The 72,089-nt window shown below is 29.2% G+C and overlaps 2 protein-coding genes across 2 annotated transcripts; one reads left to right on the forward strand and one right to left on the reverse strand.

The window, feature by feature from the left end:
• Positions 1 to 27,193: 27,193 nt before the first annotated feature.
• LOC120072759 (protein BRASSINOSTEROID INSENSITIVE 1) lies at positions 27,194 to 31,346 on the forward strand. Its single transcript, XM_039025238.1, has one exon. The coding sequence runs from the start codon at positions 27,428 to 27,430 to the stop codon at positions 31,016 to 31,018; it is 3,591 nt and encodes a 1,196-aa protein (XP_038881166.1). The 5' UTR covers positions 27,194 to 27,427; the 3' UTR covers positions 31,019 to 31,346.
• Positions 31,347 to 53,609: 22,263 nt separating this feature from the next.
• Positions 53,610 to 56,552, reverse strand: LOC120074365 (probable WRKY transcription factor 13). The gene is made up of 3 exons (XM_039027461.1): positions 56,130 to 56,552; positions 55,406 to 55,654; positions 53,610 to 53,962 (listed from the first exon to the last, which is right to left on the reverse strand). The coding sequence occupies exons 1-3, from the start codon at positions 56,423 to 56,425 to the stop codon at positions 53,776 to 53,778; spliced, it is 732 nt and encodes a 243-aa protein (XP_038883389.1). The 5' UTR covers positions 56,426 to 56,552; the 3' UTR covers positions 53,610 to 53,775.
• Positions 56,553 to 72,089: the final 15,537 nt, after the last annotated feature.

Genomic DNA, 72,089 nt, shown 5'->3' on the forward strand with positions numbered 1-72,089 from the left:
AAAATAAGGAGAATGAAGAAGATGAGAAGGCCAAGCTAAGGAAAAGTAAAGAGAAGGGAGAAAGGAAAGATCGGAGGCGTGAGGAAAGACGCTTGAAGAAGGAAGAAGAAAAGAAGAAGAGGGCTACAAGCCCAGAGATGGATGGAAAATTAACCTCTGTGAGGGAGGATAGGGGGGAACTAGGGCAACTTAGGGAGCCAACACAACCTAAAATAACGCAATTGGTTGCAGCCGACGAAGGCGAAGAAGGAGAAGTTACCCCCCTAATGCGGCGTCGCAAGGAGAATGCGCTGCAAGGGTCTACCGTTGACCCTTCAATTTTGATCAATGCATTAGAAGAAGAGGAAAAGAGGAGAAAGGAAGAGGAAGAAAAGAAGGAAAAAATGGCACAGGCACAACTCATCATCGCAGAAGGCGATAGAAGAAGAATACTACATGATGAGAAAGTGCGTCGTAATAACGAGATCTCGAGGCTTGAAGAAATAAGGCAGATCGAAGAGGAACAACGCCTTTTGTTGGCCTCTGAGTAGTTTGTGGAAGAGTTTGAAATAGAAGTAAGAGAAAAGGAAGAAGAAGAAAAGAAAAAGAAGGCAGAAGAAGAAAGGACAATGAGAGAAGAGAATGAGAGAAAGCGCGAAGCCAACAAGCAACGTTTAATTAAGAAGAAGGGCAAGGAACTTGCTGAATGAGAAAATGACGAACAACGCAAGGAACAGGAAAGAAAAGAAAGGCAACAATCTCGACTTGCATTGGCCAAAAGAAATGGCAAAGCTGTCGCAAAAAGCAGCAAGCTCGCGTTGGCAAAGGTGTGTCCATCAAGAAAGAAAGAGAACGACAATTTATTGATGGAGATAGGCTTTTCCCTGTGCCGACGCCACTACCAGATCTAATCACGAGGGTGATCGTGGAGCATGGGTGGGACACATTTTGCCAGTGCCCAACCATTGTTGTTCCAAAGGTAGTGCGCGACTTCTACCATGGACGGCTACATGGCACCAAGAATGTGGTGACCATAAAAGGGCGAATGGTATCTTTTAGTACAAGGTACATCAATGAAAGATACCAAATAAAGGATATCCCGGATGCACCAGGCAACAAAATCATAGATGATCTCATGGAAGAGTAGATGGAAGATGTACTGCGAATATTAACGCAACCGAGCACTAAATGGTCGGTTTCTTTAAAAGGCATCAAGACCCTGGCGTCCAAGACTCTTCTTCCGGAGGCACAGCTTTGGGTTTACTTGGTTAAACGGCGGCTGATCCCAACTTCCCATGACAAGACAATTTCAAGTGATCGAGTTATGGTCGCATACTGCATTGCACGCGGCATTCCAATCGATGTAGGCTGGTTGATCGCAAGACAAATCAGGGGTTTTGTGGGGCACATAAGAGGGTAGTACTTTTTCCCATGGACAGTGTCAAGTTTATGCCTATCACTAGGTATGAGCATTGATGAAGAGCCAATGGAAAAAGTTCACGACCTGATAAACGTCAAGATTTTAAGGTTGCTCCTCAAAGATTCCCCACATTTCCCTAAACTACCTTTAAAGAAGCCCGCAATCGATCTCAATGCGCCGCAAGAACCCAAGCCAAAGAGACAACGCAGAGATGATAAAGGAAAAGAAAAGGTCCATGAATTACCATCGCAAGAGACATAACTTTTAGACCCCTTACCCTTAGTAATCCGCGCTTCAAGCCCTCCCACACAACCTTCTTCTTCTTCCCTTCTTGAGCACTTTACCAACCGTCTCCTTGCCCCAAATTCTCCAACCACATATCAAGCAGCCTCATTCTTACCTTTAGCATCATCACTGCAACATTCCCTTCCACCGCCGCATGTTGATGACCCACACGATTTAAGTGAAGGCACCTCTGCCCAACCCCAAAACGTTGCTGGCGAGACATCGCAGGCACAACCCAATGTCGCCTCCTTAGCTGCTGAGTTAGCAGAAATGCAGTCCCTCTTCTCCAACAACAACAACTCTTCGCTCAGCAACAAGCCTTCTTCAACCAGAAATTTGATGTGGTAATGGAGCAAGCCGATTATATACAGCACAGTGCTGCTACGTCAAGGGAGGCGTTGATCAATATTCAGCGCAACATTTATACAATCCATCGCCAACAAAGACAGCTTGTGGAGCGCAACCATGAGTACTTTAATTTTCTGACAGCATATCTTCATGGTCCTATGATGCCTCTGCATCTCAGGTAGTGTCTGATGTTCGAAGAGACTCCACCCGTACCGCATCAGAACCCTCCTCCAGACCCTCCTGCTCCTCAACAATAATCTTTACATTTTTATGCGGCCATTCTATATTTTGATTCAATTCATTATTTTTCTAAGTTAACGAAATTCCTTGATTCTTTGTACAGGTCAACAATTTTTGTATTGCGTTAACTTTTAATTATTTGTATACTTAGTGAATTTTCAATACAGCTAATTAGCAATTCTCTCTATTTGCCTATATCTTTTTCTTTACCATCCTTTATCAATAATTACGTTATTCTTAATCTTTCTTTTTGCGTTATTCATTGCACTGCCATGATGTATAATATGTACTCACTTAGAAACATTTCCCATACTTTGTAAATTTTAACTAACACTTAGTTAATTTGTAGTTTAGCAATACTTTACCTTTTTCCCTTCAAAGTTCTGCTCAAACCTTTCTTTTTAAAATTTTTTCTAAGTGTTTGTCTATTCTGTACAAACAACGCAATGAGGACCTTGCGCATCTCTAAATTTGGGGGTGGGGAAGGTCTGAGCAGATGAGATCAAGATTATGCGGTCTTTAAGAAAAATGCATTCATTTTTCATTTAAAAAAATATATTTTCATATCAACTCCAATGTCAGCGTAAGGGAAACCCAAAACATTCCCAACCTGATAAGAGTTAGTTGTGAAAGGAACCTGTTCGTAGTTAGATGTACACATGACACCTGTGGGAGCAAGCCAAAACGAAGGTGGGTTTCCAAGAACAACGTAATATGAAAAAGAAAAGGAAAATAAAAGAATGCAAGAGACAACTCCTCTGAAATTCATGAGTTAAAGTTGAATTGGCACACAACTGTGGTTGGATGTTCACATGACACCCGTGGGAACAAGCCAAAACGAATAGTATAACCATGATCAACAGTCTCTAATAAATGATGCAAAATTTAACCACCGCACACAGACGCGTAAAGTTGTTTTGATAAATAAGAGGTAAACATTATTTTTAAAACTAGAAAAGTATTTTTGAGCAGAAATTTTTTGTATAGAAGAATAAAGTAGGACTTTGATACGACTTAGCAAGGATAGAAGAAAATTGCGTTGTCAAGTAATGTGCCTAAGTGGAGCATTCGGAGCAACCAATCAACACAAAAATATAAGATAGGAATTGAACTTTATTGCCTTAGTCGAAGATATGCTTGAGGACAAACATATATCTCAATTTGGGGGTGGGATAACTTGTAGAAATACAATAATTATTTATACTGCTTTATTTAGATATTGCGGCCAAAAGAGAGGAAAGTTGCGTCAATTGTATGGAAATTGGTTAAGAAATACAATAATTATAAATTGTTGTCAATACACCCCACTAACACCATTGCGATGGTAGAAAAGAATATTTCAAGTCTGTTTTGCAGGAAATCCAGTCACCGTATGCGCTCATGGCTCAAGAGAGAAAGATTAACGCATCTACGTCGCATTACGCCCATCAGTCAGGAATGAATAGACGATCAACGCAATAACGGCGCATGCGACAATCGATCCAGAGCTGAACTTCAACCGCATGTGATAATAAAAACAACACCGGATGCAGGCACACGATCGAAGATGCAAATGAGCAATGCAATCACGGAGGATTTTGACACGTGTACAACTAACCGTTGTGCATTTTCAACGGACTGATTGCATAACAGAAGGAATATTTATTCCACCATTCTTGGAATTTCAATAACAATAAAGTGGGGACCACAAGTCAGAGAGCCAAAGCATTCATCTATAAATACCCTCAAAGAATTCACTGAAGGATATACTGGATACGGGGGATAATTTATACGAGGCTATTGAGAGAGAAACCGATATGAGTGCTGATCGGAGAAAATTCGGGAAGAAAAGAGACAAGGCCAAGAGGTGAGTCTCAGGGCGAATCATCCCAAATCCCCGCCGCGAAGCTCTGTACCGAGATCAACTCTACCGGTTGAGCAAAACTGAGAGGGAAGTTCATCCTTCCATTCACTTCATCTACGCCGGCAAGCAATATCTCCNTCTACCGGTTGAGCAAAACTGAGAGGGAAGTTCATCCTTCCATTCACTTCATCTACGCCGGCAAGCAATATCTCCATCCAGATCGGTGTCAAGACATTGGCACTCTTCTGTATCTGTTTCTAACTCTTATTCATCAATTGTATTTCATCTTCTTAGTCTAAATCATTCACAACCATGTATCAGACGCTTGATTTTATAATTAAATGTCATGATCACTTTCACTTCAACATTTCTGTCTATTTCCGTTCCTCCATTAATCGCTTTCTCCACGATGTTTTCTTAATCTCTTGGTGATTAATATGAATTAAACAAGTAACTTAATCTGTGCTAAAGAAATAAAGATGTTTTAACTAAAACATGCTAGACGGCATCTTCACCTGTGAGAGCAGAAGTGAAGATGTCATTCTGATCTGTCGAGATAAGGTTAAAAGAATGCGTTAACTAAAGCAAGAAATACTTCCAGAGATGGAAGCAACCTTGTGTTCACTACGTTCGCCCCTGTTTCACCATAGAGATGTGGGAAACGCGGCCGATCACTGAAAGGTGTATGCCAAGGGAAAGCGAACCGTACTTATATCTTTAAAGCAATTAAGAAACTTGCGCTGTTTATATTAATTATCCTTTCTTTTTCTGTTTCGCACATAAGGCTTACCACCGCATAACACGATCTTTGTATATTTTTCACAGTCAGTCTCAACCTCGGTATGTTGTATTATGTAACTTGTATCTTGTATCATCATAGCTTAGGTTTATTTTATCGCACTTTACTTTCATCGCAATTTACTTTATTATCACATTTTTATCACTTATCTTTACTTTACTGCACAATTTACTTTATCGCATGTACAAACCACACTTTTATTAAATTGAAAAACCCCTAGTCGCATATATCACAAATATAACGCAATTAACCTAAAACAATCCCTGTATTCGACCTCGGATCACACTGAGAAACTTGCGGTGAAATTATACTTGGTTTCAACGCAAGGAAAGTTGTGACAATGCACAACATACTATAAGATCAATCATTAATAATGCATATCTAGAAGTAGTATCGCAATCATCCATGCGTTGTATGACATAAGAAGATTAATTTTATTCATTCATATTCATACATGTCAATAAGTTTATGGCATCATCACATTTTATGCCATCAAGCTTAGATTAAAATTATGTCATACATATGCATTACAAGTTTATTGCACCGTTGCCGGTAACCGCGAAATGAGCTTGTATGATGATAAAGACTTAAAATTTGTGTGTCACGTATTTTCGTGCACCCAAAAGAATCCATGAAAGCGATCGTGAGAGCCTATACGATAGAAGCTCGTTCGTTTAAACGATCGTTTGCCTCACGTCTCTAAACGATCGCATACATTTTTCCTAAACGATCATTCAGTTTTTCCTACACAATTGTGTAGCTTTACTATACGATAAGCATTTCCGCTATACGATAACAGAGTTTCATCTCCCACTTGCTTATTGTCTACAGGACGTATTTTCCTCCGTCCTCTACCAAACTCACCAGAGCCCACTCTTTGGGTTTTTTATCGCCAAGGATACCCGGGTTTCTCTTGTGGTGGTTTCGTCCCCACTGCATTATTCTAGTATGTTTCTGTCGTGGTGTTGTAGTCGACATACTCGCCGGGTGCTGGTAGATCAGTGGGAGGTTTTCCTCTGCTTAAGGTTCAGACATACGAAAAGAGTCATCATCTGGTATGAACCTTTTTCCTGGTTAATTATTGTGTTTTGAACATGCCGATAATGAGTTTTAGATGCATAACTCTATGTGTTGAATGTATGTCATTTGTGTTTTGGTCACTGCGAAATCGGAGCGATCTAAACCCGTTCATGGAACTCTCGGTATGAGATCCTTCACAGTTATCATCTAGAACAAAAAGAAACTCTTTTCTTTTTATTCTCTTTTTGCCAAATAGAATAACCACCCCCGCTAATGTGGATGGAGAGAAAATATGGGGAAGGGAGTTGTAACTCATTTCCTTATTATCAAAATAATAATAATAATATAAATATAAATATAAAATATGATAACTAATTTATCAATATTATATATATATATATATATATATATATATATAAATTATAGTTTCTTTTTTCTATTATATGGTATTTAATATAAATCATATTTATATTAAATTTAACAACTATGAATTTCATTCATAGAAAATATATTTGAATCTCATTCAAATATTTCTTTCTTTCCATTAAGCTATAATATATCAAATACATTATGACAATTATATCACATATAATTGACATGATTTAATTATATCACCTTCTATTAATTTGAACAATTCAAATTAATCCAAAAACTGATTTTCAACTAAATCCTATTGAGCTACCAAGGGGATCTCATGGACCTGTAGCTTGAAGCTCCAACGGTACATGAATAATTAATTAAACTCTTTAATTACATTATTCACCATCCGTTAACTGTTGGGCACTCCACTAAAGACCGACAGTTGCACTCTTCTTACCACAGATATATTTATGTGTCCAACGGATATAACCAATCATGAGTACGATAACTCTTCACAAATGCTTGTAAGTACAGCTGGGCCAATTTACGCTTTGCCCCTGTAGTTACATCTCACTCTTTAAGTACCACTGATCACTCTAATGAACAATAAATCATAGTCCAACTATGACTAAACCCCTTTTGGGCTAGGAGAAGGTGTGGTGTCACATTGTTCATGACTCAGAATCAATCCTTAAGGGAGCAATTTATCTACTTACCCCTATCCCCGGGAATGAGTGAATTCCATCTTGTATACCTGTGTTCCCAGCTCCCCAATTATATGAATCCCCAAAATGGTAGGCTTGTTGAGTCGGTGATCTAGCCACTCTCACCCATACAAATCAAAGGACCGCCCTCACGAGCAGGAGTTCACAACTCACTCAAGATTCAGATCATGTTACCTATGGTCATCTTGGTGAAATGTAAGTCTCTATTATGAACGGCGTTATATAATGAGACTAAACATTTCATGGTCTTGTCTTGTACAAACTCCTTTGTATAGAATATTCCCGCTCGCATGTATAATACATGAATGATCAAGATCAGATCATTTGTAGCACTTTACAACAATTGTAACACCTATAAAGCGGGCCATATTCATAGTGTCATCAGGATAAGGTACCCAGTCTTATCCATCTACTACAGATCTTTTAGGTTATCATTTAAACATGATCCACCCGTATGTCTCCACATACATGTTTAATTTACAAAGATAACCTTGGATGTTAGTTTATTGGTTTAAGTTTAATGCAATTAAAATATCAAATATTTTATAGACAATGAATAAAATATCAAATATTTTATTAAATACATAAAGAGTTTGTTCAACGATGTTTACAAACTATAAGATCCTACGAGATTTAGGGCATCAACCCTAACAGTCTGGTCATAGTTGGACTATGATTTATTGTTCATTAGAAGGATCGATGGTACTTAAAGAGTTAGATGTAACTATAGAGGCAAAACGGTAATTTTGGCCCAGCTGTACTTACAAGTAATTTGTGAAGGGTCATCGTACTATTGATTGGTTATATCCAATAGACACAAAAATATATCTGTAGTACGAAGAGTGCAACTGTAGTCTTTAGTGGAGTGCCCGACAGTTAACAGATGGTGAATATTTTAATTAAAGATTTTAATTAATTATTCACGTACCATTGGAGCTTCAAGCTACAGGTCCATGAAATCTCCTCTGTAGCTCAACAGGAATTAATGAGAATTAATTTTTGGATTAATTTGAATTGTTCAAATTAATTGAGGGAATTAATTATATATAATTACTATGTTGTATTTGATACATTATAATATAAAGTATATATGAGAGGAAATAAATATTTGAATATGATTCAATTATTAATTATGTGAATTGGATTCATATAATTAAATTTAATATAAATGCAATTTATGTTAAATGTCGTTGTTGAGAGAATATAAACTATAGGTTATATTGTACATGATACAATATAGAAATTATAGGTTATATATGTTATATTTGATATAACATATGCTTTAATATATATTATATGATAAGGTAGTTTTCATATAAATATATATTAAATAATTTATTAAAATAAATTACTTTATTTTNTATATATTATATGATAAGGTAGTTTTCATATAAATATATATTAAATAATTTATTAAAATAAATTACTTTATTTTATTTTATTTTATCTAAAAAACACATTGGGAGGGAGTTGTAACTCCCTCCCTTCTTTTCTCTCTAATACACATTAGTGGGGTTGAGGTCTTTCTCTCCTTCCTTTCTCTCTCTATATATTTACAGAGAACAACTAATAAAGAAACGTTATGCAATTTTCCCAATCTTCCTCTCCTCTCTTCTCACTTAAAAAAATTTCTCTCTTCGAAAATAGTCAGAGCCCACATCTACTGGATTCTCATCCAAAGAATACAGTGGTAACATCGTGGTGGTGTCCTTTTTGGTTCGAGGGATTTTACTTGAAGAACGGTTCTTTGAAGGTAAGGGTTTCTAAACCATTTTTTATTGTGTAATCTTTTTTATCATGCTCTAAATTAATTGTTCTTCATTTTTAAATGCATAATTCTATATATTTGTTGTAAAATTGATGTTCTGTAAATTTGGATTTTTGGGTCCGATCCCGTTTTCCGCTTAAGAACCTTCAAAGGTTCTTTCACCTTCACAAATTGCTTGTAAGTACAACTGGGCTAAAATTACCATTTTAATTTAATTATATATGATATAATTACTATAATGTAGTTGATACACTATAATTTAAAGTATATATGAGAGAAAATAAATGTTAGAAAATTATTCAAATATTAATTATGTGAATTGGATTCATATAATTCAATTTATAAATGGAATTTATATTAAATGTCGTTGTTGAGAGAATAGAAACTTTAGGTTATATTGTACTTGATACAATATACAAACTATAATTTATATATGTTATATTTGATATAACATATAGTTTAATATATATTATATGATAAGGTGGTTATCATATAAATATATATTAAATTATTTATTAAAATAAATTATTTTAATTCATTTTATTTTATTTTAAAAAACACTTTTGGAGGGAGATGTTATTCCCTTTCCTCTTTTCTCTCTAATACACGTTAATGAGGTTAAGGTCCTTCTCTCATTCCTCTAGTTTTTTTTTCCCTTGGAGAACAACTAACACAAAAACATTATGTGATTTTCCCAATCTTCCTCTCCTCTTTTCTCTCTAAAAAAAAATCTCACTCTTTCAAAATAGCCAAAACCTACACCTCCTAGATTCTCATCTAGAGAATATAATGGTAACATCGTGGTGGTGTCCTTTTTAGTTCAAGGGATTTACTTGAAGAACGGTTCTTCAAAGGAAAGGGTTTCTAAACTATTTTATATTTTGTAATCTTTTTTTAATTGTTCTTCATTTTTGAATGCATAATTCTATATATTTGTTGTAAAATTGATGTTCTGTAAATTTGGATTTTTAGGTCCGATCCTGTTTTCTGCTCAAGGTCCTTCAAAGGTTCCTTCACCTTCACAAATTGCTCATAAGTACAACTGGGCCAAAATTACCATTTTGCCCCTATAGTTACATCTAACTTTTTAAGTACCACTGATCCTAATGAACAATAAATCATAGTCCAACTATGACCAAAACCCTTCTTGGGCCAAAAAAGGGTGTGGCGCCACATTGTTCAAGCCCCAAAATTAGACCTTAAGGGAGCAATTTATCTACTTTTACGGACCTCGGGGAATGAGTGAATTCCGTCTTGTGTAGTTGTGTTCCCAGCTCCTCAATCAGATGAATCCCCTAGGTGAGCATGCATCTTATATTTGTTATGAATTTTAAATGTCTAATCCATTTTTATAACAACTTATAAAGCTTTAGACATGTTTTCCATCCATAACATGCATCAAGCATATAGGGATTTAATATAACATTTTATATTAAATACTTGAAATCCTAAACATGCATACTATATATTATAACCTTTTATAACATACTTTCAATGCATGCTACATGCTTCCTAGGGTAGGATTTTAAATCTACATGGCATACCATATGCACATAGAAGATTTATTTAATTATAACATATATTCATAATGCAAAAATAATTAAACACACACTGATATGTACCAGTTTTGGCATCCTAAGCAAGCAACCAACCTAAATTATTACAATAATCATTAAAAATAACTTCAAACAGCTTATGGATTTCATGAACCGACTCAGACCAGACCCGAACCACTCAAACCCGGACCTCCAAGGCTCCAAAAAGGGTTGACCAAATCTCTAAGACCGGTTGGGTCACGCGCGCATCTTCTCAGTTGGGATGAGCAGTGTTGTGACGATTCATCCTAACATTGCAACGCCAAGGTAAGTTACCTCATTTCTGGGTGGTCTGAAGAGCAGCGTTGCAGCGCTCTAAGATACATCTCCAAACTTTCATGTATAATCAAGCCAATTAAAAAATCTTAATGTAATTGCATCCACCACCAAAGAATACGTTTTCTCATAATTAATACCAGGTCTTTATGAAAATCCTTGTGCAACTAGTCTTGCTTTATATCTTGTGACCACATTATTTTCATTTCTTTTTCTCATAAATACCCATTTGTATCCCATAGGTTTGACACCTTTGGTGTTCGAACTACTGGTCCAAAAACCTGACATTTTGAAAGTGAGTTTAATTCTGCCTCAATTGCTTCCTTCCACTGAAACCAGTCTTTTCTATGTTAACATTTTTCAATGGATTTTGTTCGAAATTCTCATTTTCAGATATAATATCATGAGTAATATTATATGCAAAAATGTTGAAATCTCATCATTATTTTTAGGTATTTCACCTTCCGCACTAGTCATGTCAAGGATTTCTTCATGGCTATTTACATCTTCAACCAAGTCTTTTTTACTATTAATTATTTTTCTTTTTCGAAGATTTTTATCTTTGGAATTCATTAGTCTACCACACTTCTGGCATGTCCTATACTCATTAATAACAACTTGTTGTATTGGGATATTAATTTGTTATGGAACATTCGCAACTGGTATATGTGATTTAGTTATTTTCTTAGTATCTATAGATGCATCCAGTAACTGATTTCCTATATTTTGCAAATGAGTCATCTTCTTAACTTCAAGTTCACATTGATCTGTATGGAGATCTAAATGAGACAATAACAATACATTCCATGTAATTTCTTTTTCCAATTTCATAATTCCTCCTCCTAATGTTGAAAATTTTGTCTCATTAAAATGAAAATTAGAAAATCGTGCAATAAATACATCACCCTTCATGGGCTCGAGATATTTAATAATTGATGGGGAATCAAACCCAACATCTATTCCTAACCTCCATTGAGGACCCCTCTTAGTATGTTGTGGTTAACAAATTGGAACATATACTACATATCAAAAGGTTTTCGGATGGAAAATATTTGGCTCATTACCATAAGCTAATTATACTGGCGAGTACTTATGATAAACTACTGGTCTAATACGTATAAATGACGCAACATGCAAAATAGCATGACCTCGTATAGATGTAGGAAGCTTCACTCTCATAAGTAATGGTCTAACTATTAATTGCAATCATTTTATAAAATGATTATGCTAAACCATTTTGTGTATGACATGAACTACAAGTGTTCAACACTTATCCCAATTGAAATACAATAATTATCAAAAGTTTGAGATGTAAATTCACCAGCATTATCAAGACGAAAGTTTTAATTGTATAATCTTACTTATTTGAGCAAGTAATCTTGCAAATAGAAGGTTTCGACTTGATAATGGCACACATGTGATCATCTACTAGATGCATCTATTAATACCATAAAATATCTAAACGATCCACTGGTGGGTAAATAGGTCCACATATATCACCATGAATTCGTTGAAAAAATACCGTTAGAGTTTAGGTTCAAATTCCATAGAGAATACGGATGGTAATATATATAATGATAGGAAAATGAAAGACTTTCTAAAGATTTTTATCCGGAAAATGGGGTTGGTTGAACTTTTAAATTGACTCATCAAATGGCATAAGTCAACAATGGAATTTGATTCCATTGGACAATACCAACGAAGTCGAGTGTGAACTCCCATCTCATTTTTTATTGAATTAATCTCCATTTTCGAAACAAAAGAATTTCAACATATTTCATTTTATTTTGAGAATAAATCCTACTACTTTTGATCCTGAAGTTTCCACACTTGGAAAAAAAAAAAAACAACTTGGGACATATCAGCTTAAATCATTGGTCCGGCACTAGATGTAGCTTTTTCCCTGGGCAAAATGCGTAATATTTACAACGCTTTGATAGTGATTTAATTCCCACTTTAGCTAGTGATGGTCTAACAATTTATTTGTTTTGAGAGCAAGCATCACATGATAATTCATTAGATTGAAGAATCTTCCAACTCTTCAATGGGTGTCCATTTGAATTCTCAATCATTCTTCTCATCATTGTAGACCTTGGATGACCTAACCTATCATGCCAAATTGTAAATATTTATGGATTCATGAACTTCAAGTTCAGTTTTGCGTATGTTTCAATTACTCGTATATGAGTATAATATAATCTAGAAGATAAAGCAGATAACTTTTCCAATATACGACTTTCATGTGAGACAGTAGATATAATATAAAGATACTCCATATTATTCTTACTATTAGACTTAATATGATAACCATTGCAACGTTATCTATAAAATTAAGCAAATTTCTCTTTGATTGACTATGGAACAATGCATTATCAATTGTAAATTTTGTTCCTCTAGGAAAAATAATATTTGCTTTTCCAAATCCTGTGTCAATTAGGTTTACAGAATCTGATATAATATTGACTTTTGCTTTCAGCATTTTCAATTTGGAAAAGTATTTTTTACTGGTAAGTACTGTGTGTAGTTTGCCAGACATAGATCTTCTTTGCTCATTTTTTAATCACTCAACCTATGAAAATGATCCATGTTTCTTCATTAAAATAAAGTAATCACAATAAGAAAAACAACACTTGGAATATACAAAAGCTAACATTAACCAATAAAAATGAAGATCGAAAAAATAGACAACATAATACTAAATATTCTCAAAAAAAAAAAAAAAAAAAAAAAAAAGCACTTGTTGTGCCATCACTAGTACTAATTTTCTCTTTAGATGATTCAAAGAAATGCTCCACATCCAAATTTGTCATATGGGATGGGTCAAATATATCATTATCCTGGTATGCAAATTTTGCTTCCACATTTCCCCATTTTTCCTTCAGATAGGCTTGATATAAATCAACAAAGTGTTTTTATGTACGAAAAATATGCGACCAATACCCAATCATACCATATCAGAGGCATTTTTATTCATCACCTTTTGAATTCTTATCTTGTGAAGTCTTTCCTTTATGATCATTGTTCTGAACGATTCTTTTGAAATTTGGATGATTAGAACGACCACCACGAAATTGATAATTATTTCTTTCTCTGTCACGGTCACGACCTCGACCACGACCCCAAAGCCGACCACAATTATTAAAATTCATAACATTCACTTCAAGAAATGTTGTTGTTCTCGTTGGTTAAGATTTATGATTCTTCATCAATAATTTGTTATTTTGTTCGGCCACGAGAAGACATGAAATTAGTTCAGAATATTGTTTTAAACCTTTCTCTCGATATTGCTGCCACAGGAGAATATTTGAGACATGAAATGTGGAAAACGTCTTCTCCAACATATTTGCATTGGTAATTTTCTCTGTATGACAACAATTTTGAACTGATTTTAAATAATGCGGAATTATAATCACTTGCTGATTTAAAATCTAATAGCCTCAAGTGCATTCACTTATTGAGTTTTAGGAAGAATAACTGTTTATTTTTTATGACCACACCTTTCTTTCAAATTCTTCCACAAGATGCAAGGATCTTTCACTGTTAGATATTCCCTTTTTAATCCCTCGTGGAGATGATAACGAAGGTAAATCATGACTTTTGCCTTTTCCTTGACTTGATGTCGTATTCCTTCCTTTAATTATTTCCCTAAGGTTCATTGCATTCAGGTAGATTTCGGCATCGAGCACCCATGATAAATAATTATTGTTATTAATGTCAAGAACTGCAATTCTAATTTTGTAAGGTTTGTCATAGTAACGATATCAAAAAATATTGTATTTATATTATAAATTTAATTTATAAAAAATAATATTTAATTTATTAAATATAATAAAGAGGAGAAAAACAACCTACCATTAAAACCTACCTTCAACAAGGGAATCAACAGAAGCTCGTGTTGATAACGTGTCGTAAAAATGAAGAACAAAAGGACACACAACTGAAACACAGTTATGGAGAAAATATAATATTAAAATATATAAAACATAATACATAAATAAAAAAATAAAATAAAATAACAAAAATATGAAATAAGAGATTTTTCCAAATTCTCCACTTTCTCCAACTTTCTTTGAATTTTCACTTGTGTATTACAAAATCCACTATTTATAAGCAATTTGGCAAGTAGGAGGTGGATTACATAAACACTAAGGGGTTATTTGGTTTAAGGTTTTATAGATACCTGAAAATAAAAAAATGTATCAAAGATGATTGTATTTGATTATCTATGGAAATGGGAATAGGATGTCTAGGAATGTACTATACTTTTTGCTATAATGTGTAAATATTTTTTGGATTTTTCTAGTTATAAGAATTTTTCTTTCAATAATTATTTTTTATTTGAATTTATTTTTATTATATTAAGTTATTAAATCAATTTTAAGTCATTAGAATTTAATGAAATCTACTCACTCACCCTCTAGCTTAATATATTTATTATCAATTATTTTTTTTTATATTGCACATTTATATTATCAACTTTTATAAAAAAAAAATATTGGTAATTAATTTAAATGTTTTTTTTTAGTTTTGTTAATTGAAGAATTAATTAACTAATTCTTTAATGTCAATTATAAGTCTTATATATATATATACAAAAGAAATTGGTATAAACTAATTGATTTTAAATCATCAAAAAATATTTTTAATTTAAAAGAATAACTATGATTATAGATTAAAATTAGAAATACAAGTGTACAAGCTTGTTTAATTGAAAAAAATTAATTTATTTTATTATTAATTAATTAATCATTTATTTAAAAAAAACTAATAAATAATTTATGATGTTAATATTTATTACCAATAAAAACAAATTTAAACAAATATAATTATGATTATTTATATTTTTTTAACAGAATATGATTTTTCATATTAATTCATAATAATAGAATAAATTATTATATTAGCATTATTATCAATAAATTTAATATATGTCAATTATAAATTTAATTTAAACATATTTATACAAATTAAATAAATTAATCAATATAAATAAGGAAAAAAAACAAATAAAATGAAAAGATACAAATTATGAGAGAGAGAGAGAAAAACCATGTGAGAAAACCCATCTATATTTGGGTGGTTATGAAAAACTTTCATAGATAGAAATATTGGAATAAGATATTTTCATTGTCAGAAAACCTATACCAAATATGGTGATAGAATATCATTTCCTATTCCCACTTTTTATTTTCATGAACCAAACGGGTCGTAATAGTACGTAATCTTGAGAGACATCGACTACACGCGGAGTAATGAGCAAATGTCACTTGGTTTTTTATACTAGAATGGGCATCTAAATTATACCTCTTTTATAATATTTATAAGAATTCATTATTTTAGTTACAATTTTTCCACAATTGAAATAATTATACATTGTTAATATATATATTTGTCGTTGAAAAGTAAAACAATTTTAAACTGTTGAATTTCCTTATTTTTTGGGCAGATGTGAGTAGAATTCAATTAATGAAGCAATTGGAAGCCAGCTTTGGGCATATCCCATCCCTTTCAATGTGATCTCTTGGATAACTAGGGTTAGCTTGACTATTATCTCAACCATCAATTTGAGTTAGGTTCCATCTTGAACGGTTATTCTACAATAGTTCAAGAGTAGTTGCAAATATAGTAACAATATCTATTAACAAATATAGCACAATGCAAAAGAATTTATAACAAAATTTAGATCCAACTCTCAAAATCTATCAGTGAGTCTATCAGTTATAGAGTCTATCATTGATATAATTCCATTAATGATAGAGTCTATCACTAATAGATTTTGCTATATGTGCAAATCTTTTAAGATGTTGCTACACACTTAATCATTAGGCTTAGAAGTGTTATCCATTGTAATTACCCTTAATCTCTCCAAATAAATTTACAAATCTCTTTCAAATAGACCCTTTAAAAATCAGGAGTAGGAAATAAAGGGATTGAAAGAGTGTCAAACGTCCAAACCTAACTTTCATTACCCTACCATGTTTATTTTTTAAAATGAAAAAACTACTCATTTAATCCCAAGGCTTTTAGTCTAGTTTCTATATGGTATATAAATTTCAAAGTATTATATTTTTTATTATGAATTTTAAATTTAATTTTCATTTAGTCCATGATTTCCAAGTTTTATATTTCTATCTTTGAATTTTGAGTGTTATTTTTAATTGGTCTCCAAGTTTCAAGATTTATATTTATATTTTATTTTTCCTTAAAATACTCATTTCGGATCATTGCTCTCAATGTCTATAAAAACTATGAAAATTAATGATTAATTAAAATCATAATCAATGATCATTATTCTCGTTGTGAGTTTTCAATCATTTTTCATCGCTATAAAAATTAATTAAAATCACCATATTTAAATTTTTAATCTACTAAAAGTTAATACCAAAGATGAGTATTAATGAAAATTCAGAGGTAAAAATATAAAATATTAAATGTAGTAACTAAATAAAAACAAAATCATAAGATTAAAACAAACGGATATTAGAACCTAAAGGGCAAAAGAGTAATTTTATTCAATAAAATAAAATAAAATAATTCCTCCCTTTTATCTTGAAATGGTACACACACATATATATATATATATATATATATTATCCAACAGTTCTACCATCATAGCACGGCAATGAATAGAATTTTAACCAATCTTTAATCTCTAATTCGAAAATAAAGTTTTTTTTTTCTAAAAAAATATATATCTTTAGAAAATGAAATACATTAATCTAAAAAAATAATAATGGTGGGTCAAGAAAGTTCCAAAAGCGATGGGTCTCGTGTGGGTAATTGATTTAATTAAATTATTATTAATATTTTGTATACTATTCATTGGTACTTTCATACAAAGAAACACCAAAAAGAAACTTAGACCCACACAACACCTTTTCAACTCCTTTCCCCTTTTCAATTTTTCTTCTTCATTTTATTCAACCTAATCTTCTAATTACTCTTAACCCTACTTTAATTAATTAACTAATTATTTCCATATCATTTATACACGTAAAGTTCATGCCCTATTACTACTTTATAATGTTAATCTTATAACTTTTTCCATTTTATTTTTTGTTGTTATATATCTACAATCTCTACCATATATTCATACATGAATGTAGCCCCGTTGATTAAAACGTTAATAACAACGTTTTTTATAGGTCAAAAATTTGGGTTCTTTTTCTAGCATGTGTTAATGCTCAATGACATGAAGTTAAACTAGCTTCTATACTTATTTTCTAATTTGATATATTGTTATTGTTGTTTTTTGGAGAGTGATGTTTAAATTTTACTAACTTAATTTTGGTTTTACGATTTTCATTGAATGTTAACTTTAATTATTTTTACGATTTGGAGAAAATAATATATGTATGTTGCATCAATTTGTTCTAATAACTTGCAATAAGATTGTAGCAAAAGTAGTTTATAACCACGAGATTAAATATAAGTTTTCAAAAGTCCATAAACAAGTAGAAAGTAAACATAGGTTTGATGGGATAAAAACCAAAATTGGAAAACAAATTTAAAACGTTAAAAATAACAACATTACCAACTTAATTAAGAGATTATATTGCTGATGCACAAATTTGGTTTGCCAAATTCCTACGAATCTCGTGAAATTTTAGAATATTTTAGTTGAACATGGTTGAGTTGAACCAACAGACTTGACCTAAAGATAGGATGACTTCATGGACAAATTATAGGTAGGACACCCTTAGGTTAACATGATCAATATAATAAGCTTGGTCTCAACCTAGGAAACTCAACGTAATTTTGAACCAAATTTGTGTGTTGAAACTTGGTTTGCTTTGAAAATTCTCTTAGAAGCCCAGTGATAGTTTGTTTGTATTTTGGGTTTAATTTTATCCAAAATAGAGATGAAAAGACACTATTTTCACATAGCTAACTATGTCAAATGGATCCAATCTTTAAGATCTTTCTCAAATCGATATTCAATCTATTAGAATCTTCAAATTTATCTTCAACGTATTAAAAATTTCAGTCAGGTCATCTTGCATAAAAAAGAAAAGAACAAAAAACTCATTCAATGTATCATTAATTATTGTTTGATTAATATATTTGATAATGTAGATATTTCCTTTTTTGACATACCATTTGAAGATCAATTTATAAATCAGTTGGTCACCAATAGATTTCAACTGTATCCAATAAAACATCCAAATAATGTGTCTATACATCTAAATCTATAACTAATATTAAAATTTTAATTCTTCCAGTATAACCAATGTCTTACATTGACTAGAAAATGAAAAAATAATATGGCCGAGAATTGACTAAAAAATTATCCTATAACATTTTGATCAAGAGTATAATATTGTAAATCATAGATACTAGATAGATAAGTTTATCGTTAGATTGATATTTGTACGTATGTATGTATAAATATGTGTGTATATATAAATATAAATATTATTATAAAATGATTTATGAATAAAAGAAGGGAGAGAGATGGGATTATGAAATTGAGGAGAGGGGGGTGGGGCCTACACTATATGTGGTGGGACCCAGAAAACCTCCAATAATTGTATGTATCTGTGTTGTGCACGTGTGCTGTTCTCTCTCTTCTTTTCCTTTTTCAATGTATCGCGTTTAATGCCTTTTCAAACTTTTCCAATCACCCCCCCCTAAGTTCTTCTATTTTCCCCCTTTTCCCCTTTTCTTCTTATTATTATTAATTATTATTGCTTTCATTAAATACTAAAATAATATTATTTCCTTTCAAATAATATAATACTTTGTATTTCTTTCATTTCCCCCTTAATCGAATATATATATCTATAATATACATATTGGAAGGAAGAGTAGAGTAACAGTGACAGGCTGGCCAAGCTGTCGGTGACCCAGCAGTCAAACTAAGCGATGGTAATACAAACCCTACGTGTCAAATTCATCCACGTCATCATATTGGACATCGGCACGTGTCCATGGCAGCTTGTGGGTCCCTCTTCCCACAACATCATCATCACCATCAAATTTGTTTTTCCCCCTCTCATCAAAATTTAAATCAAAATAAACATAAGGTATTTTTAATTGAAAAGAATTGAAACTATTTTCAAATATAGCAAAATATTGTTATCTGTCGATGAAATACTAATAGATATCTATCAATGTATTATTGATAGACAGTGTCATTTTGCTCTATTTATAAATAAGTTAGTTAATTTTTCTATATTTGTTAACAACCCTTAAATAAAATCCATCTCACGTTTACAAGATGGAAAGAAGTAGGGAAATTCTTACAAATAGAAAAATCCAAAAAATATTTATATTTTATCGCAAGAAGTTTCAAAATGTTTTGTACTTTTAAACCTTTTTTACTATTAAGTATAAATACTTTTAAATATTTTTTTATATTTAAAAAAGTCCCAGTGTTACAAGAAAATTATTCAATGACACCACTACAATATGTTTAACAAACTTTTATATTGGATATACACGAGAGAAAAGTAGTAGTTTAATTTATATTTAGTAGTTATTAAAATACAATAAATTTTTTGTTAAAATATAATGTTGTCTCCATATTTTGAAGTTTGTTTAATTTTAATCACTGTACTTTCAATTATCCAATTCTAATATTGGTACTTTCAATAAATCTTAAATTTAGTTTATCCAAGTCAATTTTTACCAAAAATGATTAAAATAATAATAATAATAATTTTCATGCAATGAAATACAATATATTAATATATTTAAAAAATAAAATAAACTAGTGATATGGACTGAATGTAAGATTTATTAAAAATTTGAGATCAAAATTTGACAACTAAAAATATATAAACAAAGATGGAATAAATTTCAAAATATTTTAACTTAAATTTTATAGGTCATAATTAACTATTATTATGAAACAGTAACACTGCAACAATCTAATAGAAAAAAGAAAAAAAAAAATTGTCCACCTCTACCCTCCTCCATGCCAAACCAAAACTAATAATTTTCTCTCTCTCTTCATATTTTGAGAGCAAAAGTATTTCTTTTTTAAAATTGAAAAAAAAAGGGGGGGGGGGAAAGAAAAAAAGTAGGGTCCATATGGGAGAAATAATAGCACTTGTGGGACCCAATAGTACCAAGAGAAGGACAGAAATTTAGAGAGAGAGAGAGAGTTTAGACTGAGAGTCTCATCAAACTCATCACTCAATAAATTTATGTAAAGTGATTGTGTAGTAATCCATTGTTGTATCATATTTCATTCATACATGTACACACATTCTTTCTTCTCTTCTAATTGGACTCCAAATGCCCCTTTCCTTTCCTTTCTTTCTTTTAACCCATCATCATCCTCTTCCTCCTTTCTTCCTTCCTTCACTCCCTTCAATGTAAATATTTCTCCTTTAAAAAAATATATCAATTTATATCTTTAAATTATAACTTTGAATTAATAATCGTATTAATTCAAATCCTAAATTTTCATAAATGTTTCAATTTACAGCCTCTTCTAAATTTCGTTCGATCAATATTGTGTTAAACTTACGGTTTGAGTCAATTAAACTCCAAAATTTTTATAAACCAATCAATATATATGGACCTTTTATTACAATTACTTTTGAAAACCATCCATGCACTGATTTTCAAACGTGTGTAGATTTTATAAACGAACTATTAAAGTAAATGCATGAACGATTCTCAAATAAAATTATGACTAATGTTCTAAATTGATTGATTTATGAAAATTTGGAAGTTTAACTGATACAGTTATGAGTTTTATACGATGTTTTTCCAAATGAAATGTAATTGAAACTTTTAGATATCTACCAAGTTCTAAAAGTTTAAATGTATGAAATGAAAACATAACTTTTATTTTATATATAGGAAATATTTAACTTTGATATATTTTACAAAATTCAAAAATAAAAATATTTCAACTACATCTAGATATCAATCATCTATTTTTTCAAAGGAAAAAATAAAATTTATTTAGAGTTAGAGATTATGGACTGTTTAGGCCTCTAATTAGACTCCAGCTATTAAAACCACCAATTATTATAGTAAATATTATTTTGCATTTTCGATTAACTATCATCAACAATATTTCAAAACTCTCTTTTACTATAGTTTTTACTATTTTGGATTCATCATTTTTTTTAATTATTTATTATAGTGTTATAACGATGGATTAATCTCATAACTAATTCCCTAAAATAAAAGAAAAATGAAGAGAGAGAATAATATAAGTTAGGTTAAATCTAATTGGACGTATAAGGATCAGTAAATGTACGAGACAGCGAGAGAAAACGTGATGAGGCCGAAAGTCAGATTCTTTATGCACACGTGTCAGCTCACGCCAGCGAGTTTTTTTGGTCGTGTACGCGCTCCTTTTATTTATTTAATCATTTTTCTTTTTTCTTTTTCTTTTTATTATTATAATTGGAACAAACCCGCTGCCTTTTTCGCGTGAGGCAATCCTTTTTACCCTAAATTCGCTTGTCGTAAGCAAATAATATCCCTATTTTTTTCCCACTTAAATAATAATAATAATAATAAAACTGACCAATTAATGATGCAAAGGTAACTGAAAAAACTGATACTACCACCAGCCTTTGCAAAATTACTATTTCCACTTTTTTCCCCACCAATTTCCCATGTATCCTTCTTTTCTTCCCATATCTTTTAATCTTAAAATGAGAAAAATATTTAATATTGAATTTTAGTTAATTTTATTTATTTTGTGTATTTATCCTTAATCATCCAATCATATAATTAAGAAAAATTATTGTTAACCATTGAACAACCCAAAGAAACTAACAAAATTGGAATATATAGGTCATTGGTTCATTTTCGTCTTGACACTTATTCGAGAATGTTTCCAGAGTTACAATAATTTCATTAACATTTTAAGAAATATTTGTGTTGGAATAAAAATTTATTGAAACGTCGAGTGAAAATTGAAACCTAGAACAATGTAGCAGGGACATAAAACAAAATTTTGGATCAATCACACAATTCTAGAGTTACTACTACCACATATTGTCGAAGTTCCAATTTACATATGATATTTCTAAGGAATCTCTACTTCAATAGTTTTGAAATGTTAATGAAAGGTCAATGATGATGTTGCAACTTTTACATAGTGTTTTATCACGTGCAATACATGTGTGTTTTCAAAATATTGAATATTTTTTTATGCAATATTATTCAACATAATTATTTTCCAAAATTACTTCTGATTAATTTTATAAATTCTCGTGCTAAAGACATTATATATTCTCATAGTATTTCTTTTGTTGGTTAAATACTTTTTATGAAATAATATACATGTTTTTGGCCCTAATGTTTGTTTTTTTTTTCAAAACTATTTGCATGATTTCAATCTATTGTTTATTAGTACTTAGTCCAAAAGAATATTAGTATCAATTTTTTTTAATATATTATAGATACGTGATGTTTTTGAAACAAGTAACAAAGTTCTAGAGCATTTCTTTAGGATTTAACTTAAAATTAGTAAAGAAATTAAAAAAGAAAGAAACGCCAACAACAAATTGGTTTCCAAACGGTTCTAAAATTATATAAAAACTAATTTAAGTTAGTTTACGATTTAGGGTTTTGTGTGTGCTGGGAATATTTTTCATATGTAAACCTATCTGTAAAATAATAATAATAATAAAAGGCAATAGGCGAACAAGAACAATAATGGTTTTAGCCATGTATAAATTTGTGGTGCCATTTGACCAAATTCTAAAATTGGAATAATTTGTTTTCTACATTTTAGGCACGGTTTTGTTCACCTTTTGAAAAAAAAAATCTTTTTATTCCTTTCCCTTTTCTTAAGAAACAAACAAATGCGTGAAAGTAAAAGTATTTCCATTCAAACTGTTAAAAAGAAAGGAAAAAAAAAAAAAAACAATAAGGAAAGAAAATGAGCGAATCGAGCTTTTCAACGAAGTTGCTTTTAAGAATTATCTTAGATGTTTTTAGAGGATTTTTAAAAACAGAAAAATAAGAATCTATCAGTGATCGAAATTGACAGAAGTCTATCACTAGTAAATATTTATAGAAATCTATCCGTATCTATCAATATTTTTTTCTAACTTTTGTAAATAGTTTGACATTTTTTTTATTTGTAAAAATATATTTTTTTAATTGTTTTATTATTATTATTATTTTGTAAACATCAACATTCGAAAGAAGAATAATTTTTTTTTTTTAAGGGGATTATTTTCATTATTCTCACTCACATTCAAAAGAGAAAAGAATTTGAAAGTTGAAAGGCAAGATGGACAAATGTGATAGTTTGTTGCTTGTGGGGTTAACATTTGTTTGACCTCCTTACACAAGTAAAGCCCAATTTATCTTGTATTGTTTTTTACTAATTTACCCATTTATGACTCTCTTTTTTTTCCTTAAATCATTTTATTTCAAAAGTTTAGAAATTTATAGGTTGTTTTGTTCGGTTTTGTGCACAATAGTTTTCTTAAACAAAACTTTATATATTTACAAAGTTCTACCTAGTTTTTCCCCTTTATGAATGATTGAAAAAAAAAGAGAGACGGAAAGATTTTAGTCTAGCTTTGAAAATCATGTAATCTGTCTAAAATAATAATAATAACAATAAAGGAAAGAAAATCATGTAATGGAGTATTAGGTTGACAGTTAATCAAATATGTTTTTACTATAAAAATTTGAACTTTTTATTTAGAAATCAAAATAAGACCTTAATCATGATAGACGTTAAGATACTACCATTATTGCAGTAAACTTAAGCATAATTCAGTTGGTTAAGAGGTATATTGGTCAAAAGTTTAAATCCTCACTCTATTTCTTATTGAACTCAACGATAATATATATCTATATTATCATAAATAATTTTAATCTATATTATCGTGCATTTAACTCGCTAAATTTTAGAGTTGAATATGATTATGGTATATTGACATCCAAAATTTAAAGTTTTGTATTATGGTCTTCAAATGTTCATTTTCCTTTTAATTTTCCCAAACTTTTTGGTAACTCAACTAAATTACATATAAAATTTAAACAGATAAAAATGATTAAACTTGAGATCCAAAGGAATACAATGTCATATCAATATGCTTGAATGAGAAAGGAATCATAAAGCGACAAAAAGTGGATAAATACAAATTATATTCATCTTAATTTGTCATCCCCTAATGAAGCAATATTAAATAATTAAGAACAAAAATTGTGCTCTCAAAATTTAAATTTGTTTGAAAATATATGCCAAATTATCATTTTAAAAGATATGTTTAAAGGGAATATTATTAAATCGAATTATTTTGAAAGAGAAATGTGTCAACATATGGGATGACCAATATTTCTTTAAAAATAAAACATTGATAGAAAGCATATAGCATATTATAATGAAAACACAAATTATTTCTTTTTTGAAAAAAAATTATTAACGTTTTCCCATCTTTTTTTTCCTTTCCAAATTCTATTATTTTCCCCTCTTTTGAAGAAAATCCATGAAAAATCTGATTAAACTTATAATGCAAGGAAACCAATTTCCTAAACTTATGGATTTTTGTTGGCCTATTCTACTTTTAAAAGTTGACTCTATCTTTATTTATACTCCAAAAATAATATTTACTGAAAGATCCAAAAATAATAGTAAAAACAAATTTCCTCAATTTTACTTAACTTCTACCTATTTTCCTACTACTTTTTTTTATCCTAACACATTTTCAACTTAATCATCATAATTATCTTAATTTAATGTTTTGGGCCAAATTAGGGTTTCTTTGGGCCTCGTGAGCCCAATCAAAAAGCCCAATTCTGCCATCTGAAAAGATAATCTAGGAAGTAGTGAAAGCTTAGGAGTGAAAAAACTGATCTAAAAAGACAATTCATCCTCCAATTATCCGAACCATGTCCGACAAAATACATAATGACAAATATACCCTTCATTATTCCTTTAAATTTCGAAATTGTTCTTCATTCAAAAGGAACAATACCAATTATCGGATGCCCTCCGGCGAAAAAATCAAATTTCCCCACGTAAGGACTATAAAGGCACCTGAATCTTTTTTTTTTTTTTTTTTTTCCATATAAATTAATCTAATAAATAAATAAATTTATTTATTTTTCCATTGCCATTGAATTAACCATGAGACATGATGAATGGTATTTGTAGTATTTCATTTTTTGTAGTATAATAGGTCGATATGAGGATTTGAACTTCCGATCCTAAAATCAGTTCAAACAATCATAAATTATATTCACTTAATTTTGTTATTTTATAGTTTAGTAAATGTTTAATGTGAAAATTAATTACATTAATTTGAGTTGTGATTCATTTAATGATTAATCAAGTAAAAATAAATTTTTCTAACGAGTGAATGCATTATAATATTGGAAAAAAAGAGAGATATTCAAAGCTCACTCTACATATTTATTGAAGTCAAATACTGAAATAAGTAAATGAGGTTTTTATTTCTATCACGTTATATATCTATATATAATAATGGAAAACAAAATCTACACATTAAAAACTTTTAGCTAATTCAACTTTTGTTTCTAATAAAGAAACATGAAAAAATTATGATTATCGTTTTTAGGAGAAAAACGCTCCTTAATATAACCATATGAATAATATGAATCCAGTTTTAGTATAGTAAGTTTCACGTGATATGGTAGGACCAAATCATGATTACATCACAAAACTTAAAACAATTCAGTTATAGATATATCATTATAAAATGTTAAAAACAACAATAAAACGTATAGTTCTCGTGACATGCTAATTTACATTTTTACTCTCCCACTCCATTTCAATAAATCAAAATAATTTATAATACTTAAAAATCAACATTCAATGAAATTAAATCAAATAAGTCAATCAAGTGTGAAAAGAAAAACCCAAATAATTTGGATGATAAAAAAGATTAGAAAACTTGACCACATGCATGGAAATTGAAAGAGATTACTATTTAATGAAGAGAAAGGGAAAGGAAAACATGCAATGTAATTCCAACTTCCAATGAATTTGTATAAAAATTTAGAGAAATATGATTATTATTTATTAATTGATTAATCTTCTTCAGAATTAATCCTTAAAAGAGAGATGAATTAAAAAAAAAGTTTAATTAATTGATGGTGATGGATCAATCGTTGATCACACGTATGTAAACATAAAGCTAGAGAGACAAAGTGATAATTTTAGAGAGAGAAATAACCCAAAAAAGCCAAAATTAATTAATTAATAAATAAACAAAATTAAATTAAATTAAAAATTAAAAAAAGATTAATTTAATTAAACGGATACTTTAGCAGATTTCACGTACTCATTACCCTTTTAGAGAGACAAAGAACCTATTTTGGAGCCACAAATTTAGTAGAGATAAACACTCTGTTTTTTTTTTTTTTTTTAAATAAATAAATAATAATAACTTTCAAACTTAAATAATTAATTCAAATTCATAGATAAGCTAAATCAAGCTTTTCAATTAGGGTTTATTTTTTTAGTTTTAAATAATAATTTAAAATTAATTAAATTTAAATTTTGTTACATAATCACATGGCATGTGAGCAACAGCTGTGCCCACTCTCACAACTTGATAAATACCCTTCTTACCTTCCTTACTCAGACTTTTGACCCTTTTCTTTGATCTCATTTTTCTTCTCTCTCTAACCACCAAAAACCAAAAACCAAAAACCAAAAACCAAAACCAAAACCCATTCTCTCTCTCTCTCTCTCTCTCTCTCTGCAAAACCAGAGCTACTGAGCTCTCCTTCTTTCTCTCTAATGGCGGACTTCAAACCCTAAACCATTCTTCACCTTCTCTTTTTTCCCTATTAACACCAAAACAATGATACCCTTTTCCCCATCTTCTTCAAATTCCTTTCTCAGCTTCTTTTTCTTCTTTTTCTCTCTCACTCTTCTCTCCTTCTCTGTTTCCTCTGTAACTCCCTCTTCTTCTCATGGAGATACCCAGAAACTTGTTTCCTTCAAATCTTCACTTCCAAACCCAACCCTTCTTCAGAACTGGCTTTCCAATGCTGACCCATGTTCGTTTTCTGGTATTACTTGTAAGGAAACCAGAGTCTCCGCTATAGACTTGAGCTTCTTGTCTTTGAGCTCTAATTTCAGTCATGTCTTCCCTTTGCTTGCGGCTCTTGACCATTTGGAATCTCTTTCTCTCAAATCCACTAACCTCACTGGCTCCATTTCTTTGCCCTCTGGATTCAAGTGTAGCCCTCTGCTTTCTTCTGTAGATCTGTCTCTCAATGGCTTGTTTGGTTCTGTTTCTGATGTCTCAAACTTGGGGGCTTGCCCCAATGTTAAGTCGCTTAATTTATCCTTTAACTCTTTTGATTTTCCTCTTAAAGACTCTGCCCCTGGATTGAAGCTTGATTTGCAGGTTCTTGATCTTTCTTCTAACCGGATTGTTGGGTCTAAATTAGTTCCATGGATTTTCTCTGGTGGGTGTGGTAATTTGCAGCACTTGGCATTGAAGGGAAACAAAATCAGTGGGGAGATTAATCTATCGTCTTGTAATAAACTCGAGCATTTGGATATCTCTGCCAACAATTTCACTGTCGGTATTCCGTCGTTAGGTGATTGCTCTGTTTTGGAACATTTTGATATCTCCGGCAATAAGTTCACCGGCGACGTTGGACATGCTCTGTCGTCTTGTCAGCAACTCACCTTTCTGAATCTCTCCAGCAACAAGTTCGGAGGTCCAATCCCTTCGTTTTCATCGTCCAATTTGTGGTTTCTTTCGCTTGCTAACAACGATTTCCAGGGGGAGATTCCTGTAAGTATTGCAGATTTGTGTTCTAGTTTGGTAGAGCTCGATCTTTCTTCTAATAGTTTGATTGGGGCTTTGCCTACTGCTTTGGGGTCTTGTTCTTCGTTGCAAACATTAGACATTTCGAAAAATAACCTCACTGGTGAGCTCCCCATTGCCGTTTTTGCCAAAATGAGTAGTCTCAAGAAACTCTCTGTTTCAGACAATAAATTTTTTGGGGTTTTGTCGGATTCTCTGTCTCAGCTTGCCATTTTGAATTCTTTGGATCTGAGTTCCAATAACTTTTCTGGGTCGATTCCGGCGGGGCTATGTGAAGACCCTAATAACAGCTTGAAAGAACTGTTTCTTCAGAACAATTGGTTAACAGGTCGAATCCCTTCGAGTATTAGTAATTGTTCACAGCTGGTTTCTCTTGATTTGAGCTTCAACTTTCTGAGTGGAACGATCCCTTCCAGCTTGGGATCGCTTTCTAAGCTTAAGAACTTGATCATGTGGTTGAATCAGCTGGAGGGGGAGATTCCATCGGATTTTAGCAACTTTCAAGGGCTCGAGAATCTGATCCTGGATTTCAATGAGCTCACCGGGACCATCCCTTCCGGGTTAAGCAACTGCACCAACTTGAACTGGATTTCGTTATCGAACAACCGGCTAAGCGGAGAGATTCCTGCTTGGATTGGGAGCTTACCGAGCCTTGCCATCCTTAAGCTCAGCAACAACTCATTCTACGGTAGGATTCCTCGGGAGCTTGGCGATTGTCGGAGCTTGATTTGGCTTGACCTTAATACCAATCTCTTGAATGGAACAATCCCTTCGGAGCTGTTTCGTCAATCGGGTAACATTGCTGTTAACTTTATCACAGGAAAGTCTTATGCTTACATTAAGAATGATGGTAGTAAGCAGTGCCATGGAGCTGGAAATTTGCTTGAGTTTGCTGGACTAAGACAGGAACAAGTGAACAGGATTTCAAGTAAGAGTCCTTGCAATTTCACTAGGGTTTATCAAGGAATGACTCAGCCCACTTTTAACCATAATGGCTCCATGATCTTTCTTGATCTTTCCCACAATATGTTGTCTGGTAGTATTCCCAAGGAGATCGGTTCTACAAACTATCTCTACATTTTGGATTTGGGACATAACAGTCTCTCGGGACCGATTCCGCAGGAGCTCGGCGACTTGACGAAACTTAACATTCTTGATCTGTCTAGCAATGAGCTTGAAGGATCAATTCCATTGTCTTTGACTGGACTTTCCTCCCTCATGGAGATTGATCTGTCCAACAATCATCTCAATGGTTCGATACCTGAATCAGCTCAGTTCGAAACATTCTCGGCATCTGGTTTTGCGAATAATTCTGGCCTATGTGGGTATCCTCTCCCTCCATGTGTGGTTGATTCAGCAGGAAATGCAAACTCTCAACATCAAAGATCTCATAGGAAACAGGCATCCCTTGCTGGGAGTGTTGCAATGGGGTTACTCTTCTCCCTCTTCTGTATTTTCGGTCTGATTATCGTCGTTATCGAGATGAGGAAGAGAAGGAAAAAGAAGGATTCTACTCTTGATTCTTATGTTGAGAGTCATTCCCAATCAGGCACGACCACCGCCGTTAACTGGAAGTTAACCGGTGCTCGTGAAGCATTGAGCATCAATCTTGCAACATTCGAGAAGCCACTACGGAAGCTTACATTTGCTGATCTTCTGGAGGCTACTAATGGCTTCCACAACGATAGCCTGATTGGTTCGGGGGGATTTGGCGACGTATACAAGGCTCAATTGAAGGATGGAAGTACTGTAGCCATCAAGAAGCTGATTCATGTCAGTGGACAGGGTGATCGAGAGTTCACTGCAGAAATGGAAACCATTGGCAAAATCAAACACCGAAACCTGGTACCGCTTTTAGGCTACTGCAAAGTCGGAGAAGAACGACTTCTGGTATATGAGTACATGAAATACGGAAGCCTGGAAGACGTTTTACACGACCAGAAGAAAGGCGGGATCAAACTGAATTGGGCAGCAAGAAGAAAAATTGCCATTGGAGCTGCAAGGGGACTGGCTTTCCTTCACCATAATTGCATCCCTCACATCATTCACAGGGACATGAAATCAAGCAATGTATTGCTGGATGAGAATTTGGAAGCCAGAGTCTCAGATTTTGGAATGGCAAGACTAATGAGCGCCATGGACACTCATTTGAGTGTCAGCACATTAGCCGGAACACCTGGTTACGTCCCTCCCGAATATTACCAAAGCTTCCGGTGTTCTACAAAAGGCGACGTTTACAGTTACGGTGTTGTTATGCTCGAGCTCTTAACAGGAAAACGACCTACAGACTCTGCAGATTTCGGGGACAACAATCTCGTTGGATGGGTAAAACAACACGCCAAGTTGGACCTAACCGATGTTTTTGATCCCGAACTCATAAAGGAGGATCCAAGCCTCAAGATGGAGCTTTTAGAACACTTGAAAGTAGCCGTTGCTTGCTTAGATGATAGGTCATGGCGGCGTCCGACCATGATCCAAGTAATGACGATGTTCAAGGAAATCCAAGCGGGATCGGGGATGGATTCACAATCTACAATTGGAACTGATAACCTCGGCGTCGACATGGTAGATATGAGCTTAAAGGAAGTACCAGAACCAGAAGGCAAGTAAGAGAAGAAATCGAGAGAATTCTTTTGGAGGGAAAAGAAGAAAGGATGGATGGAGATGATGGGAGATTTTGCAGCTCAAAATTTTAAAAATTTTCTTGTGTACACCACTTTGAGATGGCATAGCATGCAGCTGCTAGTGTAGTATCTCTCAACCAATTGAATGTATGTAATCTTTGTTATTTTATACATAAAAGTTGTTTAAAACTTTTTTTTTCTTCATAAAAATGTGTATATAAACAGTTTCTTTCAGTTGTTTATGCTTTCTTTTTGGTTGTTTATATATGAGAGACACCAATGGATGATTATTCATATGAAAAGAGCTTCCTCCATTTTTTGTGTCCTCACTTGATGGAGACTAAGTAGAGGTTTCTTTTGGCCTTTTCTTTCCATTTTCAATTACATCTCCCAACTTTATAAGAACCAAAAAAAGATTATGAGAATTAAGTTTTAATCAAAAATAGGATTTAGGATATGGTTTTGAGTCAGTTTTAGTGGCTCAATGGAAGTTCAGTTTGGAAGTTACTCCTTGTTTTTTACCATGAAAAGATAAATAACTATTTTCTACCTTTTTTTTTTCCCCTTCAGAAAATCTATATTGAAATTTAAATCTTTTTAGAAGTCATTCAATTACAGAATTCTATAAATGATTATGAAAGCTTTTTGTGAAAATTTTGTTGGGTATTTGTTTTTGGATTTGAATCCAATTTAACATACATTTTTGGACCACTCCTGAATGGATAAAATGGTCATAATTGCAAACTCCTACCCACATCAATTACCTTATATCCTAAAATTCTCTCTCTCTCTCTCTCCAAGCTCACTTTCTCTCTCTTCTTGTTTATTTTATTTTATTAATATGATGATGACGACGATGATAATAATAAGGATAAACTATTTAGTTTTGTCTCTTTTTCCATGGACAGTGTGCATCACACATGCTTGTGACCCAGAAAGCAGAATATTTTAATCCTCTTCTTTCTATCTTGGAAAATGTGTCCCCTTTTTTTTTTTCCTTTTTAATAATCAACATTTTCTAAAAAATCTTATTTTATTAAAGAAAGATTATGACCATTTGATTCGAATCAATGGGTTTCCAAACTTGTATGGAAAGCTGTTTTTGAAGAATTATGGTGAAATGACTTGTCAAGATTAATGTAATTGTTTCTTCTTCTTCTTCTTCTTCTTCTTCTTATAATAATAATATTACTGTGTTATTATCTAAGCACAAGAAATGTTTGAACAGAAAGAAAACAAACAACTCTATTATATATATATATAATATATTTAAAAAAAGTTTCGTCTCCCATTTCCTCTAGTAGACCTTCTTGATCCATCGTACTAGAGCGATATTTCAACCATGGAGTTTGAAACAATGGTGGGTGCCGGTGCTCATGAAAAGCTTGGAGGTTGGCGTCTATGTTTGGGCTCGGGGATGCTCGGCTAAGAATATCGACTCAAAATTCTTCCTCCATTTTTTTTTATATATATATATATATATTCAGGTTTACTCCAACTCTATTAATTTATTTTCATTCGTTAGATGTTGGAATGAGGTTAGATTCTAAATACACGTAACTAAAAGATAACTAAACACATAGGTGAAATGAAATTAGTATCTTTATTAGAAATAGAAAAACAAAAATTGAAATGGGTGTCAAGATTTTTTATACGAAATTTGAAAAACAAAAAACGAAAACATTCTTGTCATTATTATTGATATTTTTTAAGTTTAAAAAGAACTATTTTAGTCCTATATTTTTCTCTCTCATTTTCTCTCTCTTTTAAAAATCTAAATTTAGTCTTTATACTTTTAATAAATTTAAAATTAGTCCATATTTTTAATTTATTGTCAACATTTCCAAACAAACAAATCTTGCGATTAACTTCTCTTTATAAAATTTGGATACAAATTTACATCATATTCTTATTTTTAGAATGAAATTATAGTTATTATTCGACAAAAAGAAAAAAAAAACAATCTAGAAAGATTAATTTAAAGTGTTATGATAAATACAATTACTATATTTTTATAATTGAAAATAGAGTGTTAAAACCAATCGAATAAGTTTAAAGTACGTAGGCATAATTTTTTGCAAATTCATATTATGATTAGATGTCTATAATTATAATTGATTTTTTCAAAGAAAATCAAAACTAATAGGGTATTAGACATTAGCCTGAAATTAATTTTAGACTAAATAATAGATTAGAGGTTCCATCCTCATCTTGCAAAATTTTTTAAAACATGTGAAAAAATAAAGCACGATCAAATAGACGGTAAGATTCAAGCTCCATAATGAAATTTATTTGTTTTATTTTAAAAAATAACTACAATTATTCTCATAAAAATAGTAAATAAAAATAAAAATAAAAATAAATAAACGAGTTCATTATATAGTTATTTCATGTCATTTTCGTTTTCCAATTGGATTGGGTCCAATTGAACTGAACCAGCTGGGTGATATTTTTGACTTTTTGATCGAAATATTCAATTCGGCATATAATTTCGAATTTTAATATTATTTAACCTTATCACTTTCATTTGATTTTGCATTTTTTTCCCCTTTCTTTTTGCACGATAAGAAGTCTTTGTTTACAATTTTTTTAGTCCCATTTTAGAGATGATAAATCCGACCTCACACTTAAGAAAAAAAAAGTACATATCAATTATTATTAAGTTAAATTCACTTTGACAAAGTCTTTATTTTTTTCTTTTGACAATATGTAGCACGATGGACCGAACCTTTGACCTCGAAATTCATAGTACATATTTGATTCCAATTGAACTATACTCTTTTTGACACAAAGTCTTTATTTACTTGAATATTTTCGATATTCTTGATCATTATAAACCTTCTTGCTTTTTGGTCAAAGCGATCATGACTCAATTGGGATATGCATGTGTTAGCAACTGAGAGTATGACGTCCCAGGTCCAAGATTTGGAATCCGGATCCGACTCCTTATTTGCTTTGGCATTTCTCTACATCCCTACAACTCGACAAGTGTTATCCTCTTGTGCTTCAAAGATTGAAGACTATCCCCACAAATTCTCATTGGTCTTTTTAGTATGCTTTGTCCTCAATATACATCCTAGGAAATCTCTCAGGAGGTCATCCAACATAAGATTGCTCCAAGCTAAATACATTTAACTTTGAAGTTTCTATGATTGAGGCATCGAAAATGAAGGTGCACATTGTTGGCATAGGTAGTGATTTCAATTCTTTGAAATCTTTCTCAATCATACTTTCATATCCCCAGGATCCCTCTCATTTAGATATGGTCTCGGTTCATTCATATTCCCCTCCTAAACTCGTTATAAAGAGATATGTAATTTGAATTTTCTGCTCCTATCGTTGAAGGGAAAAATAGTTTCTTATTTTTTTTGCCATAATTTTGACCTAAGTACGCACTAGATCCATATTCTAAAATAGTATTTGATAATTTCAAAATATAATTAGAAATATCTCTAATATGACTCTAAACAACATATATGTAGACATATAAATCTATTTTAGTGTTAGTTTTTTCTTCGAATATATCCTTTGATATTTTATAAAATACATGAGAGAAAAATTATATATATATATATATATATATAAAGTTCAACAATTGCAAGTTGGAGAATCAAATCATATTGATCATTTGAAATGGTAATTAATTATTGTCAAAATTTTCTCTTTTTATCAAAATATTTCCTTATACATTTATACATTAAACTATTTCAACTACACTACAATAAAAACTTCGGTCACCATCAAACTTCTTCAAATAATAACTAACACAAGTCCTTAGGTAATTATATAATAATTTCCTCTCTAAACTTTACATCTACAAGCCATTACTAAAAATGCCCTTATGTGGAAATGGGGTTGAGACAAGTACATTCTATATGCACTGATTTGCTTGGGCATTCTTGGAATTGTTCCAAGTAAGGAGACTTGAATTTGTAGATAATTGATAAATCATTAACATCAAATTTGGGATCACTTGGACTGTTAGCTAAAGGTTATTGTTTTATGTTTTGTTGTGAGCATATAATTAATTGCATAAAGAGATCTAGTTATAAATTCTCATTGAACTATAAAGTAATATCCTTTTTTTTTTCTCTCTTGTACTATATATATAAGATGACAAAATTATCCTTCAACTACATAAGAGCTCCGTTTAAAATTATTGTAGCTTTTAAAATAATTGATGACAGTTGTGTTGAGAAGAATCGATTGTAAAAATAAGTAAAATAGTGTTTGGTAAATTTTAACTTTAAATTAAAAAAGTAGTTACAGTATTTGGTAAATTAATATTAAATTGGTGCAAATTCGTTATATGAACCAAACTAGATTTATTATTTCAATTGTTTCGGATGGGTAATTAAATTATAATCTATTTCAAATGGTATATAATTTAAATTTCAACTAATTTTATTTAATCTAAATTACTTGGTAATTATTTCTTAGAAATGAATCTATTAAAATTAAAAAAAATATATAGCATTATGAAAGAAATTTGTATAATATATTTATTTAAATGGTTAAGAAGTTACTAAATTTTGAGAGAAGCTAAATCTAAAAGCTAGTATGTATCAACTTTTACACCAGTAGTTAATTTAAAAGTGATTATGATAGATCAATAAAGTAATTCATTTTACTAAACAATAGTTAAGATTTCTCTATAATCACTTTTAGCCATTAGAAACGCAATCTTGAACGGGACCGAGATCAGCTTTTTCTACCATGGGTACTTGAACTACATATTTTTCTTTAATAAAAGTTAATAAACAAGTAATTTTGAAAAAACATTGAGAATTTAAGAAATAAATATTCAGAAGAACATTTAATCCCTTAGACTAAAAAAAACGAAAATAAATTATAACTTAAGAACTAAAAACAATTTATAAAATAAGTTAAATTACAAATCTATTTAATTACTCTTCCAGTTGTCCATTTGGTACTCTTAATTTTAAAAGTATATAATAAATTATCTTTTAAGTTCGTGTTCAATAGCTTTGACTTTTAAACATGTCTTATAGGTCTTTTAAACTACTATATAAAGTTTCTGATAAATTCTTGAATTTCCAACTCTATGTACAATAGATCTTTAACACATTCTATATTATTTTAAAAACTCACAAACGTAGTAGATATGTAAATTTGAAAATTTAAATGTCCGATTAAACATAAATTTTAATTTTATATTATACATTTTAAATTTTAGAATATGTTAAGAGTTTGTTAGACCCAAATTTAAAGTTTAGTGACCTATTAAAAATTTTAAAAATTGAATAACTAATTAGACATAAACCACTTATAAAAGAGAATACATAATTGCTTTGAGAGTTTAGCACCATGATGGGGGATTTAATTTGGAGGGGAAATTGGAAGGGAATTAGAAAGGCAAAAATCATAACTTGATGATTAGGTAATTTTAGAGGGATGGAGATTTCTATTCCATTATTTAAAAAAAAGGGGGGGGGGGGGGTTATTCTCCTTAAAAAGGCACAACTTTGTCATTCATGCAAATAAAAAGAAAAAAGGGCTGATTTTATATGCATGTCATTTTCTTCTCCCTTTATTTTTATTTTTATTTTTTAAATTTTGTAACCTTTCTTTTAATTATTGCTTCAAAAAGAAAGGTGATTGATTTTCTTGTATATTATGGCCTACTTTAGAATAAAGTTTTTCATCCCTTAAAACTGGGGCCACAATATTATCCAAAAATAAAAATATGGTTTTTTTTATTATAATTTATACAAAAAATAAAGTTTATTCAACCCCATTTATTATTAATTTCTTTCACTTTTCTCATGAATTTGTTAACAATTTTCTTCTTCATCCCACTCCAATAATGAAGGAAATTACTAAAGCTAAATAATTTAGTTTAACATATTAGAGTACAATTTTCCAAAATTGATACGTACTCTAATATGTTAAACTCCAAACAATTACGTCTTTATTTAATTTTTGTTTTTGACAAAGGAAAAAAAAAAAAAAAAACAGAGAGAGATTTAAAATTGAAAGAATATTGAACAAGTGGACGTAAAATTTAGGTATAAGGAAGTGAATGAGATGCTTCATTATCCAATCCTCTCGATTCTCTAATCCAATTCTCTCGATCTCTAATCTCAGATCCCAAGATTGGGTTAGGTTTCCAATATTAAATTTCAAACTATAAAAAAAATTTGGTGCCTTCAAAATTCCATCTATATATATATAAATATATATTTAAAAGAAAAAACTAAATTGAAAAACAGCTGTGAGAAAAGTTTAGAAAAAAAGGGTAAAAATGTTGGAGAGAGAGTTTAGATTAAATTAAATGAGTGTTGCTAGGGTTTGATTTCAGCGTATCGTACAGATTCGGATTTTAATCCAACGATCATTTGAATTTAATATTCCACCTGTCATTTACATTTATTTATTCATGCCACTCTGATTCTTCTCTTCTCGCATGCAACCTCATTTAATTTTTTTCTTCTTTCTTTTATTTTTTTAAATACAATTTTTCCTTTTTTTTTTTTGATAAATATTACTTTATATATATATATATATTATATATATATATAATATTACAACCTTTATTTAAATGTAGAATCTAATTTAATAAAAAAGTTCAAAAAATATTTTATTTAAAAAATAAGTCATTCTGAAAATTTTTTATATTTTTTAAACACGTTCGAAGTTTAATTTAATTTTTTTTTTATTAAAATAGTTTAAATAATAATGACCTTTTAAAAAACGTATTTTTTTTCTAATCAATCTGAAAATGTCCTAGTTTATTCCATTTCATGTCCTAGTTTATTCCATTTTTCTTCCCTTTTATAATTAAAATATTGGGGTGAAAATGTAAGTTAATAATATCTATTATGAAAATTTATAGTTCTGCTCTTGGTATTAATACGAAATTTTTTTTCCATATTATTAAAAGACAAACTACACTCGTTTTTTAAAGTTTTTGATATTTACTGATGTGCATTTTATAAGTAAAAAAGAAAAAAAATAATCATCATTATGAAATATATTTTAGTTTTTTTTCATCATTTGACAACCATTTGATTTTTATTTATTTCTTTAAATGAAGCTTATAAACACTATTTCTACCTCTAAATTTCTCTATTTGTTATCTACTTTTTTTTTCAATAATTTAAAACACCAAGACAACTTTTGAAAACTAAAAAAATAGCTTTGAAAAACTTTTTATTTTAATTTGGCTAAAAATTCAATAATTGTACTTTAGAAATATGCAAATCAATGTAAGAAATTAGAAGGAAATAGACTCAATTTTCAAACACTGAAAATAAAAAATGAAATGGTTACCAAACAGAGCCTTAGACCCCATTTGGTAAATATTTTATTTTAATTTATTTTTGTTTTTAAAAAATTAAGCCTATGGATAATACTCTCATATCCTAATTTCTTCATTTGTTATCTAATTTTTACCAACAGTTTTAAAAAACTAAGCCAAAATTCGAGAACTAAAAGAAGTATCTTTCAAGAGATTGTTTTTATTTTTAGAATTTGTCTAAGAATTCAATCATTGTATTTCACAAAGATACAAATCATGATAAAAAATGTAGATGATATAGATTTAATTTTAAAAAAAATATTTATCAAAGGGGTCTTAATTTTTAGCTTTCAGTTTTTATTTAAAAAATTAATCCCATAAATACCACATTCGTCCATTAGTTTATACATTTTGTTATCTACATTTTAAAAGTATTTAAAAATATTTTATCCCTAACTCGATGAATTAACAAAAAAAAAAAGAAAAAAAATCCAGAATCCACGTGTGATGTGGAAGGGGAAAAAATAATATGAAAAAGAGTGGGACAAGGGAAGAGAAGAATCATGTGGCAGAGAGAAGAGGAAGGAGAAGCATCAGAAACAAACACGCGTCGGGTGGGCGACACGTGGGCCAATGGACCAGTTCGACTTGTCGGAGGTGTTACCCTACAATGTCGTCTTCCTATGGCGGTGCTGTCGTTTTTTTGTATTCTTTCTATTTTCCATTCTTCACCGTTTGATTCTCATCTTATCAAAGCCATTGGTCCCATCTAATCCGACTACTCTAATACGACCATACCTGATTATACTTCCCAACTACATCCGCGCGTGCGTCTCCCAACTACTCTTTTTCTTCTACCTTTATAATTAGCTTACTATATAATTCCTAATTTTTCTTGCTTAACTTTTAAGATTGGATTTAATTAATAACCTTTAAATAATACTTCAATCATTTTTTTCTTTTCATTTTTTGTTTTTCAAAATATTCATTTTCATTCTACTTTCAACTTTTCTTTCATTTTGTTCCTTAAATTTTTAAAAAATGATCATTTTTATTTTTATAAATGAAATAAAAATAAAAATAAATAGACTAAAATGAATGTAAATAAACCAAAATCAAAAGTATAAAAACCAAAATAGTATTTTAATCACTTCATAATCTTACAAACTTAAGTTAGTGTGCCTTTAATTAAATTTAAACTTTTCATTTTATATCTCATAAATCGAGTTAAATTCAAAATATCTTATCATTGAAACTTACACCTGGATAATAAATCTTCATTAAAATTGAAATGTAATGGATGTTTAACATATATATATTATTCATCAACTTGAATTAAAGATCTATTCAAACAAAGTTGAAAAGTTAAAAATTTTATTAGATACATTTAATGTTTTTTAATACACAAATAAATAATTACCAAATACATTACTTCTTATGTCAAAATTAAAATATTTGTTGAAATGTTGTACGATTAAGCATTATTTGAAAGGCATGTTGGGTGGACAATATAGGCTGAGAACTATTTAACTACTCCTAATTGTTCCCTTGTAATTTAAGATAAATGTACTACCATTAATATTTTACAACTTCGAATATCCCTATTTCCAAAGAGGTAAAATCTTATTGATTTCCTTAATTTTTTTAAGGTCAGTTTGTTAATAATAAAATATCTAATCTCATTTAGATGCTAAATTGTAGCACAAAGTCCGTTAATTATGTTCTGAAAGGTTTTATTTTAGTTACAAGTTTTCCATTGAAAGAATCTAAATTTGGCATTTGATGGTAAATATTCACATTGTCTTAAGCATAGATTATAGACTATATATTTTTTAATGCTTTGGATGTACTTTAATACTATTAAAATATTTAAAAGAATGAACTCAAAAAAAAAAAAAAAAAAAAATCAAATGCACTTTAGATTTTTGTATGTATCGTATTTTTAGAATTATTAACAACATTATTACAGTGATATTATTTGAGTTTAAATAACGGGTAGCACTTAAACGTATTGTTATTATTTATTTAGTGAACATTCCATCCTTTAATCCATAAAAGAGTTAAACTTACTATTATATCTTAATTTTTAATTTTTTCTTTGCAATTTAGTATAAGATATTGTTGTTTATTTATTACTTAGTATAACAAAAAATATGAAAGATTTGAACCTCTATGTTCATAGAAAAAAATATATGTCAATAGTTCTTCTCATTCTAATTCGATATTGTATTTAACACAATAATAAAGTCTTTTTTTTTATTAAATTGATTTTAACAAATAAGAATCTCATCCACCAAATGCTATGTTTAATTAAACATTAAAATTAAATATGTATTGAACCCATAAGATTGGTCGAAAGTTTATCTACCTTAGCTATATGTCATCTATCAAAGAAAAAAAACTCAAAATCTCAAAACTTGATTTACTGCTAGTAAAAAAAATAAATGAAAATACATTTTTAATCCCTAGTTTTTTTTTTTTGTTAGTTTATGTTAAGTGGAAATGCGATCAAAGTCTCACATTGATTAAATAAAGTGATGATCATGATTTTATAAGGGAGAACAACTATCTCCAATGATATTTTTTGGGGTGGTTTGAGAAGCAAAGCTATGATTGTTATTCAAAGTCCATAGATTTCAAATTTTTTAGTTTTACTCTTGAAAATAAATTGAGTTTTTTTTTTTCAATTTAATTATTAAGTTTAAGATTTACACATTTTATTATCTCAAACTTTTACTAAATATTCACTTCTTTTTTTTTTGAGCTAAGTTGCATTTATTAAAGTAAAATAATTATGGAGTGAAATTTCAAAATTAATTTTAATAATATGAAAAAGTGAATATTGATTAATTATAATTCTTTTAAATTAATTAATAATATTAATACTAAAGACCAAAGGCCGAAAGAATATTCAGTTAAATTTGAAATTATAAATATAAATGTTGAAATCTAAAGATACAATTAAAACAAAATTGAGAGATGATTAAAATAGTAACACATAGGGAATAAATTAAATATGGTTGAGGTGAAAAGCACTAAATCAGGATAATTGAGGGTTAATAATAATAGTGATTGGCGTACGAAAAAAACAAGTCAATCTAGTCACGCGTGTGATGGAACTAGAGCGCGGCCCACACTGTCTCACGATAAAGAATAATATTTAAATTTAAATACTAGTTTACTCTCAATATTTTCGATTTTTGCACTTTCAAATGATTCATTTTAATTTCTACACCTTTGATTATGATTGATTTTAGTCCTTGTGTTTTAAAAATATTCGTTTTGGTCGGTGTACTTTAATTTCGGTTGGTCCTTATATATTTAAAATGTTGTCATTTTGGTCCTTTTATTTTCACTTTTAAAGGATAAAAATGGTAGTTTTTTTTAAAGTTTAAAGATAATTAAAGTTGGAAGTACAGTGACCAAAATAAATATTTTTAAAATATAAAAATTAAAATAAACTAAAACTAAAAGTATAAGAATTAAATTAGTATTTAAACCTAATATTTACTGTCCTTATAAATATTATCTTCTTTTCTAAAAAAAGAAATCGGAAATTAAAAATGTTGATGCAATGGAAGCCGTTGATTTGGTGGGAAATTCTGCAAAATGCGTCAGCAGTTGTAAATAACCGTATGATGGCGACTGATTAGAGTAGCAGTAGTGGGCCCGGAATTTAAAGGTAGAAGAAATCTAATTTATTAGTAATTAAAAAAAAAAAAAAGAATCCCGTATATCTGAAAATTCCGTTGACTGGGACTATTATTCAAAAGAAGAAAAAGTGAAGATTCTAACTGTAAACGGAACGGACTCCACCATCTCTCTATAGAATTGACATATTAATTAGAATAATAAAAATATGGAAAAAAAATAAAAATCCTTTTTTAAAAAAATAAAAATAAAAATCCATATTTACCATAAACATGAAATTTACGTGACATATTTACTTTTTAAGTTTGGCTGCCCTTTTTGTCTTTTTCTTCTTTTTTCTGAGTTCTAAGTTTGGCTAAATAATTTTATAATTAGGTCTCCTATACAAATATATATATGTATGTATGTATTTATACATAATTTTCACCTTTCGTGTTTGTATTTTTTTAACTTCACATAAAATTTTATCATTATTGTCAATAAAATATTGAAATTCATTAAAAAAAATATTAATAAGTTTTTTTTTTTTTTTTTTTTTTATCAACAAAATGCTAATATTTTATTTTCGAACACGATATTCAAATCATAATTACCTTTTTATCTTCTACCTCTCTCACTTTTAATACTTCACAAACTAAAATCTTTTTTTTTTTTTTGTTCCCTTTTCCCTTAAACTCCCATGCCTTACTTTCAATGTATTTGTTATTTTTATGGTTGACAGACAATATTTTCTTTTATTATGTTTGATTCTTTGTCTCCAACTTTAGTAAGATCTTTCCTTATCGATGGTGATTTGCTGGAAATTTTTTTTCGTCGTGGTTGGTTATTGCCTGTTGACTTTATGAATAAGATATATTTATTTAGCTTTTTGGGGCGTTTGATTAGAGCTTTCTTGTAAGAAAAGTTTTGATGAAGAAACTATGGAATTATACGTGAATTACTTTTGTGAAATTAAGCAGACATTCTAAAAAACAGGTTCCGAAAAAGTAGTTGTTTGTAGAGTTGTTAAAGACATCAAGTGGTTATTCATCTGAATGTGAAAAGAAGGTGAGATCATTGTTGCAACAACAGTTTAAGGGGACATAATTCTGGAGATTTATTGAAGATCGTATTGATGTCAGGGGGTCCTACCTTGCTCACTAGTAATTCTGGAGACTCATTGAAGTGTATGCTATAGAACTAAATTACATACTAGTAATTTTCTTTTCATCTAGGCATAGAGTCTCCCAGACCTAGGTGTGATTACACCAAACAAAGTTAACAAATTTCTGTATTTTCTATCTCTCTTTTATCTCTCTCAGTTGTTGTTGTCTATTTCTGTATTTTCTATCTCTCTCTTATCTCTCCCAATTGTCGTTATCTTTGTCTGAGACATATTTCCTGACTTATGATATCATTGTGATTTATCCTCTTTATTTCAGTAATGTTTAAAGCAAAGGTTTAAACTATTTCATATTTTAATGTAAATTGTTTAAATTTTAAAATTTAAATATTATATTACAATTTAGATGGTCATTAACATCTCTCTTATTTGATTAAAACTTTTACAGTTATTAACAACGGTAGAACATGTTATTAGATGAGTTTAAAGTGAGTGTAGTTCAAATGATGTAAAGTGTGCACTTAACCATAAGGGTTGACTTCACTCTCCATGTTGAATTCCAAAAGATAAAAAAGTTAGGATGACAATAATGAAACTTGTAATATAATTAGGATCAGTTCAACAAAATAAGCTCCAAGTATTTTTCTATTCCTTTTATAAAGGATTTAAGGTATTACAATATTTACTCAAAAGAATAAGAGGTGTGAATCTAACCTTCAAATATTATATGAACTAAAACAAAGATTTAATTATAAAATATATGAATGAGATTGTTTCTATTTTACCCTCAAATCTTGAGGACATGATTCTTTGAATTTAGGTATCCCTTGAGAGATATTTGGACTATAGAGGTGTGATTTTTGCATCAACCAAACACGAGTTTTGGTGTAGGTGATTACACATTAAATTGGTGTGCACCATTCGATGTGTATAGATGTGTTGCATGTATAACAAGATGACTCTTCAAGTATAGATATCCCTTGACGCTTTTCAATCTTTAAGACATGAATCATTGAGTTTAGATGTTTGTTGAGAAATATTGTGATAATAGAAATGAAAATTGTGTCAACAGGATAGTACGACTATTTTAGTGTAGGTACATACACATTGAATGAGATGTATTCATTCATGTATAGACAATGCATTTAATTCATGTATGATTTTGTGGCTTTTTGAGTTTACGCGTCCATTAAAAAATTTTAAGACAATGGAGGGATTCTCATTTTTTGCACTTTATAAAATGTGTGTGTATATATATGAAATTTAATTTTTTAAAGTAGTCTTACTGCTAGAGTTTTTGTGGTTGGCAATATTTGTTTAAGCATCTCAGTTGTTATGAGATATATCTCTGCATCGGTGGTTTTAGGAAAAGGAACGTCTTCGGCAATGCTGATCTTGCAAAATACTTTCCTTATTTGTGGTTTTCGTTGTTGTCTTATTCTGCCAATATCTTTTCCTTTTTAGTTCGCGATTGCTATGGAAGTTAGGTTTGCCCGTTGTGTTTCTGTTGTGCATATTTATAGGACAATTAGTCCTCTGGTTTAGTTGGCCATTTTATCTTGTGTGAAGCTCATGTTTGAAATAAAAAAACAACTCAGTGTGTATTCGGTCAACATTGCAATATATTGACAAAATTAAGTTTCTTGAAGATGTACTCTATGTTCCTCCACTGAGGGTAAGAATATACTCTTGAGAATGATTTCTCAAGCTTAAGGGGAGTCTAAGCTGTTCGAACAAAGGGAACTTTGTTCTTAGAAGGAAAGATACAATAGAGTGGAAGGAGTTTCACGACTTGAGGCGAGCTCAAGTCTTATACAGAGGGAATCTCGATCTTAGGGGAAGCCTAAGATTTTCTTTACTCGTAATACAACTTAGGGGTAACTTAAGACACCGAGAGCAAGAATCTCACACCTAGGGAAGCCTAGTTTATTATTTGAGTGATACAGCTATACGAGAGTCACTGTAATCGCATCTATTACAGATATGTATTGTGTTGTAATTGTTTGTCATTGATATTAGTAAAGTTATTTTCCTAGACATACTACCTCCCAGACGTATGTGATTTACACCAAACTGGATTACCAATCTTTGGTGTTATTTTATCTATTCTGCATATTTGATAATAGTCCAGTGGAATGCTATAACATTGGTCGTAACATTGTTAACTTGCAATAGATACCTCCTTATCGTTTCCTTAGCTACACATCAAATTAGTGTATTATCTCCAATTCTAAACTGGATTACAATTAATTTTAAAGTACAGAATTATAGATACTATTTCAATATACTTAAATTTGTAGCTAATAAAAATATTGTTTAAAAAAAAAAAAAGAGTTCTCTACGTTCACACTCTACCTTTGCAAACAATTGCTGGTACAAATATAAGGGATAAAGCTACGAAATTTAAATTATTTTATATTTTTTAAAAAGAAAAAAAAATGCTTTGGTTTTTTTATGCCGTCATATTTTTTTTTTCCAAAAAAGAAAAGGTTACTTATTATTACATACACTCAAGAACTTTGGAACTTTGGAAGCTTGAATATTATGTCATTTCAATTGTGAAAAAAAACATTTTTATAATATACATTTATCTACACAAATATAATAAAAAAGGGCAGAACAATATTTCAAAGCAAAGGCGAATATATATGGGTATTCCTTGTGAGTCTATCACCAATGAACATTAACTATCTTTTCAAAATAATAACAATAATAATATATATTAAGTGAGTTTTGTCCCATAATAATTAGTATTAAAGATTGAAGGTTTGATCTTTCATCACTGCAATAATAATAATAATAATAATAATAAATATTTCGTTTAACCTATACAATGAAAAGTAAAAAGATAAAGTTGAGATAAACACGTGCCCTTAACTTTTATACAGATCCATCAATGTTACATATTCAATGTTGTGCTCCCTTTCCAAATTAAATTGTAATAATAATAGTTTAATAGGAAAAAAAAGAGAATTAAAAATATTAAGAAATGCAAATTGTAATTAAATATAAAAAATAAGAAATAGGGAAGTAAGGAGAAGGTTATATTGTTTATTAAAAAAGGTTGAAATGAAGGATTAGGTTTGAAGGGACGAAGAGAGTGTACGGGCGCGAGACAACGAGTTTTTGGTATGAGCGATTTTTGTCTGCCTGTTTCTGTTGCCTTTTGACCGTCGCCAAAACTTTGGTACCATACTCTGCAATCTCCAGTATTGCACCAATTTTTATTTATTAATTTTCGAACCCTCTCTCTTTACAATTAATTTTTTTTTAAAAAAAAAAAACCCTCATAAATCAAGAAATATTAAAAATTTTAGGATAAAACATCTTTTCGTCTATAGATTTGACGGTAGTTTGTATTTGATCTTTTTGTCCTTAAGTTTTGAGTTTTGTTTCAACTTAATCCCTAAGTTTCAACATGTTTTAATTTTATCCTTTGTAATTTAAGTTTTGTTTTAATTTGGTCCCTATGTTCCAATATTTTACATTTTTAACCTAAATTTTTCATTAAAAATTCATCTTGAATCATTGACTTCAATTTCTATTAATTAATTAAAACTAATTATGAAGTGAAATGACAAAAAATAGTAAACTTAATTAATTATAATTCTTTTAATTGATCATTAATTTATTAACATAAAATAATTCTAAAGACGAAAAATGAGAATTTAGTAAATAATTTGGGTTTAAAAAATGTACATTTTGTAACATATTGATCAAATTGAAACAAAACTCAAATGTCAATGATAAAATTGAAACATTTTGAAATTTAGGGACTGAATTGAAACCAAACTCAAACTTTAAGGACTAAATGTGTAACATTTTGAAATCTAGAGACTAAATAGAAACTAAGCTCAAAATCTAAGGACCATTCTTTTTTTAATACAATTGTGAGCAGGGAGGCTCGAACTATAATCTTCTTAATTATTGACACACTCGTATATCAATTGAACTATGCTTGAATTGGCTAATTAAATAAATTTAAGTTTTTACAATTGTGTCTATTTTGATTTGACTATCAAAATATGTTAAATATTGAGAAATTTAAATAATTATAATTATTTTAAATAAACTACTAGAGATTAATATTAAAAAAGAAAAGTGAGTATTTTAGTAAAAAAATAATGATAATAAAAAAAAAACTTCGATAAGTATAATACGTATTGCAAATTTATTAACTATGTGTTAGGCGTTGGCAAGGTATTGGTGTGAGCGAGACAAGGCTAGAATTTCAAGGCCCAAAATTGAAAAATATGTATAATATATATGTATATATATTTTTTTTATACATATTAAAAAAACAATATTTTATATGATAAGAAGAAATTTTTGGCGTTGAAGGACCTTGAAATTAGGGTTTTGAACGTGCGGGTCACGAGGTACCACGTGGTAGGCCTGAAGTGGCGGTGGGCCCCACCACGGGTATGTTTTATTTTGTTTAAAATTTGTGATTTTAATATCTTTGGTTGGTTTACGAGGCAGACTCGACTTTTTACGTGCATTAAACTTTTAATGAATATTAATTACATATTACTAAAATTAAAATAATACTAAGTTGAACAATTTATTTATTTATTTATTTTTGGAATTATGTGACGAAAAATACTTAAATAATTCCACAAGATTAGCTTCATCGACGTTGAAATTAGTAGACCTCACGTGCATTACTTTTTTTTTTTCTTTAGTGTTTAATGTTATTTCTTTTTGTCTTGTTTTTACTTTTTTTATTAAGCATTAATTAATTATTTATGGTGGGTAATTTATCTTAATTCTTAATTTTGTTATTACTTTACACGTACTTCGATCATTACTGACCCTGTTTTCCTTTGGTAAACATCATTAGAAAGTTGTTGGGTGATGTCTCTTTTTTTTTTCCATATTTATTTATAATCATATTATTAAATTTCTATCTATATGACAATATTTGAAGGGATATTTTTACATTTCTATGGATTTGACTTCAAGTACATGAAGAGTGAATTAATATTGTACTTGAAGAGTGAATTAATATTTTTATTGTACCGTAAAAAATTACAAAAAAACATAAAAAAAAAATAAACAACAAAATATCACTAATGTAAATATAATTTAAACAATAGACATCTTTAATTTATTTAAAAATTAAAAAATATTTATTTACTAATTTAAATTTAATGTTTGAATTTATTTTTTATAATATTTTTATAAATATCCATCGTAATCAATATTTTATTGATATTGCCATTAAAATTTCTGTAAAATTAAAACTTTAATATTTCCTTCAACATCTACATTTAAACCTTGTTTATAACCTCATAAAAATTCTATTTATATTTATATTTTTACATTCCTTGCATAAATATTTGAATTCCTCATCCAATTTTAAAAAATAAAATATATTTATAATTTTTTTTTTAATTTTCAAATTTTACTTTAAAACCACAACTTACAATAGGATAAAGAAATAAAGAAACTCAATTAATAGGATGATTTTTTTTATAAAAATATTGTATGATCAAGCAGTTTATTCTCAAAACCTATGCAAATTGCTTCTATTTCCAAATAAAAATAATAAGATTGTGAAGTATAGACTTATTTAATGTGTGTTAATATAGAATTTTTTTAGTTGTAGGCAACATGGTTGGGGATAGCAAAGGTACGTCCTTTTGGTACCAAAATTGGGTGAAAGCATTTAAACCAAAATTCAATGCATAGTGAGGTTGATGTTCGACTTAGGTATCTTTATTAATTCAAGAAAACCTTAGGTACCTTTATCAATTCAAGGGAAAAAAAAAAAAAAGAACTAACCACATATAAAGACAATTTTTTTTTTTATATGTCTACGTAAAATTGCAAGTTTGTTTAAAGTTAAAATAATAAATCGACTTTTGTTTATGGTGAAAAAAATACACACACTGATAATTTAATTTAACAGTTGTTTAATCTTTTCTATGCATCTCAAATAATTTTTTTTATTTCTAATTTTAGATAAAATTAAAATCAAGATTCTTTTAATGATCAAAATCAATAATTACATCCTTTGGTAATATGGACTAAACATTTTTTTTTCCTAGTTTGGAGCTCAACTTCCATCTCTTGGATATATTAAGAAGGAATGTAGTGTTACTTTTCTTTTTCCTTCATGTTAAAGAGTTGAACACTCGCTTTTTCTGCATTGACAAAAAATTAAACAATAAAAGCAGTTGACAATTTCCTAAACAAATTGATCGGATTATCACGTAGGATCAAGGTCCATGTCTACTAGTTTGTTAGGATACCTGAGTTGCATACATCACTATACTTCTACGTAACACCTATGGTGATGATAATCGACAATCAAATCTCCAACTTTAAGAAAGAACTGATAGTATATTGTAGTATTGGACTCGAACAATATAAATTAATGGATATACTATCAAGAGAGTTGAGAAGTTGAGAGAGGAATTAAAACATTGGGCCTCCATTTAGAAATTTGAAAAATTCTCCATTTAGGGTTGGAATAGAAAGGGAACCCCACATTGATTTATTACCACCTTCCCTTCTCATTTGTCTTCTCTGAAACCGAAACTGACCTTCCATTGATTTGTAAAGCAATCTCTTTTCACAACCCCTTGTCTTCAACCTCTACATTTGGACCCCCACCCCCATACCATAATAAAACCACTTTTCTTGTTTTTTTTTTTTTCCTCCCATTTCTTTTTTTGAACTTTTAGTTTGTTTTAACTTTTATATTTTACTTTTATAAAGTTGAATTTTAAACTTGAAAACTTTATTGCTTGATATGAATTTGAAAAATTAATACTTTGTTTGGTAACTATTTGGTTTTTTTATTTTTTTATTTTTAAAATCAAGTTTAGACATTACTTACATCTCTAAATTTCTTCGTTTATTGTCTACTTTTTACTAATGGTTAAAAAACTATGTCAAATTTAGAAAAAAAAAAAAAAAAAAAAAAAAAAAAAACAGTTTTTAAAAACTTATTTTATTTGATTAATAATTCAACCATTGTACTTAAAAAAAAATCAAATCTTTAGAAGGGAGAAATGATGAGTTATTAGATATTAAGTTCAAAGTTGAACTAGAATATAGTTCACAATATTCTAAATGTTTTTTATTGTGGATTTTTTTAATTAAGAAAATTTGTAGTCTAAAATCATATTAGATATTTTATATTTTGTTCTTCCTAACATGTAGGCATGCATGTGTTATGTCTATTTGATTAATGGTCTTCAATAATTGCTGCAAAATCCATTGATTTTTTTTCCCCTTTTTTCTAAAACAAAACCTACATAATGCTATTTGGGTTAAAAGCTCAAGTTACAAACCATAATGGAGGAGCCCAGTCTCTCTCAAGCAGCCTATAGCTCAGATGGGCCCCATATTCAAACTACAGAGCGGCTCAATAAAATATAGCCCAGCCCGATAAAGGAAACAGGGCCTTTTCTTGGACTATAAAGCCCAAAATATGTAATTTAGGGCCGATAGTATTTTGGACCGTGTCAAAATATTGGGCCTAAATAACCTAAAGAAATAGGGTGGTTGCAAATGGATACTACTCGGCTAACAATTAAGTGTGTAACAACATTTTCAAAGATTTATAAATATTACAAAATGGACTTTGAGAGCTGAATCTCAATTTTATTATATTTACAATATTTTTTATATTATACTATATCTACTAATACTTTGGATTTGATTATTATATTTGCAACTACTCTTTATATTCAAAATGCGCAAATGGTATAATCTTACATAAATATTTTTATATTATATTTATTTCAAAATTATGTGTAGGAGCTCCTTTAAATCCAAATAATTAATTCAAAACGAAAAGGTTACTTACATGACAAATGTCAAGTTTTCCACGGTTTTTAAATGAGAGTACAATTCAATTACCCAAGAGTTAGTAATAATCATAATCAACAATTTTGTTGGAAAGCCATCTCGATTTTTTATATAAATAATGTGATTTAAATAATTAATTATAAAAATAGAATTGAGAGGAAACTATTCCCAAAAATCATATTACTAAATTGTGGACGAATACACGAGTTCAATAAATAGCAGACATAGTATACGATTTACCCTTAAATTGTGGATATGATAAATCATGGACCGGGTACATGAGTTACTTACATAGATAATATATTTGACGTCATATCTTAGGAATTCCTTGGTTCAGGCTGAAGAAGCAATGCTATTAGCACATAGATGCGATATGTGCACCAAGAAAATCGTGTAAATAGTCCATGACTTGTCAGCATATTCCTACTTGATATTGAAAGTTTTTATATTTTCAAATATTAAATAAAATTATCACAATAATGGTCTAATAAATTTTCGATAAAAAATGAAATAAAAAATTTAACTAAATATGAATTTAGCCCATAATAAATATCTAAATTAATTGCTTTAAATGAATTTAGTCAATTAAAAAGAAAAAAATAACCTAATAAAAGGAGGAATAGTACTAAAAAAAATGAGAAATATATGAAAAATCAATTAAATCTTAAAGTCTAGCTTGAAATTTTTCCACAAATGTGTTTTTTTTCTTAAATAAAAAATCAATTACCTTAAATGAATTTAATCGATTAGAAAGAAAAAAACATGCCTAATAAATTTGAAATTTTTTCACAAATATGATTTTTTTAAAAAAAAAAAATGTACAAAAATGGTTGGAAACGATAAATCACCATATCTTATACATTACTGTCCTTATAAATTTCATATAAAAAAAATCTATTAATTAAGAAAATTCGTGTACCGAGTACACGATTTAGGGTTACACATTTTTTTTCTTTACTAGAGACACACGGATGCTGGAGGATTGAAACTTGTGTACCACGTACACGAGTTTCAACTATGTTATTTTTATCAATAATTTGTATTTCTACCTTAAATCTGAAATTTCATTTTATATTTACATTATTTTTAAAAATAATTTTGGAACTATCTAAATATATCGTTTTTTTCCCCAAAAAAACTCCATTATTTAGGAACTTTAAACCCATGGATAGAATCTTTGTTGCTTTTAAACTCATGAATATGTTGAAGGATAAGTATCAAACAAAGAATGATCTACAAAAAGAATTACCAACTAAAAAATTGGAGCCAATGATATAGCAAATGGTTTCAAACCAGCTGCGTGGAATATGAAAATAGCATTTAAAAACATAAGATCTGACATTCAACTTTTAGTTTATTTTAAATGATTAAAAATACATTTTAAAGTTAAATTTAAACATAACAAAAAATATATATATATTTTTGAGATGCCTACAACAAACTTAAAATTTATAATGTCAAAAAAATGAGAAAAGTAAAACAATTGGTGAAAAGTAAAGATGTTCAAATAACTCGACAACCCGAACAATTTGGACTACCCAATCCAAAATATAAGAGTTGGGTTAGGTTAGTTTTGTAGTATATTTTATTTATATATATATAATTCGGGTTGGGTTGGATCAACCCAAATTTTTTTAGGCAAACCATGACTCAACCCAACCCAACAAAAATAGAACAAATTTAACCCAACCCAATCCGAACAATCCGGATTACCCAACCCAAAATATAAGAGTTGGGTTGGGTTAAATTTTTTCTATTTTTGTTGGGTCGGATTGGGTCATGGGTTGTCTAAAAACAATTTGAGTTGACACAACCCAACCCGAATTATATATATATAAATAAAATATGCTATATATATTTTTTTTTGTTTAAATTTGATTACTTTGTATTGATTAATTTGTGAATTTTAAATATTTTTATTTTAAAATTGTTATGATATTTGTCTTTATTTGAAGTTTGCAATAAATATCTTAGATATAATTGATATTTAGCATTTGAATTTTATGAGATTTTAGTTATTAGTCATGTCTTGTATATAAATTTACATATTTTTAATTAAAAAGAAAAAATAAATAAATTATAACCCGACAACCCAACTCAATTTAACTCAAATTTTAAGAGTTGGGTTCAAGACTTTATTTGGGTTCTTTGGGTTGATCCAAAAAACACCCTCAATCCAACCCAACCTATATACACCCCTAATGAAAAGTTTAGATGGAAAATTACGTTTGTTTCCTCATAATTTTTGAATTCTTATTTAGTCAACTTTCCAAGAAAAAGAATATATTTCTTTTACTTACATAGTTTTCAAGACTTGATAAATATAGAATTAGTTTAAAAAAATTATTTTTTAAAATTTTCATTTTTATTTAAACTCTTTTGGATAAAATCTAGTTAAAATACACTTCAAAAACTATTTTAGATGATTTTTAAAATGACTTATTTTCAAAATTAATCATCTAAAAAGTTAATCTAAACACATCCTTAATTTTTTTTTTCTTTTCGCCATTACAATATTTTTTTTCTGCATGCCTTTAACATCCTCACTGCATAAAAACATCCATTCTACTCATAATATCATATTCTTAAAATTAAAATTAAAATTTTTTAAAGCAAAAAGATGTCCATCAAAATGGCCATGAAATTGAGGCTAAACTTAGAGAAAGGGGAAGCAAAAGCATGCAGATATATGCCCTAGCAAAGAATGGGCATCGACGTAATAATTCAAAATTTCCAAAGCTCTAACTCATATCATTCAAACAGTAATATGTATTATTATTCTTTGTTTCCTACCTAATGACCCTCATTTGAAAGCTTAATTTACAAGGAAACTTAATTATAAAGTTGAAACATATATTATTGATGTAATTGTATTATATAAAACCAAAGCATATTATATATTATTCTAGCAGAAGAAATTGGTGAGATGGGAGGAGGGTAAGTGACACATAATGGAGTCTTCTACATTATGATCTGAAGGTGAATGAGCATGTCTTCCTTCATATGTTGTTATCACCATTCTTGGATCGTCTGCTAATCTTTCTACTCTTTTCTTTACCTTGCAATTCTCTTCTGTGCAACGATAGTAACTCCTGCATATCTCTACTTTTGTCAACGTCTATAAATATAGGTTAAATTAACTTTGAAATTTGTTTCATAGAATATCAAACAATTTTAATATCAAAATCCAAGTTGAAATCGTAACAACAATCTTAATCTTTAATATCATATACAAGGGAGTGTTTGGGCCATTCGGTTGAGGTATGAAGTTTGAAGTTAATATGTTGGAGTTTAAAGTACAACGTTGCATGATGGAGTTTATCAATAAATATGTAAGAGAAATACTTTGATGCAATTTGAGATGCATCTACCTATTGTGTAGCCCCGACCACATAAAATTAAATTTGTCATGTGACATTTTTTTTAAATAAAAAATCAATTTTTTTTTAATTTTTTATATATATCTCTTACTATGTATAAAAAAGAATGGCATGGAATTAGGTGCAATTTTGATTAAATCTAATCATCGCTCAATGTGCAAAATAGAGAAAGAGAGGAATATAAAGTTCATCGATAAAGGTGTAAATCAAGTTCAATAACAAACAATATTGAAATTTAGTTATTTAACAAAGTTCAAGAATTAAAATGAAATTAGTGAGAGTTTGAAGGACATAATTGAAATCAACCTTCTGAATCTCAAAGTTCAATTTTTTTTGTTGGTATAATTTAACCCAAAAAAGGGGGGGAAACCAAGAGAGATGCTCTATTTTCTAGAAAATATCCACATTGTGTATTTCCTAATTTCTCCTAGCAAACATTAATTGACATTTTCAATTCTTTTAGGTATGAGAATATGTGCTCTATACAATGGGCCTAGATCTCGACAATACACAAAGAAACAAAACATATAATGAATTTTCTAAATTACTATCATTAATGAATTCATTGTTTTCAAATTGATAATAATTTTAAATCCGGCTAATATGATTTGGCTAGACTAAATTTTGAGATCATATCAATAATATATATATAAATTCACACCTTATACATTACTAGAAGAAAAATTTGTGATCATGACATATTTATCAACTAAAATATGACCCACTGAGTTATATAAATCAATACAAATAAACAAATATATATATATATGTAATATAGGGTTTAGTAGTAGTATATATAGGAGCAAAGAATATCAATGACACAATAATAATGAGCTAGCTCTCCTTCTGCATACAATCCTTTGACAAGATAACAAAAGATCTCCCTTATTCCCATTTAACATGACATGATGATGATGATGATGATTATTTCAAATTTTTTGAAATAATCCAAAATGGTAATAATGAAGTTTTGTTTTAGCAATTATTTCAAAATTATACTTAGACACACTCTCAAAATAAGTACTTTTATTTAAATAAATATAACAATCCATGCCCATGCATACTCTAAAACTAAAAACACCAAAATCATCATTATATTTCATAACAGCCATGGAAAAGAAATAGTGAAAAGTGAAAGGACAAAAATGAAATTACCTTGGATGGAGGGTGTTCTTGACAATTTTTTGGCCATACTTTCTCCATTTGTAACCATCGTCAAGAACATCCACATCCGTCATGGTTTTGAAGCTGAATCTCGGCTCTCTCACTTTCTTTCTTCCTTTTATCCTCTTCATCTTCAACGTCGAAATCCTCAACTGAGGCTTTCGATCGTCGTTGTCATCGCCGTCACCACCATAATTTCCAATCCCATTTCTCCCTCTCATGAAACTCTCCATTTCATCCCTATTTAAAAAAGTTGTTAACAAATTGATTACCTTTCACGTTGAAAAGATTAATTGACCGCACAATTTCTAATATATATCTAAAAACTCAAATGGGTATTTCACACCAATTTTTTAAATAATTTTAAAATAGTTAAAATCATTTTTTTTTTCGGTTCGAAATACATTTTTAATTATTCAAAATTAATTTAATATTTATTTAGATTTTGAAATTCACAAAAGTATTTTATCCAAACCTAAAAACGATAAATCTAAAAGAATTTTAAGATAGTAGGTAAAAACCTGGAATTCTGGCCAATGTATTTTTAAAACGATTAAAATTACTTTTTTTTATTCAATTTAATTGTGATGATACAAAAATCGAATCCCATAAAACAAATTAACATACGAGAGGAAGATGAAAGATATCAAAATGGAAAAAAAGAAAAAGGAAAAAAGAAACAAAAAAAAAAAGGGGAAACGACGTCGTAATTTACCAGAGAGAGGAAGGAGAGGGTGTGTTTTGAGAGGAAAGGAGATAGGAGGGAGTGGTAGTTGAGGGGCAAAACGGGAAAAGGGATTGTTGTTGATGTTGATGAGAGGAATATTGGTGAGTACTGAAGAAGAAGGGTTTTAAGGATTGTTGAACAAAGTTAATATTGTTGACGTTGTTGTTTTCCGGCCAAGAAATGAAATTGGTGCTTATAGCGGCGGCGTTGGCGGCGGCCGCCACTTGATCTGCTTGCAATAGACTCACCATTATCTCTTGAGCCTCCGACGCTGATGACCCCATTTCTCTCTCTCTCTCTCTTTCACAGAGGTGGAAGAAGAAACTTCATTAGATGATGGGGTTTTGACTGCCTCTTTTTATTCTTTCTTCTCTTTTAACTTTCAACTTCTCCCATGTTCTAGAGAGAGAAACTTGGCCAAATTCAAAGTATGAACCAACCATATATATAAATGAAAAAATATATTTATCTACGTCATCCAACACTTATATCCTATTAATTCCAAATTTCTTTTGAAATATTTTAATAACCTTTTTATGTGAATGATGAGAATGATAGATATTATATGTGATGTATCTAAATATTACAAAGAACAAATTTATTGATCCACTTTTTTTTTTACTTTTTTTTTTCTTTTAATGTGTATATGTACTTGAATAGTTTTTAAACACTTTTAAAATGTCTCATTTCTATAATTTCTAGAGATTAAAATTTAAATGCTTAATATATATAAATATCACAATCTCAACAAAATATATATAATCAGGTGGGGGTGGAGAATATAGTCTGCATCCTCGTTTAGCCAATAGAAAAAAAATCTTCCCCACTCCCTCTCCCATTTTTCATCTAATCGAGGACTCTCCATTCTGCTCAGGATAGGACTCTGACCCTATGAGTTAATTGGATATCTCCAATTACTAATTACACGATTAAGAGACTAAATTATTAGTTTTCTAAAAAATTTTTTTTTCATCCAACCTAAAATGAAGAACTAAATAATTCAAAATAGTATTTGAAGTTTTTTTTTTTAAATTATTTAAATACTCTAAAATGCTTTTTACTAATATTTTACACATATTTTCTATTTTAATAACTATTTTAAGATATTGATAGTACAAAATCTTGATTAATACAAAGTTTATCGATGTCATGACGATTAGATCATTGAATCAAACGAGTTGAGGCTTACATGAGTCTAGCCTTCAAACTTATGAGTCGTGGATTAGTTTGAGTGCATACGATATAGCAGTACTACCTACAAATTTTCTTTGAGTTAGGTTGAAGTTTATATCCATAAATTAAAATAATAAATAATTCAATAACGTGTAAAACAATAGATAAAAATGAATATATTTTCTAACTCTATCATTTTTAGACAATGATATTTGATAAGAAAAACTATGGCTGAAAAAGATAAAAACAAAAGGGAAAAGGACGAATGGTAAAAAGAAATATCTAATTATATATTATATTTATTTTATTTCCACCTTTAAATCTTTACATATTTTTTCTTAGGAAGATGTAAAGGCAACCCTTTTTTATTTTCTTAACTATTTTCTTTTTATTTAAATTAGTACTGTAGAAGCAAATAATTCATTGGTATTGCCATGGATTAAATACATTCAATCTATTTTTAAAAAAAATAGTTTCCCAATAAAAAACTGAAAATTGTTTTATATAATATTCTTCTATATTATTACAAGTTACAAGCTTGGGTGTTTTCTTTTTCTTTTTAGCTTTCATTAATTAATTGAGAAAATAATAATAATAAAACAAAAGTATGTAACAACTTTTTTTCTACAACATCACCTTAATATTTTGAAAATCAAAATATCATCATATAATCATAACTAAATCTCAGCCTATTTTACTGTCCCTTGTTTTAGATCTTTTTAGCTTTGACACTGATTATTGTTTCATATTTTTTTTTAATGTACAGATTTTTTTTACAGATATTAAAGTAGAGATTCTAATTATAGCTACTTTTATACTTTTCAATCAAGTTTGTTCCCTATCTTGTTTGAATCGTTATCGATAATTTCAAAACTTTTCCATTTTCCATCACTATATTATTAATTTAGAATTTTTCTTGTTTAAGCATCATTTTTCCTGTCAAATTCGATTATTGTCATGTATATTAAATAATTTATTTATAGACATGAAGTAATTGTTATGTACTCTCTTCTCTTATCTTAAAGTTGAAGAGGTTCAAATCTTCTACACCCATAAGTTATCTTTGAAAATAATAAAATAATTTATTTTTTAACTTGTAATGGCTAGCTTATATATATATATACCTTCTTTTTTCTTTTCTTTCTTTGTTTTTGTTTTTGTTTTTCAAAACATGTCAAAAATTTGTTCAAAGAAGCCTTAGGACTCCCAAAATAATAATAATAATAATAATAATATGATTATAATATTGTACTTTGGCCCTCAAACTTTCATTTATTTCATTAATAATGTTCACAGACAGAAGCTAGCATACATAAGAAACTATAGAGTATAATATCTAAGAGAGTTTGGCTCATAGAAATTAGACTTATATAATTCGGCATTTAGTTGTCAAGCCTATAAATTTAAGAGAATATAATTCAAATTTAAAATTCACGAACAAAATCAGACTATAAAATTTATAGAAGAAAAAAAAATTAACATTATCTTTCATGCCGCATATAATAATATTTAAATAAACTCAAAATTATAAATCCATTTTTTTTTCAAATTACTAAAATAGTGAATAACAGATCTCTGGAAAAGACCAAAAAAAAATTGATAGTTTGAAGCAAAAACATGAAACCACGAGTACAGAAAAGTAATAATTTTGAAAAATAATAATGAAGTGGCAATGCAAAAGGCTACGAAAAATATGGTATGAAATATCGAAATACACTGTATTGTTTGTCGTAAAAAAGAGAGAAAGGAAAAAACAAATTAAAAAAAAAAAAGAATTAAAAAGAGATCAGAAGACAATGATGGATGAATATTTGATGTGAAAATCTGTCTTTTTCACTCTGTATCGGCGGTGAAGAAAAATCATTGTGATTCATATGGAAAAAAAAAACCTCTCTATTTGACCTTTTGACCTTTTGCCAGAGAGGAATATTTGCAAATTTTCCCCTATATATATATATATATATATANGACCTTTTGACCTTTTGCCAGAGAGGAATATTTGCAAATTTTCCCCTATATATATATATATATATATATAATTCTATATTTATGGTTTAGTTTCTGAATTTTGAGATTGGTATATATTTGATATTTGAAATTCAAAAGGTATCGAATCAGTCTCTTAGTCTATAACCCACAGCCAAAAACAATTCCTAAAAAAAGTGGGTAACTCTTTTTTTTTTTTTTTTTTTGAAAATTGGTTTGGATGATCTACTCTTTTTTCTTAATCACTACAAGGAAAAGAGACTCTCCCGATACCTAAAACAATCATCGAGAGATATATCGTCGGGAGAGAGAATTTCTCATGACTATGTAACGATAATGTTGAGAGTTATCGACAACTCCCGACGCCATATATAAGTCGTTGGGAGATTGGTCAAATCTCATGATGGATGCACAATAGCTATCGGGAGTTTGGGAGATGAACGCCAGCACTGACCAATTCCTGACGATTTAAGTAATTCATCAGGAGTCTGGTGGGAACTCCCAATGGCTGGGTTTTAAAACCCCAAATGGAATGCAGATCCCAGATCATCCTTCTCCATCCTAAACCCTAGTAGATCATCAGAGATGAAAAAGCACGTCATTGGAGAGTTGTTCATCCGTTGTCTGTCGGTAAGCCATTCGTTCGTATGTCATCCATCGTTCGTTCATCTGTCGTCCATCATCGTCCATCGCCCGCTGGTAAGCCGTCCATCTGCTATTTCTTTTCTTTTTTTCTTTTTTGAAAATTTTCATGGTTTTATGTTCTTATGTTTAAAAAATGCTTTGAACTCTGCCTATTTTTTGGATTCTGCTGAATTTTTGCTCGGACTAAGTTTTTATCGTATACCTATTAACTAGGAGGGTACAATGGAACTGAAATCTATATTACATATTCTTCTAGGTTTTAAACCTTCGAAGAATTGCTTAACTTTTCTCTGGCGGATACATCTTCTTTTGAATTTGATTTTAGGTATTTTTTAAACACTAGATTTTTCAATTGTGCATCTATTGGATAATACTTGAATTTTCAATTATATATGTAATAAATAATTGATTATATCATCATTTTTTTTAATCTTACAAGTTTTTAATTATTAAAAACATCCAATATGTCAGCGACTTATTATATATAAAATTGAAAATTTAAAGTTCTATGAGATACGTTTTAAAATTGGGATGTCGTCTAGACTAGTAGACTATAACTTATAATTTATCCTATATTAATTAATTGTGTTTAATAAATGTGTATCGAATGTTGGACATCATTGTTTATGTTTTCTTGTGTTGGACATGAATATGTTAAGGTAGTGACTTCTAATTGCTCTATTTTTCATTTAATTAAGTCCTAAAATGTCTTGATTTTATGAAAATATATGTGAAAACATTCATGTGAATGAATTGATATTCGTACAAGAACATGAACACATATTGATATCAAATTCTTCCACTTTTGAAAACATTGGTGGAAGTATTAATACGTGGATGAACAACACACAGTATCACTTTAGTAACTAGGTCTTTTTTGAGATTATGATTATAGTTTGATTTTGTTAGATTGGATTTATAGTTCGGGCCCCTATTTTTATATTCTTGTATATTATTTTTTTCATGTTCAATGAAACATCCATTTTGTTTTATGGGCATATATAAGCCTCTAAAAGTTAATCACCATTAATCATGTACACAACACAGGTTATAATTTGCTTTGGATTATAAGTTAGGTAAAAGGAAGTTTATTTTTAAGGATGAATAAATAATGGGTCAAACTTTGAAATAAATTGTCGGTCGAGTATAGAGGAGTATCCCAATTTTTAGATGTGGCTAAGTTTCGTGTTAATGATTCTGGACGAACAAGATGTCCATGCAAGAATTGTATGAATTCAATGTGGGAGTCATTAAAGGTAGTGGAGCGATATCTATTAACATATGGAATATCCCCCTCATACTATAAATGGGTATATCACGGAGAGCTAGTCAACTTATCTAGACGTTTTGAAAGACATACAACTTATTCAATACATAATGATGAAGAAACTAACATAGAGTGTAATGTTGTTAAAGAAAATGAAATGTTGAATCTTATAAATGATCTACAAGTTCCAATTGAAAACGAAAACGCAAATGAAGAAGGGATCGAGAATGAAATGTCCTTTAATGATCAAGAAAGAGATACCACAAACATATTTGAAGATTTAATGGCTGAAGCATGTAATGAACTATCCCCTGGTTATTCGCAATTTTCCTCATTGAATTTTTTAGTGAATGATGCATAACAAAGTTCTAAACGGTTAGAGTAACAAATCGTTTGACATGTTAAAATTGTTAAAAGCAGCGTTTCCAACTGACACCGCTATACTTACTTATTTTTTTGAAGCTAAGCAAAAATTGTGTGACTTAGACTTAGGTTATGAGTCTATTCATGAGTGCAAATACGATTTTGGAGTTCAACTTGTGGTTTTTGTGTGTTTGTGGAGGTTTCAGGTTGAGAATATATAGTTCTGGAAATGTGTTCATTTTCTTCATTTTGTAGGATTATAAGATTCATCTAATGACTTTTGTTTGATTATGAAAGTTTGTGAATTTTGAATGTTGTTTGGGATGAGTTAAAATTAGTTATTCTTTTGGAGTTTAACTTGTGGTCCTTGTGTGTTTGTGGATATTTCAGGTTGAGAATATGTAGTATTGGAAGTGTGTTGATTTTCTTTGTTTTGTAAGATTGTTACTCATTTCTTTGTTTTGTAGGACTTGTAGGATTCACCCTATGGTTTTTGTTTGTTTTGTAGGATGCTGTTTAGAGATGATGTTGGAAATGTTATTGGGGATGCTATGTTGGAGATGTTGTGTTGGAGACATTGTTGAGGTTTTTTCTTCTATGTATTTGTGAAGATATATTTCTTTTGTGGACCATTTTATCAATTTTTTTCTATTTTTTGTAATAAAAAATACTATCAACATTATTTGTTTGCTTTCTTATGTGAATATTTTTTAGTTGCTTAATAATGTTATATATTTTAGGTTATTCAGATGAAATTAAAAAAAATAAAGATTAAAACAAAAACTATCTCATGACGAAAAACGTCGGGAGTTTCTGGTAAACTGTCGGGAGTTCAAATTCAGATTTTGAATTTTTGAAACTGAACTGGTAAGTCGTCGAGAGCTAGAAGAACTCTTGACGATGTCATACATGTGTCAGGAGTTTGTTTCTGCATTGGGAGTTGTACTCCGGACGGACATATCTCGACCAAACTCCCAATGATAAAATTTTCGTGGTTAGAAGTGGATCTCTTGATTCTTTTCTTACCATTTTCCAACAATTTGAAGCGTCGAAAAAGAGATATATGTTTCCTGAAGTGTATGCTCCAACCAACCCCACATCTAACCACCCAACTTCTCAATGTTAGTCAAAAAATTTCTAAAACTCCTAACTTATTATTTTGTCATCATATTCACCTCTCTTTACTTAGAGCATCATGATGATTTGTCCTTTTGTTAGGGAAAAATATGTTGACTATATGCAAACATTTACTTAGGGTAAAAACAAAATTCTAATTGAACTTTCAATTAAAAAAACCCCCCATTAGTCCTTGAAATCCTATGAAATAAATTACAATACTTATAAAAAATATGGAAAAAAGGGATGAAATTTTTTATGGAGGACTGGCAAATAAGGGAGCAAATAATTATCTTTCCCTTTGTTATTTTATGTTTTTTTCATTATTTTTCTTTAGTTAAAAAAATATATTGAATTGTATTTTCTAATAAAACACTTTTTAGTAGACGCCCTCTTCTCAATTCACACATTTCTACTTTCTAAGAGTTTCAATTCTTTTTCTATTTTAATATCTCCTATTTGAGTATCTACCCTATATTTTGTATGAGACACATCATTTTAGTTCTTATCATTGCTTTGATTAATTAATCAAAAATTTTGACATATACAAATAGTTTATACAAGCTAGTAATTATACTTTCATTCATTGTTGGGGTAATGATTCATCTAAGTTTAATTAGAGAATGATTCATATGAATTGAGTATAATATTCACATTTCATCATCCATACCTCATATGGCACTCATGGATGATCATATAATAATGTTAGTTAAACATCAATTTAAAAGGGGGGTAATTAATTAATTTATGGTAGGGAAACCAATATATGATACACTCAAATCATTGAGAAATTAATTAATAACAAAGCTTATTCAAAACATGCATAAAATTAATATCCATGGCCAAAAAAATATTAACAATAATTTCACTTTTTTTATTTTTTCCAAAAATCAATAAAGATATGGAGAAAAGGTCAATGTGGGGGCAGCTTATCATTGTAGATATATATTTGGGGCCACAATTCCAACCACAATAAAATTTAACTCTAAGCTAAAGAGTGTGTAAAAGTAATTTTTATGAAAATCTACTGTCATTGCATTTGAATATATTCCAATTAAAAAAAATAAAGAAATTAAAAAACTTATTTCTGATTGGAAATATGACCAAGTCCCACATTGGTTAGATAAGATAATTGGTACATAGGTGTACATATATATTATTTCAATTAAATTAAAAGTCTTCATTGAGCATGTCTAGGATATTGAAAAGAAAAAAAATGAAGATTGATGATCTATGGTTGTTATATAATTTAGTAACTTTTGAAGAGACATTCAAATTGTTATTGTTGGAACCGAATGTCGATCGTTGTGACGTGGATAAACTCACTGTCTTGAAAGAAAGACCGGTGCAACCTCGGTGCTAAATCGCCAAAGTCGATTGCTCCCCAAGATTTAACACAACTCTCGATTTTTTACGTGTACTCATTAGATACCGGATTAGAATCAATGAAAATTTGCTTAAATGTTGGAAATCTTGAAAACAAAGAATATTCTACCTTGATCTTGCAAAACTTTCTTATTTATGAAGAAGATAAGGAAGAAGAAAAGGACAAGAAAACGGCTAGTTCTCAACGGCTATAAACGACTAGTTTTTCCACTTATGTGTTTGCTATGGGCCTTAGCCCAAAGTCATTTCCAACATTTCTTAGTGAGAATATTATTTTCTTTTTCTTCTATTACTTCTCACATGACTACATGATGATGAGATTTATGATATCATCTATGGACACTAGAGTTTTTGACATTGGAAGATGGTCTTCCGATGGATTTCTGCAAATTCAATACCGTCGGAAGAGCCTATTTCGATGCATTTGAGACCTTTGCATATGCATTGCATAACATTTTTTTTTTTTTTTTTTTTTGTAGTGATCAGTAACTCTGAACAAGTATATTGTGATTTTTTTCCCTTCTATTTTGTATATTACTAAAGCAATTAATTAAAATATAGTGATAAAAATGGACGCTTTAAACATAATTTTATTTATTATCCGGGTTGTTTTTTCCAATTTACTTTTTAAATTAAAAGGGAAACTTGAGGAATAATGGTGCCAAATATAGATAGAGTTTGTCCAACGAGAAAGAAGACGCTGATGGTGGGCTGTGAAAAGGGCAAAAAGTAATGATTAGAAGATAAAAAAGAAAAAATATATAATAATGCAAAACTAATTTATATACATTTTAAAAAAAAAATTGAATGCCAAATAGTAAATTACAACTGGAGGGTGCTTGAATATACTTTGCAGTTTCAATTTGATTCGCAGTTCAGATTATATTTTTTGTTACCATTTTTAGATTTTGTAATCTAGACTGTATGAATTTTAAAAATAACATTTTTATGTCTTCATTATATCTATAATTGAATTTCAAATTTTAAAATACAAAATTATATTAAATAAAGTTAAAAATATTTTGAAATATGGTATATGACATGTTATAAACTCAATTCACTTTTTTTAAAAATAAAAATATTTATTATGTAATATATTATAACTTAGGTTAAATTCCATATTCGGTCCGTATAGTTTGGATAAAGTTAAAAATTAATTCATATGATTTTAAAATTTGGATTTTAATTCCAATTATTTGATATAATTTCATATATAGTTTTTATGGATTGTTAAACCCTCTTAAATAATCTCTTCAATAGAGACTATTTATAAAACTTTTATCAAACCATAAGCAGTAAATTATAATTAATCATAAGACCTAAATTCTAACTTATTCCAGATGATAGGAACACAAATTTCAATTTATCCTATAAACTTTATATTATTACGAAATAATAATTTACAATATTTTTTAACATAAAACATGTTCATAAATAAATTAATAATAGTTTATCATCAACTAATATTTAATGGGTAACTATAATTAGTTTGAAATTGTTTAAATTAGAATTCGGTTTCTGAATTCTGCTGACAAACACAAATCTAAAAACATGAAATATAACTCTATTTTTATTTAATCCTTTATTTTTAAATTTATATTTTCTGATTCTCTACCAAACACGTCTTTAGTTACTCAACATCTTTTATATATATTATACACTTTCACCTTGTCACATGAAAACTTTGTGATAAGTCATGACAATATTACTTTTGCGAATATTATTTAATTTTTTCTATTGTATTTAAGTGTTTTCTTTTTTATTACGGTAATTTGATTTTTTGAGGAAAAAAACCATTATTGTAATTAAACGATGAATAATTTTTTTTTTTAAATTGGTTCAATTTTAATTCACATACTTCCCAATCTTAAATTTAACCCCTCAAACTTAATGTTTATCGAAATTGACTAAATAATAATAATAATAATTTTCATTTAAAGAAATAAAATATAGTAAAAATGCATTAGATAAACAACAAACAAAAACTAGCATTAAAAACTAAATTTAAGATTTATTGAAAATATATAGACTAAAATTAGACATTTAAAACTACGAACTAAAATTGAAAACTTCATAGTACATGGACTGCAATTCTGTTTTTAACCTTTAATTAATATATGATGAAATTAATCCTCAAATTATTTAAGTTCATATTTCATTTTGGGAAAAATACCTCTTTTGGTCACTAAGTTTCAAGTCTAATTTTTATTTGGTCCCTAGGTTTCAAAATATTACACATTTGGGTTTTTAAATTTTGAGTTTCGTTTCAATTTATTCCTTACATTTGAAAATGTTATAATTTTTTACCATTGACATTTGAGTTTCCTTCAATTTGGTTCCTGGATTTCAAATTTTATATTTTTAATCTTGATTTTTTCACTAAATACTCATTTTCTATATCTAGGGTTAATGTAGGTTAATAAATTTAAAATAATCAAACAAATTATAATTAATTAAATTTCACTATTTTTCATCACTTTTAAAATTTAATCTAAAATTTTACTTTTTAAATGTTTTAAATTAATTAATAGACATTGATATCAATGACTAAAAATAAGTATTTAATGAAAAATCGATGTTAAAAATGTTAAATCTTGAAACTCATGGATCAAGTCGAAACAAAACTTAAATTTAAAGGGTAAAATTGTTACATTTTGAAACTTAGGTATTAAATTAGAACCAAAACCAAAACTTAAATGCCTAAATATGTAATATTTTAAAGATCAAATACAAACTAGACCTAAAACTTAGGTAAAAAAAAACAATTTATCTTTTCATTTTCAACCAAGATCGAGCATTCTCATTGTTAGATGGAGTTGAACATTTTTATTACTAATGTGCTGAATGTGCTAATTACTGTTTAGCTCTTTTCCTTTATTGCTAGCTAATTCAAATCACATGAAATTAAAACTTAATAATCATAATTATTGCTAGATTGGAATTGGATACGAGGTCTTAACCAGAAAGCAGCGAACTTTTCCAAATTGTTCACTCATTTTCCTCACATTCTTTACCTTTAACCACGTTTTAAGACCCGATTTTATTGAAAAAGATAAAAACACAAAACCCTAATTATTATATGAAGAATTAGGGTTTGCCAGAGACTGTATTGCTGACATCTGGATGACGTATATATATCGTCATAATAAACCCGTTTTATAAATATATTTTATGGTCTAATTTTCAAATTTTTGTTTTAATAAAATGACATTTTAAAAATTCAAAGAAATTCTCTCTTTTTTCTGGGCCATGGTCTAGTGGGCCAGAATCCTCAGAAGGAGATAGCTAGGGCATGGGGTGGGGGTGCCAAACTATCATTTCTTTTTGTCTCTGGTGTATAGGGTTCCCATTATGCCAAACCTTTTTTTTTTCATTTTTTCTTTTCATTTTTCTTTCCCTTTTGAGTGGTTATATATTATAAAATTAAAATTTTCCATAGGGACAACTCAATACATTTCAAAATAAAATTGATAAAAAGGTTCGTTATACCATCGGATTAGTATCTCATTCTCTCACTACTCTCGTTTCTCTCGTTCCTTTAGGTTTGGATTTTGTTTGCTCCTCACTCTCTCTATTTGCTCTTTGGATTTTTTTTCCTCTTTATTCTCTCTGTTTTTTCTTGTCTTTTGCTATATAGTTGCATCTAGAGAGAGTCCATAGTCCCAGTACACACGCACAAATAAGATAATCTTGATAATTTTGTAGATGATGACACAAACAAGATGTTAAAAAAAAAAACTTACTTTTTGAAAAGTATGGAATATTTATGATTTCATTTTGGACCTAAAATTTGAATAGACTGTACAAGTATCTCAATTATAACTATTGGTAAAAAAAATAATAACTTACTTATATACGTTGTATTGCATTTTCACCCTATACTTTTAGTTTCATCAAATTATTTCTATTTAGATAGATATTTTCAATTTTAACTTCAAATTTTTGAGGTGTTGTAATTTAAGCTATTTGATTAGATTTCACTTGACATACCATTGAACAAAGGTTGACACACATGTTATAATATACAAAACATGTATATGATATAAAATTAATAAGATTTTAAAAGAAAACAACATTAATTGAAGCTAGATTTTTGTCCAAACTTGTGAATTGTGGCAATGTTAATTTGTTCATTGATTAACCTTATTTCGGCGTAAAACTTAGATTTTATTGAAATTAGTGAGTTTTCGGAAAGTTCTAACTTTTTTTTTTTGGTTAGAATTAGTAGGTAAATTTTACAAATATTAATTAGTTGGTAAAATTTCAACACATATCTATACTTGGAAACAAGTTTTAGGAGTAAAAATTTGTCTGTTTTTTTCTTATCTAACTACTATTATATATTTTTAGGAAATTTTTAGGTATATTAAAATTTTATCCCTTTTGCATTTTTAATGTTGTTTTGATGACAGTTTCTGTGAACTTAAATTTATTTACTAACTAATAATCTTTTTTATATTTTAAAAATGCGTGAAACTAAATTACCTCTCAGCTCAATATGTATTGTAGAAACTTGATTCTCTTTTTCAAAAAGACCCATTAATAATCTTCTTATTCAATATGATTCAATGAATTTTAGTAATTTTAAAACGCATCCGATCATAAATTAGGCTCTTAAAAAATTTATTTGTGAATATAAATATAGCTCAATTATGACATAAGTCAGTCAATCATGAAGTAGATTTTAAAAAGGGTTATCATTTTAAATGATAAAATCGTTAAAAATATTTTCAAATATAACAAAATATTATTGTCTAACGGTGATAGATAGTGATAAAGTACTATCATCTATTACTATGACAGTTTATCATTGTCTATCACTATTTATTACTAACTATCATTGTTATATTTAAAAAGAGTTATTTTAATATATATATATATATATATATATATATATTTTTAAATATGGTTTTGGAAAGGAAAAGAAGTACAAAATGATGGTTCCAAATGCAATGCAAAGTTTGAAGCTGAAGGAGTAGGGAATATTAAGAAGGAAGAGAAAAAAACAAAAATGAAAAAGGTAAATTTCATTTTATAGTGAAACAAAGAGAGAGAGCCAAAGGAGGGCACAGAGACGAGCAGCATGCTCTAACGGTGGGCTTGCGCTTGCAGGGAATCAGTCACTTCCTATGGATGAAATTCGATCATTACCCTCACAGTCACACTCACCGTCACCGTCACAGTCACTCCTCCCTCTCTCTCTCACTCTCTTCACGAAGGAATATATTTTGAATAAGTATATTTATGTATACGTATGTATGAAAATAAGTAAATAATACTAAAGTAATACTATATTGCTGGATATATGAATATGTGTTGGGGCACGAAACTTGCAACCGAGTTTTGGGTGCTAGTACATTCTGATGTTTAAGTTAGTACGATAAGTATTTAGCTCAGCTAAATATATTAAGTGTTGTAACTTATCAATTACTTTTTAATTAAGTTGATTGTATTAGACTGTTTATGAGGCCTATCCTCTAACATATGTGCAATGCTGGCAGTGTCAGAATAGGCATGACCCTTGAAGTTATAGAGTGTTGGTGGCGAGATTAACTCTTTCATTTCTCTTTTGGTGTAACCAACTAGAACTCAAATGTTTGACTTTTTCTATAGGATGTGTAGATTCCTATACAAGCCTTTGTTCCCTTTAGGTTTTCACCTGTTTATGGACTTTGAAGCTTGTCTACGACAACCACCAACAATACATAAAATAGAGTAATACGAGATACACCCATCTTTGTACATCCCTTTCCACCGCTTACATAAAAATATATTAGAATATTATAAAAAAGAAAAAAAAATGAATTTTATCACGTGACAAATTATGATTGAATAATTTGATGTGATACACAAAAATAGGTATTATCCAGGATGTGTTCAGTATTTTTTCATAAAAGGTTGTTTGAAAATTTTCTACATTCTGTTATTAAACTGATATAATCCCATCAAAATTATATCTAATAAATCGAAATCAAAATAAAACATATTCAAATGGAATAGATTTATTATTTTCATAAACTTGTTAAGAAAAATCGTACGATGCCGGTTTTTATAGCCATTTCTGTGTGAGCTTTAATGACGTCAATTTCGTCATCTTTTTTGTTTTTTTAAAAAAATTGGATTCTATCACCGGACCTAACAAAATTGAATTTAATCCTTAACTTTCATATATTCATAAGCATGATTTTTATACTAGAGAAAATGTCAAGTTATTTATCGAAATAATAAGAAAACACTGATTGGACTTCTATCAATGTCTAGCACTTCATCGACTTCTATTAAAGAAAATTAAAATTTTAATATTTTGTATAAATAGTTTTTCTTATTTTCCTGAAAATTTTCCTATTCATAAATATTTTTAAAAAAAAGATTGGAAAGGAATTCAAATTCAAATTTAGTTTTTCTTCTTTTGGATTCATGAACAATATTGAAATTCAGTTATGATGCATAAGATTGTTTGAAGTAGTTTATATTATCTGCCTTTTTAACTTCATTGTTAATTTTTTAAGGATGACTTTAATAATTACTTATACTAAAAAAGGGGTTTAGTATTTGTTTTTAAATTTGTTTTAATTATTTTGATGGAAAAAGATGCCCATTAGAATCTTATGATGAGACCAATTGATACTACTTCAAATCACATTTTATTTAAGGGTTTTGTGTAATCTTTTTCCTACATTACTTAATGATATCTTCGTCTTTTTACTTCCCATTACGTTGTTGCAGAGGTTAGATTATATAATATTCCCTTTTTATTTTTATTTTTTTCTTCCACGAGAGATTTGTTAAAACTTTTTAATTTATTTATTAAGACCATATTTACATCGATTGAAAAGTAATTCATCAATAGTAATGTAAAAAGTGAGCTTCAGATGATTAGTTTTGTAGTTGTTTACCTATTTTTCGTAATTGTAATGAAATGTGGGACCCGTCTTAAAATTTGAAATCAAATCGTGTAATCTGATGAATAAAATGTGTTCAGTCTGATTGTGCTTGAAAATTAACTCATTACCTTCATCGTTATCATTACAGATATTATTATTGTAACCATATGAAAATGATGAATTTGCAATATTTATTGTTATCTTTATCGTTACCATTACCGTTAGGGTCAAATAGTAACGATAACGCCAACAGTAAGATAATTCTAGGTAAATGCGATCAAAATGAATCTAATTGGATTTGTAATTCAGACCTATTACAATTCATCCATCAATAAAACTCATTTCAGTTTATCAATTTTCATTACGATTGGATAAACGCGATCTAAGTTGTGTACCAAACATATCTAAGTAAGTTTGATTACATGTTATTTTGTAGAGTCTTTGAACCTAATTTTGTTTTACATTATATTTCAAGTATTTTGATCTATTAAGACAATTGGTTATCTAGCCTAATTGAATTTATTTTGAGAGTTTCAATATTAGTTATGTCTTTGTTATAAAAAGTTTCAAGGAAACAGACACCTTCTCGGATAATTATGTCAACAAATATATATATATATTGAAGTTAATCAACATCAAGATTAATTCTCTTACCATGAAAAATGAAAATACACCTTTTTCAAGAGAATGGGTAATTCATATATCTAAAATAATAGTTTATCTAAATTCATCCTTACATATATTTAGGGGGGGACTTTATATACATGGAAAGAACCTCAAAGTTTGGTGCATGGTAATGGGTCAAATCGCCATTATAGTAACTTTGTAAAAGATAAAATTTAAGAGTTACACAGTTTTCATTACCTAATTATTAGTTCACATGCCTAAAGTTTAATTATATCTAATTAACTAGTCTAAAAAAGTTATATCTAATTAATAATATAAAACAACGTTGATTACTTTTCTTTTATATGTTTTACTATATAACATGTTTAGCAATATTTATACATTGAGTATCGTAAAGTTTGTATTGAACTGAATAAAATATTGTCGAATTATTAGTATTTTATGTGGTTAATTATTAAAAAGTATAAATCGAAAAAGGTGTGGTTTTTTTTTTTTTTTTTA

This window comes from Benincasa hispida, chromosome 3 (genome assembly GCF_009727055.1).
Source record: "Benincasa hispida cultivar B227 chromosome 3, ASM972705v1, whole genome shotgun sequence".
In the NCBI taxonomy this organism is placed as follows: domain Eukaryota; kingdom Viridiplantae; phylum Streptophyta; class Magnoliopsida; order Cucurbitales; family Cucurbitaceae; genus Benincasa; species Benincasa hispida.

What these genes read in the sequence shown, in the direction of transcription:
- LOC120072759 (XM_039025238.1), top strand. Translation starts at nt 27,428, where the DNA reads ATGATACCCTTTTCCCCATCTTCTTCAAATTCCTTTCTCAGCTTCTTT.
- LOC120074365 (XM_039027461.1), bottom strand. Translation starts at nt 56,425, where the DNA reads ATGGGGTCATCAGCGTCGGAGGCTCAAGAGATAATGGTGAGTCTATTG. An exon ending in CCCTCTCCTTCCTCTCTCTG is followed by an intron (nt 55,655 to 56,129) that starts GTAAATTACGAC and finishes TTTTTTAAATAG; the next exon opens with GGATGAAATGGAGAGTTTCA. An exon ending in AAGAACACCCTCCATCCAAG is followed by an intron (nt 53,963 to 55,405) that starts GTAATTTCATTT and finishes AGAGATATGCAG; the next exon opens with GAGTTACTATCGTTGCACAG.